Source organism: Vulpes vulpes, chromosome 9, assembly GCF_048418805.1.
Source record: "Vulpes vulpes isolate BD-2025 chromosome 9, VulVul3, whole genome shotgun sequence".
Lineage (NCBI taxonomy): Eukaryota > Metazoa > Chordata > Mammalia > Carnivora > Canidae > Vulpes > Vulpes vulpes.
In genome coordinates this window covers 15,096,104-15,168,192 of record NC_132788.1, presented here as the reverse complement: position 1 = coordinate 15,168,192, position 72,089 = coordinate 15,096,104, and the positions used below count along the sequence as shown (strand labels likewise).

The 72,089-nt window shown below is 41.7% G+C and overlaps 1 pseudogene; it reads right to left on the bottom strand.

Annotated features, from left to right (window-relative positions):
• Positions 1 to 15,000: 15,000 nt before the first annotated feature.
• Positions 15,001 to 66,261, bottom strand: LOC112925474 (small ribosomal subunit protein uS2-like; annotated as a pseudogene).
• Between the last annotated feature and the right edge of the window lie 5,828 nt (positions 66,262 to 72,089).

Sequence of the window (72,089 nt, the reverse complement as noted above, 5' to 3'; positions counted from 1 at the left end):
TTGCTCTGGTTACTACCATGGGGTGAGGGTAGGAGGTCAGAGGCCCCACATGCTATTTCTTCCCTGTTCTTCCCTTGAAGACTTCCAAACTCCTGTGATGAATCCCCTCCAAGCACAGTTTATGAACCACTGGTCTAGAAAAAAATCTAAATTCCAAGTACTATGGGAATTGTTCAATGAGCCTCACTGTATCTGCACAATGAGAGACTACTCGGAGGTTAACAAAACTAAGGCAAATGTAGCAACAACACCACAGAGAGGTATGTCACTAGGTTGGAAAAGCAAGATGTGGAATATACGCAGCAGGTGGACCCCATTTGGGATGCATAGACACAAGTGTGCACACATACACAGAGGAAAAGCTCTCAAGTATATACACTAAATTTCTAATCATAATTTCCTCTGGGTGGGGTGTAAGGAGCGCTAATGAAGCAATGCTTTTGTTTTTGGCTCTAGTGTCTGAGGCTTTTTTTTTTTTTTTCACCAGAAAAAAAGAGTTTATATGTTATATGATTTAAAAAATATACAGGACTGAAGGCCTTTCCAGTTCCATCACTCATCTGGCTAAAGTGAATTCTTGAGCTCATTTTCCTTTTCAATATCATTTCTGAAATGAGATATTCTTGTGAAAAGTCAATACCAGCCCAGAAAGCACCCAGTTCTCGCTAACTGGAATTGTGGAGTGTCCTCGTCCTAGGCTGAATGTGCCTCTTCCTGGGCTGTGTGATTTCTAAGTGCCAAGTGGCCCACCAGCCTTCAGGTGTGCCCAAATGCCCTCTATTGTATGAAACCACTATTTTCATTTGCGCTTCCTGAAAATGTACATGGCACCAGGAGGCTAAGACAGACTCCCATGAGCCAGCCTGGGTCTCCACGTCGTATCATTGGGAAAGGAGACTGCAGAGTTTGAGCAGCAAAGCCTTCTACAAAATCATATGTGAGTGACTTAAGAGTCAATCTGGCAAGAGGCAGAGTAATTACAATCATTTTCAAATTATTGTTATATATGACCCATTGATCCATGTTTGTACTGAGGAAACAGGGGAGCTTGTTTTAGAAGATTGCTGGCTTAGGATGGTGAGGTTTTGCACAACCAGTGTGTGTGTGTGGGTGTGTGTGTGTATGCTTTAAAAAGTTTCCCCAGATATAAAGCTATTGAGATGAAATTGTGAAGAAATGTGCAACTTTCTGAGAAGTTGTTGATTCAAAAGAAGGGGGACAGTTACAATGAGAAGAGCTGAGACATATCAGCACACATTCATGAGAGGCTAAAAGTGGGAATTCTTCAAATACATCTCAAGTAACATTTATTCAGTAGCTATTATGCTCCAAGCTCTGTGCTAATCACTGTCATGTATGCTTTGTGCTTAAGTTTCTTCATCTCTAAACTCAATAAAAAAGTCTTTTAGAGCAGAAATACCTCAAGTACTTCACAGGCTTTTTTTTTTTTTTTTTTTTGTAGCCAGAAAAAGCAAAGAATAGTTATGGACCTAGGAACCTGTCGAGACCAGGTTCAGAGATGTTCAGCCCAGGATCAGAGGATGAATTTTGAGCCCAAAAGGGGAAAAAATACCTTGTATCCCACTATATCAGTTAAGGTGAAGTTCAGCAGCAATGAGAAACCTGAAGAATGACACTATAAATGGGACAGAAATTTATGTCTTTCTTCAGGAAAAGAACTGGTAAGGTAGGTAGTCTGGCCCCATATGGATGCTCTGTGATCATTAGGGACTCAGGTTCCTTCCAGCTGTTTGCTCACCATCCCTACCTGTGGCCTCACCTTATTGGTTGGAGTGCTTTCTTGGTGCCGTGTTACAAACAACAGGACAGAGAGAACAGGAAAGAACCTTTAGAGAAGTTTCACACAACTCTTCAATTCAAACATTTATTCAGTAGCTATTATGCTCCAAGCTCTGTGCTAATCACTGTCATGTATGTCACACAACGCTTTGGCCAGAACTTGGTCACATAACCACACCTAGCTGCTAGGAAGCTGAGAACTGCAATCTTTGTGCTTTCTAGCTAATTCCTTCTGGAAATGTGTTCAGCTAAAAACTAGAGCCCTTCTATTTGACAGTAAAGGGGAGAGTGAATATTTGCTAAATAAACAATAGAAGCCAGACATACCCAGTAATTAGGAGCTGGGAGAAACGGCTCTTACCCGGTATGGAGGAGATGCTCAAAAACTAGGAACCAAAATAAAGGGAAATAGAGAGCTTAAGGTAAATGACCCCCCACAAGCATGACTTCTAGGTATGAAATCTAAGTCCACTATTTGAGGGCATCAAGAGGTAACCACTCAGAGATAAAACCAATTGCAAACTTCCTAGTCGAAGTATGCCTTGCCCCTGTTTTCTTTCTTTCTTTCTTTCTTTCTTTCTTTCTTTCTTTCTTTCTTTCTTTTTTTAAGATTTTATTTATTCATGAGAGACACACACAGAAAGAGAGAGAGAGAGGCAGAGACACAGGCAGAGGGAGAAGCAGGCTCCATGCAAGGAGCCTAACGTGGGACTCGATCCTGAGATTCCAGGATCACACCCCAGGCCGAAGGCAGGCACTAAACCACTGAGCCACCCAGGGATCCCCTGCCTTGCCCTGTTTTCTGTTGTCACTGGTTTTTCATAGAGATTCCAGGCTTCACAATTAGATGCAGGTCTGCTCTGCTAACAGGGATGGTGTCTTTAACAATCTTGACTGGGATTTTCATCTTTTCAGAAAATGCCCATTACAAGATGCCCACCACTCTTTCTTTCTTGAGTATGAATGGAGCCCCATGCTTCAATTCTTCAGGACCCTGGAAACCTCCCCAGCCACAGCAACCCCTAGCTCCTACCTCCTCGGTCCATCACTGGACTCGAAGTACCATTAATCAGAGAACTTATCTTGTTTTACTGTCTGTTGTGTCCTCAGCATCTAGCACAGTGCCGGGCACATAATAAATAACTTTGAATGAATAAATGAATCCGTTCTTTTAGCTACTAGTAAACTGATCCTCCAAAATGCTATGCTTGTCATATAACTCCACTTAGGAGTATCCAAGTGACTTTCTATTTTGTAAATAAAATTTACACCCCTCATACCCATTGTCTGGGTGTCCACTAGGGCAAACTTCTTTCTCCTCATCCAATTCTCAGTCCTACCACTCCCAGCAGGTGGTTTCCTTGTCTCTCCTCATATCAAGTTGAGAGCAGAGCCCAGTCTTTATTATTTCTTACTCTTTATCTCCTCTTCCCACCAAGCCCCATCCCTCTAAGGCTCAGCAGAAGATAATTTTGCATACTTTTCCATCCCTAAGTTCAGCCAATAACAACTTGCCCTCTCTTTAGATTAAAACCAGAATGTTTCTCATTTGCATTACTCTTTATAGGTTACATAAAGCCTCTCCACGTAACAAATATTCCATTAGGTTGTTTCCAAATTCTAGCTCCATTCTACAAAACAGGCTCAGAGAAATTGAATGTCTTGTTCCAGGTCACATGTCAAGAAGAGGCAGAGCTGAGACTCCAGTATTGGCCATTCAATTTCAGGAGTCATATGTTTCTACCACGGCCCTTCATGCTACTGGGCATCCTGGGCACATAGGTCCTTGGTCTTCCTGTCTTGGCCTGCCGCCCATGGCTGGAGAACCATTCTTTCTATGTTTCGGATGCACACACATGGTTTGCTTCCCTCCCCTTGTTGGTGGCCCTTTCTTTCTACTTTTTCATCATCACCCACTGTGAATAATGCTGTCAAATACATGGGACCTGCCACATACTACTTGTCAAGTTATGAAGTCACAGTGACAGCAGCAAAGGCAAGGGGCCATATTCTTGTTTACAAGATCACTATAGGAAGCTGTCTTTAATTAAGTGTAGCAGAAATGAATAATGGATCTGGGAAACAGGACAGTAAGAAATCCATTCCTGGGCCTGCCACCAACCAGCTAGATGACCTTAGGAAAGTTACCTTGTCCTGCAAGGCCTCAGTTTCTTAATCTGCAAATAGGGTGGTTGAATTAACCATCTCTCAAATCCTCTTTTAACCAGTTGAGAAATGTCCTCTGTTACTGAGTTATGCTTGCAGTGGTTCAGGGCCCCCACCCAGGAGACCTTACCAAATCAAACTCACTACTCTGTTCAACACTTCCTTCACACAGTCCCCACATCTCCAAGAATCTGGATATACACTCATTTTCTGACTCTAACAACCTGCTTCACAAAACACTTCTCTGGTCAGCCTCTGTGCGATGCCAGACCTCCCTTTCCTGCCTCCCCACCCCCCTGCCAGTTCAGCTCACAAGCGCTCTGAGTGGGGCCCAGAGGTGCACACAGGCTCTCAGAGTTGTACTGTTAGCAAGTGCTGCCACCTCCTGGATCTTCTGTCTCTGGGCACACCAGCTGGAGAGTATGCCCAGATGCTGGCTCCTTGCGCTCCCTGGGACCAGCGATGCATCAAGGCAAGTGCACTTGTTTGTTATTTACACTATCGTCCCCAAGACCCCATCTGTTACTCTGAACCCTCTTTCTGATGTAATTGAGATTTTTTAAAGTTAGATACATGAGAGCCCCATGTCTAATCACTCACCCTGCATGCCCAGGCTCCAGGCCAAGGTTCCGCAAAGATAATAAATACCAGGCACTAAAACTAGTCCGTCAGGCCCTGGGACAAGTGTTCTGGGAGTCAGGGAGCCTATAGCTTGGACCTAGCAGGGTTTTCTCATGTCTCATCCTGGAGCCGAAGCTGGGGCAGCTTCAGACATTTAATCCTGCTGATAACTCACTGGAAAGGCACAGAGTGGGAAGCAATAGGAGGTTGCTTCATCTCATCCACAGCTGTCTCCAGCTCTGCCCTGATTAAATCTGTAATCACCTTCTCACCTAGGGAAGCCCTGACCTAGATTCTTAAAAGATATGGGTAATGCAAGATGACAATTATAGAAATAATAAAGTCTCAGAATGTAAGAGTTGGAAAGAATGGTAGAGATCATCTGGGTTCAGAGAATACAGATAAAAAATCCCCAAAGAGGTGAATAACTATCCAAGTTCAATCAGCCAGTTATTGGTTGAGCTGGAACAAGAGCTGGTATTGCTTGATATACAGTCCAGTGCTCTTGTCCATTGCTCAATGATAACTTACTTATAACAGAGGCGGTAAGAGCAGGTGTCACAGAAGAGGACAACTCAAGAAAGAAAACTTGGAATGTAATCTCATTGAGTGATTTGGTGTCCACTGAACTTAGATTCCACATATGTAGAATGTATATGATACATTTTTGCACATAAGGTTGTTGGGTATACTACAGAAATAACAAATATAAAGCAGTTAACATAATACTCTTTATATGGTAAATATAAATATATATACATATATATAAAGAGAGAGGGCATATATATATAGGTTATAGAATATAGGATATATAAGCTTTATTATTTACTTATAATACTAATAACACTGCCCATTTATTTAGCCAAAAGCAATAGGCCATTACTTCAAAAGCATTGATTATTTAGAAAAAAGGACTCTCATCATTCTCTGAATAAATAGGGTCGAAGCTACAGGGATCCACATGTAGCAGTTACCCAAAAAGATCATAGCTTCTCCTAGGTAACACAAAGCAATAACCCAACCTCAGATGCCAGTTCTAGCTCAATGCCTGTGAACTCAAACAAAGAAGATGAAAGTCTGTATTCAATCATCATTAATTCTATGATTGGATTCTGGGAAACCAGGAAAAGACATCTATTTAACAAAGAATTACATAGCACTTACTACATGCCAGGCACTATTCTAAATGTTTTACAACAATTAACTCAATTAACCAACCTAGCTTGATTCAGTGAGAAAATTAAAGCAGTAAGAAAAGAATTTCCATGAGTTCCTATCATACAACTATACATTCACCTGCATATACCCCCTCTACTTTCTTTCTTGTGACTGTGGATAAGCCATCTGTGCTTCTAGCTGAGGCTATTTTTTCCCTGTGTACTAGATCCCATCCCCTCTTAACTAAAAACCATTGCTCCGGAATCTCTCCCCTCTCTCCTTTGTTACACTGGATGTTGCTAGATCATTTGAAGTAGCATGAATATATGCCTTTTTTTCCTCCCATTGAAAAACAAAACAAGCAAAAATCACACACATTCTCTCTTGACTCCACTTATCTCCAACTTTTGCTTCATTTCCCTCCTTTGAGCAGAATTCCCCAAAAGAGTTCCTTATGTGCATTGCCTCCAATTTCTCCTCTCAACACATTCCAATCAGTCTCTCACTTCCTACACTCCACCAAAACTGCTTGCCAAGGTCACCAGGGACCTCTTACTTCAAGGGTCAATCTCAAATTTAATCTTACTTAATCTTTAAGTGCTATTTGACACAGTAGACCACTCTAATTAGAACACTTTCTTCTCTTGGCTTCCATGGTACCACACTCCTGGTTTTCCTCATATCTCTGTGACTGCTTCTTTACAGACTAGTTTGTGATTCTTCATCATCTCAAAATGTTGATAATCTGAATCAATTCCATGGTTTCACTATCACTGATAAGCTAGTAAGTCTAAATGGACATGTTTATCAGTGATCTCTCTCTGATACTCAGATTTTTTTTTTTTATCTAACAGCCTTAAATATCTAGCTTTAACATGTTCAATACTTAAAGTTCTAACATCTTCTTTCTCATATGATTCATCAGCAGACTCTGCTGACTCTAACTTCATAAAACTCAGAATAAAAGTCATATAAGATGATGTATAGGGCCCTACAAAATAATAGTACTTGACTCATACATGAATTGAGCAGGGGTGCTATATACAAGACTAGTGTTCAAAAATCAACCTTTTTCTGTATATGAGCAATTAGGAAGCAAAAATTTTTAATAATAACTTTAAGACTATGGCGTACACAGGTATATGTTTAATGAAATATGTACGCTGAAAACTACAGACCATCGCTGAGAGAAGTTAAAGATGACTTAAGTATACTATGTTCACAATTTGGAAGACTCAGTACTGTCAAGATGTTATTTTTCCCTTAAACTAATCCACATATTCCATGAAACCTCAGTTAAAAGCTGAGAAGTCTTTTTGGTAGAAATTAACAAGTTCCAGAGAACTTGGAATAGTAAAGCATTTTGAAAAAGAGAATTATGTTGGAAGGATTAAACTTATTTCAAGACTTACTATAAATGATAGTAATCAAAACAATGTGATATTGGTGAAAAACTGATTTCTAGGTGAATATAACAGAACAGAGAGGCCAGAAATAGTTGCACATTTATGGCAAATTGATTTTCAATAAAGGTGACAAGGTATTCAAAGAGGAAAGGATAGTCTTTGACAAATTATGCTGGATCAACTCCATATCCACCATGCAAAAAATAAATTTTAACTCTCAAATCACATCATATGCCCAAATTAAAATGGATCATGATCTAAAGGTAAAATTAAAAAAAAAAGAAAAGAAAAAAGAAAAAAAACCTATAGGAAAATAGAAGGAAAATTTTAAAATTTGAAAATCTTCAAGACATAAGCCAAGACTCCTTAGGATGCAAAAAAGCATTAACTAGGAAAAAGATACACTTTATCGAAATTAAAAACATGTACTTTTTGAAAAATAACAGTAGGAAAAAGAAAGCGTAAACCACAGACTAGGGAGAAAATATTCATAGTATATGAGTACAAGTATCTGACAAGAGACTTATATCTAGAAAACATAAAACTTTTTCAACTCTGTAGTAAGACAATTGTTAAAAAAAATTGTTAAAAAATTGTTTAAAAAAAGACAAAAGATTTGAACAAGCACTCCAAAAATGAAGATATGTAATGGCCTGAAAGCATATTAAAAGATTCAATATCATTAGTCATTAGATTAATGCAAACTAAAACTTCAGCAAGATACAGTAAGACACGCACTAGTATGGCTTAAATTTAAAAGACTAACAATAACAAAGGTTGATAAGGATACGGAGCAACTAGAGCTCTCACACATTGCTGATGGAGGTGTAAAAAGGCACAACCGCTGAGGAAAACTCTTTGGCTATTTCTTTAAAGTGAAACATATACTTATCCTACGGACCTAGCAATTCCACCTCTACATGTTTATTCAAGATAATGAAAATATATGCCCACAAAAAAAGGAATTGCACACAAATGTGTATAACAGGTTTACTACTAATAGTCCCAAGGTATCAACTACTAAAATGTCTATTAACAGATGGAAGATTAAACAAATTGTGGTACATCCACACAACGGAATCTTTGGAGTAAAAAGGAATAAACCACTGAAACTAGCAACAACATGGATGAATCACAAAAATAGTAGGTTGAATGAAAGAATCCAGACAGAAAAGAGTACCTACTATTTGATCTGATCTATATGAAATAGTAGAGAAAGCAGACTGATCTATGATGCTTGAAAGCACATCAGTGGCTGTGTGGGCCAGGAATGAAACAGGGGTTGATTGTAAACAGGGATGAGGGAACTCTCCTGTGGGTGTGGATATTGATGTAAATACTCTGCATCTTTATTGTAGTGGTGAGTACATGGGTGTATACAAATATGCATTTGTCAAAACACATCCAGTAGTGCACTTAGAATAAATGCATTTTATTTTATTTAAATAAAGCTAATTACAGAAAAAAAAAATCCAAGATCCTTACTATGACCCAAATGGCCCAACATAATGTGGCCTGACCATTATGTCTCTGATCTCATCAGCTACTATTCCTTCCCAGCGTCAGGTACCTGCTATACTCTCTTCCTGGAATGCTTTTTATGTGAGTATTTACATAGTTGGATCCCTTGTGTTCTCTAATTGTTTGCTCAAAATGTCACTTGTTTAAAAAGGTATTCAATGACCACACTAATTTCAAACCCCACCCCCATGCTTCCTATCACTCTTTTCCTGCTTTAGTTTTTCTCCTTACCTCTTCATCACCTTGTAACATATTGTTTGTTTTGTTTATTGTTTGTCTTACCCATGGAGAATTTGAGTTTCAAAATCAAGAATTTATGCTCCATGAGGGCAGATATTGTTCTGTTTTGTTCACCACTATATTCTTAGCATCTGAAACAATCCCTAGCTGTGGCATAGATGCCCAGCTATCCCCCCAAAGATTCCCGTTAAATAGATTTAACACTGTAAGCGCTCAGCGAGAAATCACATTTCCCAGCATGCTTTTTCCAGGTGGGGCTGCAAGACAGTTCTTGACAATGGGGTGGTAATAGAAGTGATGTCACTTCTAGGAGGAGGTGGTCAAGAAGTGGGTGGTATGCCTTTGTCACCCTCTCCTTTCTTAATTGCCAGCTGGAAATGAAGAAATCTGAAAACTTAGTGCGTAGTGGAACCACAAGATGAAAAAAGCCTGGGTTTCTGAATCACCACACGGAATCCACCTGCTGAACAACCTTACTGACTTTGAAGCAAGAAATTAACTTCAATTGTTTTAAGCTGTAAAGTTCATTTACAAAAAAAAAAAAAGTTCATTTACTCATTTACTACTGTATAAACAGTAACTGTAGTTATTCTAATTGTAGAATATTAGGCTAGAATAAATATAGTTATAGCAACTAATAATAGGCACAAAGTTGATGCTCGATAAATATTTGTTTGATAAACTAATAGATGCCATTGAAAAACAATACATCAGTTTGTGCTAAGTTTGTAGTCTGATAACACATCATATAGCACATGCCATAAAGCACACTAATGATGCACTACCCACTGATGACTGTACCTAGAAGAACAGTTGGTAATTTCATAAATTAGGCCTTTCGGTAAAAAATAATCATGTGTTAGCTTAACTTAAGCTTTGTGCCTCAGTTATAATTGTTAGTACATTGAAATGTAGCCTGAAACTGAGATACAGGGAAAATAAAATGTAATAACGATCACACTTTCTTGCTTTCACTATTCATGGATCTTATTGCCATAAATCAAAGCAAAGGTCCTATTTAAAGCCCCAACATCCTATATCAGATAGAAATATAAACAGGATCCTGCATATTCTAACCACTAGTGGTGAGGGTGGGGAATTATATGGATTCAATCACCTCGCATTAGAACATATACCCTGTAGATATACCAGGATCTGCCAAATTTGAAAGGACCCCCTGCCTCCACCCCAGCATATTATGACATAGAACTTATTTTGTTCAGTTATGACCATCAAGTAAAGTTTCAGGACTTTGGAATACAAAGATTAGTCAAAGTGATTTTACTGTCTCTGCATTCCTATTTGAAAAAGAGATAAGGGAAGCCCAGGCGGCTCAGCGGTTTAGCGCCGCCTTCAGCCCAGGGCCTGATCCTGGAGACCCAGGATCGAGTCCCACGTCGGGCTCCCTGCATGGAGCCTGCTTCTCCCTCTGCCTGTGTCTCTGCTTATCTCTCTCTCTCTTTCTCTCTCTCTCTGTGTCTCTCATGAATAAGTAAATAAAATATTTTTTAAAAAAAGATAACCAACACACAGATATTTGCACTGCTTCTAGTCCTTGCTGAAATTGAGATTAAGTCATGTCAACTGAAGTTAAAGTATTTCAAAGAAAATTCCTCACACTCCAAACCAAGATTCCTGGAAATGATGTAATATTACCTATTTCAAAGGGGATAGATGTCTGGAGCCCTATTCTTATCTTTCCTGGGCAAAACCAGTAGGCCAGAAGTGATAACCAACCGTCCACTCTTTTACCCTGTTTGAGGCACAAGATTGTCTTTATTCTCCAACAGAAGCACTCAAAAGGAAGTGAGAATAACCTGGACAGAAGAGTTTTCTCAGGAATTTTGCAAACCCTGCATGTGCTTTCTCCTTGCTTCGTTTTTACATATATTCATTTAAATAATATTAAATGATGAAGATTTTGTGTCTGGAAAATTACTGAGATTGTGGATAAAGTAACAACACATAAAATTCTCTGATATATAAAATTATATTAAGCATTTTCTCAGTCATTAAAATTTACTGCCATTTGTGAAGTATTTTTTTAAACTAACTTGATTTTTTAATACTTCATTCTGGCCTTTTCAGGGGGAGTAAGACCAGTAATGCTTGAGGAAACTATATCTCTCTACTTCATGAGGCTGTTTGAGGGACTTCCCTTCAGTGAACATACCTCATGGCCTTGGAGAGAGACCCTGAGCTCTTAGCTCAGATATATTCATCAAATACTCTTTTCAGAGCTGCTGTGTGGGTGTAAGTGACAGGATATGGCCAAAAATCCAAACTGTGCAGTTGTATTATGACAAACATGCAACATGCCGTAAAAATCCAATACAAGTTAAATAAAATTTCTATATTAGTGCTAACAGATAAATAAATAAATATACACATACATGCATACATTCAGGAAAGGGCTCCATGGATCTTAATGAGATCAACTTGAAAAAAACAAAAACAAAACAAAATAGTCTGTGGATACCATATAATTCCCATGAGAAAAAAAAATATATTATTAATTACATGGTAGCTGTCAGAGGGGTTTCATGCCCATAAACTGTTTTTTTTTTTTTTAAGATTTTCCCTTAAAATGAAGTTGCATTAGTAAACTTTGAGGTCAGAGACAATATTTCCTATCTTGTATGCTTTACTAGAGAGCCCAGCACAGTATTATAAACAATAGATGCTTGGTAAATATATGTGAATGGACATTTATGACTTATTTTGTTAAACTTCCAACAGTAGCTGCCTAAAGTCCATGGCTTAGGAGAATTCATTCATTCATTGGTGATACTTTGGTGTGCATTTTCCTCTAATTGTTAATGAAGATCTTCGGCCGTGGTCGGGGGTGTCAGGGCACGAAAACATCTGTCCAGCCCGCTTCCTGGGGTCATGTATGAGATGTGGATGCCTCCACCCCCACTTGGGACACAAGCAGCATTCCACTGGCTAACTGCCTACAACAAGGGTGTAAACTCCTCCTTAGTCAAAAACCTTTAAAGTCAAGCCACAACTTGTGAATTTCTAATAATCTTGTTGATGGATGTATCATTGGTGAAATGTCACCAAGGCCTTATTAACTTGCAGATAGAAATAAAGTCACAAAAAAATCAATAACTTGGAGTTCCTGCTCCCCTACTTCACCACCATCCCTAAGAATTTCCAAGGGCCCCAAATGGAAATTTACCTTTGCTCCAAGACCTGTATGACAGATACAGTCCCCACGAGCATCCAGCATGTTCCTCCTCTTTGAGAGAAGCCATTCTCAGGAAAACCACTAAAGAGCCTCACCACTGCAGCAGCTATCTTTCCCTGACTCTATGCTCTGCTTTGCCCTTTTTTTCCCCACTCCCAGACAGCCCTCAAAATCTCTCCTGAAAATGTACTTTTTTGCTTCTTGCCCTAACCCTTCTCTTCCCAGGGGCCTTTAGCTATTCCCAACAAGTAGGGCAGGAAGCAAATCTGACGTTTTCTCTTCCTTTCCTCTCTTCTCCCATATAGACAACTTATCCCACCTCCTTCAAACAAAACAAAAGTTCTATGGTTGATGCAAGCCAGGGAAGGATTATGAGTCACTCCCTGCCCAATGGTAGCCTTTCCAGAACATGCAGTTACAGGTGCAAATGAAACAGTTGCTTGTGAAACACATGTCTACAAGTGGTGACAGCCAGGCACCATCAGAAAAGTCCTAATGTGAGGATCCTGACCTCACCAAGGGTCACTGCCCAGAGAAAGCCAAGGGGAAGACTGATCACTTTCCACATTGGCAACAACGAAGTCTGATGCCCTGGTCATCACTGAGAAGATAAAGGAAGCATCCTATCCTCTGGGACTGGCTGACTCTTTCTTCTTGTGACCACCTCAGCCACCCGTGACTTAGGAGATAGAGTGGCCTCTTCTTTTAGTCCACTTCCTAAACCCTGCATCTCTGTTTCTCAAGAATCTGTAACATTGTATTTGCCTTCTGCTGTGGTCCTGTGCGATCCCAGCTCCATCCTCTAGCACCGTCGTCTGGCCTGCAGCCCTCCCCTCCTTCCCTGGCTCTGTTTCCCATATCCCCTGGACAGGGCTCCCCTGCAGGCCTTTCCAGCTGCTGTCATTTCCATGGCTCTTTTCCACTCATTCTGGGCAGAAAGGCTCCACTTCTCTCCGTCTCACTGGTTTCACAAGTATAGTTGGTCTTTTTCTTCTTATTTACTAGAAACACTCAATAAATCCTCAATGCTTCAAATAAATACCAGGTGCTAAACAGCCTTTACAACCAGCATCCCTTTAAAAGGCTGAACTTCTAGGTAGAATAAAGTGTTTGTTGCTCCCTACTACTTCCCACCCCCCAACTCCTGTCTCATCACTATGGCTCTACCAGATTTGGGCAGCTTAAGGGTCCCGCTGCTGCTTCTGCAGATGAAGAGGATGACTTTAAAACAAGACCTTTGGCCAAAATTCTCACATTCTGCTAAGAAAGCCTTGGTGTAATTAAACACTGCTTTAAGGAGGAGGACAAGTTCCTACATGTGTGTGCACACATGCACACATACCTGCCTTGCAAAGCCAAGTGCCAGCAGCAAGCTAATGCCTCCCTGAGCTGGGCTGAGCTCCCAAGTGAGAGGGGACCATCTCTCATTCCCTGACACTCGCAGTTCATTAATACCTGTTCATGCTTGGTGAACAGAAAGGAGAGAACACAAAGAAGTGCTTCCTTCAGAGCTTCGATGTGGGAACATCAGCCTGTCCTGATGCACAGGTCCCCCAACCTGCGTAAGGAAGAAAACAGGAAACATTTATAGTCTTCTAAGCAACATCTGGGATATTTCTCATTTGACACATATTCTAATCCTGAGCTTTTTATTCAGAAAACTGAACTCTAGCTAATAACGTTTTCAGAGACACACTAACGCATAATGGTTACAAAGGAGGGACTCAGCACCTAGCACCAAGGCGCCTGCCGTCTCTGTCAAAGATAGCACACACCTAGGACAGGCAACACTCCAGCCAGTGACTGATTTGCCACCTTTCTGCCTTCGTTGCTTAGGAACTGGGGGAAGCTGGCCATTGACATGTACGAGAGAGGCTCTATTCAAGCAAACCTGATTGATAAAAAACACAAGGAAAAAGAAAAAGATGACTTGGGAGGGGCTATCTCTCTCATGCAAGGATGCTCTGTAAAATGATCCATCATAGAATTCTCTTAAGCAACAAATATTTCCATTACATTAAAATATAATCCTACTTACCCAAGTTCAAAAGTTACCCAGATTCAAAACTTTTCAAGAACACCTTATTACATGGGGAAGTACAGAGATACCTAAATAATGCCCAAAGACCATCCCTAGGGTAAGCTCAGTTTTAAAACTGAAAGTGAATTTTCATCTGTAACAGGTGCCCCCAAACAAATCGTTTTAACCCAACTTGAACTGATACTTTCTTATAAAAAATAGAACTTTCACTTGTAGATAACTCAGATAAACTCCAGCATTATTCTCCCACTTGGGAGCCAGAAGGTACTCCAGGAAGCAGGCATAGATCAACGTGAACCCCATGAATGGAGTCAGGAGCAGACCCCAGCACCCAAAGTGAACAGTTCATTTCAGTGACTCTTTTCCCTACCCCTCTCAACCACCCCTATGGGACACACTTTGTCAAAACAAGGGATGGTGCCAGAGGTCCACAGTGGGCAGGAGGGCCACGTCCCTTCAGGTAAAGGTGAGATGGGCTGAGCAGGGTCAAAAGCTCCTGCGCACAGCCTGCTTCTGTTTCCTGCACTGAGCTGAGTGTGGGCAGAAGGCTGAGGGCCAGCAGAGAGCCCTCCTGCAGGCTGGGAATCCACACACCCTCCCTTCTCCTGAGTCCCTAAGACCAAGGATAAAGCCTGGGCCTGACACTGGAGTGTACAGTACAACTTCTCATTCTATTGCCCTCTCTTGGGTCAATGTCAGCCCCTCTTCTCCCTGCCATCATTGCAGTCCTGACACCCACAAAATAAGACTGACCTAGGCATCTGTGTGTTTCCCTGGGTCACCTGAGGAAACCCTCGGTTCTTGGTTTGGGGGTGATGGGCATCCCATAGCCGGGCCCTCTGCTTGCTCGTGTGCTACCTCCACTGGCCTTGGTGGGGCATTGGATTTAATTGTGTGTTTTCTTCGACTTTCTGCAGCAGCAGCAGCAGCAGCAGCAGCAGCAGCTTCTTAGCAGTCTTAGTCCAGAAGAAATCTTTTCATTATGGCTCACAGCTGAGATCCTCGGGTTAAAAGAAATTACTCATGAAAGGGCAGCCCGGGGTAGAAAGCAACAGATCAGAAGAAAGCCAGGCTTCCAAGGGAGAGGGACTTCAAGGGTTTATTGACATGAGGGAGATCACAGCTCTGGCTTCAGGCCCGGCTGCTGACATTTGTGATAGATTTAGGCACCGCAGTTTGGCTTGGAATTATTTTTTAACTCAAGCTAAGAGGTCGGAGTGGGGTGCTCTGATCTGCTCATGATGGTCTTGCTGATGCCCAGGCAGAATGAAGAGAGAACAATGAGGACTGTTTCCTCTCCCCTCTTCCCTAATACTCCTTGCCCCTTCTCCCTCCCTCTTTCCTCCTCCATTCTCATCCCTTCTTGTAACCTGTTTCTTGTCCCTCTCGTGTCCTGGTCCTTCTGTTTTTACCTCCCCCTGTCCCTTATGACAACTTTTCTGGAGTGGCCCCAAGAAGACAGCAGAGCAGAGCCACTCATGGGAGAGAGACCAAGGTGGCCAGGGCCTGTGCTTAACCCTCGGACTTGGCTTGCTTCTTGGCCCCTGAAGCCTTGCCCAGCACCCAGTCCCAGGCAGGGAGAGCCTGACACAAGAGACAGAAGGACCATATTGCCTCACTGGTATGGTGCTTCTTACTTTTTTTTTTTTTTTTTGTCTTCCCTAAAGTTGCTGTACCTTTAGCAGAGCTTCATACTCCCTGACCTCCAGTAAAGCACTAAGGATATTATGCTTCCACTTGACAGATGAGCCCACAGACCTTAGGAAATACTCATAAAGCCAGCAGAGCCAGACTTTCAAGAAGAGCCAATCACAGTGTTGGGTCTGGTCTGTCTGATGTTGCAAGCCTAAAATCAGAGGTTAGAGTGAAAGAGACTTTCTGGATTTGCTACCATTGCCTTTCACTTTCCAGGGGAAGATACTGAGCCTCAGAAAGGGGGAGTGACTTCTCTACGGTCACATAATGATTCTGAGACAAGGCTAAACCAAAAATCATGTCTACTACCAGGGAGAGGAACACACTTTTTTTTTTTCCTATTCTTTACTACTCTAAGCAATGTGAAGGACTCCACTATTGGCCAACAATATAAAAAGATCTAGTATTAATTGAGCAACTGCTAATGCCGGGCATTGGGGCACGTGCAGAGACATCAAATGTTCCATCCTAGCTCCTACTCACTGTGCTATAAGTTATATTTTACTATCATTTTTTAACATCTGAAGCTCAAGGCCATTAATAAGTGACTTGTCCAAGAACTCAAAGCTAATGGGTTCTCAACCCCCTATCTTTCTCTACTATAATTATCTCCAAGCTCATAGGACTAGGGACTGCACTGTAGTCCATACAAGGGATGTTCCAGAAGAAGGTTTGTCTCTCTGATCAAACCATTCACCCCTGAAAAAAGTCAGACGTAGTCGTATTTAGAACCCTGAGCTCTGTACTGGTTGGAGAGTGAGAGCAAGCTGTAAGCAAGTTCAACCCCTACTCTCAGATCTGCCTTCCAGTTTTTAGGAAGGAGGCACCGAATGGGCTAGAGTGAATGTCTTTTAGCTGAGCTGCTAGTGAAAATGTCTTTTCGGTTTGCGATTTGATGTTCTCAGTGGAATGATTTATGGGATGATAGAAAAAGATTGTTCTTTTTCTCTGGTGGATCCTGAGAATTTGGTAAGAGCTGCTGGAGCTGTTATTCAAACAGATTTTTCACACACTGCTCTGGCAGTTCGTGCTATGTTCACTGCTATGAATTGCCCAAGTGCACTGCTCTACTTCCTCTGTCAGGGAAAGGGATCCAGGACAAAACTGTGAGCTACACGCAAGCAAGCTACCACCCCCTGTCTGAAAGTCAGGATCCTCTCAACAAGTTGTGCTACTGAAGCCATAGAGAGAGGGCTGCTGGAGGGGAGGTGGGTGTTGGGATGGGATGACTGAATGATGGGCACTAAGGGGGCACTTGATGTAATAGAGCACTGGGTGTTATATGCAACTGATGAATCACTAGATACTACTCAGTAACTAATAATACAGTATATGTCAACTAAATTGAATTTATTTTTTTAATAATAAATTTATTTTTTATTGGTGTTCAATTTGCCAACATACAGAATAACACCCAGTGCTCATCCCGTCAAGTGCCCCCCTCAGTGCCCATCATCCAGTCACCCCCACCCCCTGCCCTCCTCCCCTTCCACCACCCCTAGTTCGTTTCCCAGAGTTAGGAGTCTTTCATGTTCTGTCTCCCTTTCTGATATTTCCCACACATTTCTTCTCCCTTCCCTTCAATTCCCTTTCACTATTATTTATATTCCCCAAATGAATGAGACCATATAATGTTTGTCCTTCTCCCATTGACTTATTTCACTCAGCATAATACCCTCCAGTTCCATCCACGTCGAAGCAAATGGTGGGTATTTGTCATTTCTAATGGCTGAGGAATATTCCATTGTATACATAGACCACATCTTCTTTATCCATTCATCTTTCGATGGACACCGAGGCTCCTTCCACAGTTTGGCTATTGTGGACACTGCTGCTAGAAACATCGGGGTGCAGGTGTCCTGGCGTTTCACTGCATCTGTATCTTTGGAGTAAATCCCCAACAGTGCAATTGCTGGGTCGTAGGGCAGGTCTCTTTTTAACTCTTTGAGGAACCTCCACACAGTTTTCCAGAGTGGCTGCACCAGTTCACATTCCCACCAACAGTGCAAGAGGGTTCCCCTTTCTCCACATCCTCTCCAACATTTGTGGTTTCCTGCCTTGTTAATTTTCCCCATTCTCACTGGTGTGAGGTGGGATCTCATTGTGGTTTTGATTTGTATTTTCCTGATGGCAAGTGATGCAGAGCATTTTCTCATGTGCGTGTTGGCCATGTCCATGTCTTCCTCTGTGAGATTTCTCTTCATGTCTTTTGCCCATTTCATGATTGGATTGTTTGTTTCTTTGCTGTTGAGTTTAATAAGTTCTTTATAGATCTTGGAAACTAGCCCTTTATCTGATACGTCATTTGCAAATATCTTCTCCCATTCTGTAGGTTGTCTTTGAGTTTTGTTGACTGTTTCCTTTGCTGTGCAAAAGCTTCTTATCTTGATGAAGTCCCAATAGTTCATTTTTGCTTTTGTTTCTTTTGCCTTTGTGGATGTATCTTGCAAGAAGTTACTTAAATTCTTCGTTTAAATTGAATTTAAACGAAGAATTTAAAAAAGCCATAGAAAAAGTGGTGACCATGCAGAAAAAGAATAAAAGAAGAAAATTTTTTGCATCTTCTCCTTGCTTCCCAATTCAGTTTTTTTTTTCCCCAAAATTTAACATGAATCAATATCTCCTAGAAAACTTGTTTTCTGGATCCTGACCTCCCAATTATTTAATTCAGTTGGTCCAGAGTGAAATCAGAAACTACCACTTTCATAAATGTTCCACTTAATTTTGATCCTGTGTCTGAGGAGCCATGGCTTGAAGACCTACCAAAGTAGGTCTGAAGTAGGGGGCCTGGGGTTTTGCTGTGTTCAGAAATAGCAGTGGAAAGTGCATTAGCCTACATTAGGAGGCCTGAGTCTCCATTGAGTCATGCTACCAGTAGGGGGTAAGGGACTCAAAATAAAGAGGGATGGGCCTCTCAAGGTCTTAATCTCCTTATCTGTGAAATACATGATGAGCTGAGTATCTCTGAATCCCTCCTAGTTCCATCAGACCTGGACACCCACATCTCACTCTAGAGAGTGACGGTAGCCCTCTGGAGATAGAGATGTTATTGACAAGCTAGGTTAGGACAAGGGAGGAAAGGGAGAGCAATTATAGAATGATTTTATGTGACAAGTGCTTTATATTCATGACCTCATTTGATCTCACAACCCTACACAGTAGTGCTGTGGATGGAATGTTTGTGTCTCCCTAAACCCATATATTTAAGTCTTAATCCCCACTGTGATGGTACTTATAGGTGAGACATTTGGGAGGTAATTAGGTCATGAGATGGAGCCCCCTGATGGGATTAGTGCCCTAATAAGAAGAGACATCAGAAAGATGCTCTTTTCCACCATGTGAGGACACAGCAAGAAGGTGGCTGTTTGCAAACCAGGAAGTGTGCGCTCACTAGATATTGACTCTTCCAGTACCTCGATCTTAGACTTCCTGGCCCTCAGACTGTGATAAATAAGTTTCTATTGTTTAAGCCATCCAGTCTATAGTATTGCAAGATAATAGGAATAGAGATATAGATAGATATAGATATAGATATAGATATAGATATAGATATAGATATAGATAGATATAGATATAGATAGATATAGACATATCTGCCCCCAGCTCCTGAAACAAAGTTCTCAAAATCCTTGTAATATCCTAAGGGATGAGAGCACTAGGGGTGTATTCTGTTCTAACTTGTGCTCTTTGACTTTGGTTCCTGACACAGAGTTTATAGAGGTTTATAGATCCCTTGGATTTTCTGGTAGCAATGTCTTTTGTTCTAATGAGGTCACTCTGGGTGGGCTCCTGGATGGGGCCTGGTCACCAGAAATACCAAACCATAATTAGAAGCTTGGAATTGTCAGCCTTACTCTCCATTCTCCAAAGAGGAGGAAAGGGCTAGAAATGGAGTTAATGATGAATTACATCTAAATGATGAAGCCTCTGGAAAAAATCCCACCAGAATGGGGTTCATGGAGCTTCCAGTTTGGTAAATACATCCAATACCAGGGGGAGGATGCACTCAATTCCACAGGAACAGAAACTCCTGCTCTTAGGACTCTTTCAGACCTCACCCTATGTATCTCTTCATCTCGTGGCTCATTTGTATTCTTTATCATATCCTTTAATAAACTGGAAAATGTCAGTAAATATTATCTGAGTCCTATAAACTGGTCTCGCAAATAAATGAATCAAAGAATGAGGAGGTCATGGGAACCTCTGATTTGTAGTCAAGTCAGAGAGAAGTTGTGGGTAACTTGGGGACCTACTATTTGCTACTGGAATCTGAAGTAGGGAACCAGCCTTGTAGGATTGCACCCTTAACCTGGGGCATCTGATGCTGTCTTTAAGTAAACAGAGAGAAAATTGAGCTAAATAGGACACCCAGGTGGTATCATCATAGAGCATTGTTTGATATGGGAAAAACCCTAGATATCCAGTGCCAGAAATGTTGTAAATATGGTAATCATGTGAGAGAGACTTTTTTTTTCTTTACAAGTATTTTTGTTGTAGCAGCCCAAACTAAGACTGGTAGATGTCATTACCAGTGTGTTACTTTTGAGAAAACTAAAATTCAAGGAACTCATCCAACAGCAAAGGGCTAGTAAGTGACAAAGCTGAAATTGAAAAACATGTCTGAGTTCCAGTGCAAACATTCTTTTGTATGGCTATTCGTTCATTCATTCCTTCAAAAGTATTGAGTGCACATCTACTATGTGCCAGACCCATTTTAGGCATTGAAAATACAGTATTGAATACAGTAAAGCCCTTGCTCCAATAGAACTTAACTCCTTATGTAAGAAGACAGATCGTAAAGAAGTAAAGTAGACAAATACAGAGAGTAATAAAGACTATGAAGAAAAGAAAATGCTTTCAATGTGGGTGACATTTAATCTGAAATCGAAATGCCAAGGCATGCCAGTATCTGAGGGAAGGGTGCATCATGCAGAGAGAACAGACAGGACAGAAGCCCTAAATCAGGACCTTATGCATTCACAGGGACAATTAGACTAGTGCTGTTGGAGTGAATCAAGCAAAGGAAAGACAAAAAATAAACAAGGTAGGAGTTTGGGGCAAGGACCAGCGCACACAGGCACAGGAGCTGGGGGTCTTACTCTGTGTGTGATGGGGAGTCAGCGAGCAGTAGGGGACAAGGGATTGATAGAATTGAAGGTATCTCTAAAAGGTATCACACTGTTTAGAGGATGCTTATAGGAGAACAAAACAGAATTCAAGAAATAGGCTAGGAAGATAGAGAAGTAGTCCAGGCAAAAGAAGCCCATGTGATCTGAGAAGTGGCTACTTTTTGCTGTGTAGACCATCTACATCCAAAACTGCTCAGCCCATCTCCTCTCCAAAGCCATACACTAGGTCAACCATTCTCAAAGTGTAAGGACCCCTGAATGTCCCTAAGACTCTTTTTGAGGACGTGTAAGGTCATCCTTTTTCTCAAATGCATAACTACCTATATGAGGCTGGATTTTCTTCATATACTTCAACCAAAACAACATATCATGACAGATTGCCTATGGAAGCAGATAGGAGAATCCAGCTGTCTTCTATTAAGCCAGACATTACAGAGATTTGCAAAAATGTAAAACAAAACTGCGTTTTTTGCTACATTTATTGTTTGCTTTGGAAAAGAAAGTTATTTTTCATTTTAAAAAGTGTGCTATTTATGTTAACATGCAAGCAATTTACTGTTGCTATTTTTAAATGAATTGATAAATTGTTTCCATTTCCTCCATTTTAATTTCTAATAAAATAAATACTGTCAGAGATAATTAGCGTAAATAACAGTCTTTTAGGTCTCCAGAACTTCTAAGAATGTAAAGAGGTCTTAAGACATTAGAACTACTATCTTAATTACCTGAATGATTCTGGACTAGGAAAAGGGGTGGCCAAGGGCATCAGACAGACAGCCCCTTTGACAGACTCCTCTGGGCACTTTTCGAGTTCTTCCCTGACTGATCATGAATCACATCAAGAAGTCTCCTCTACAGCTAGGTTGGGGCTGCTCAACCTCCAACCGCATGGGTGGAATGTCTAGTGCTGCTGAGGTGTGCAGAGGAGAGGATAGTAGCTAGCTTTGCCAAGGCAGATGAGCTATGCCAGCCCCTCTCACTACAAGGCCAGCATATGTTCAGCCACATGGCTCAGCAAACAAGGAAGGGAATCACTGCCTTCTGTAAGGTGGCCCATGCCCTGTGCAAGGGCCTTGTGCACTGCTGGATGATAATGAACCCTCTGGGCAGTTGTTACCACTTAAACATTTCTGAGGTGCATGCTGAGCATGTAATTGCTGTGCTGGGGAAGGCAAGGGACCGAATGCTAAGTGTAGCTGGATGCATCAGAGAGTAGCCAGGCTCCAGAGATCATTCTATTGGTATCCTTATCTGGCAGATTTACAAGAAGTAGGGCTTCTGAGGATGCTCTGCACTATTTGCATATGGCTTCTGATCTGGCCAGGGTTGGGGTGTCTGGTGAACAGAGGTCCATATTGCCAAACTATCCTTCGGAAGCTCAGTCCAGGTTTCTGAACTAAGAAACAAAATCCTGAAATGTTAGAGCCATAGGACCCTGGAAATCATCCTTCCCAGCCTTTGCCAAAATGTTTTCCTCATATCATCAATCCAACCAGATGCTCCATGAAAAGAAAAACAAAATTCTCTGTTCAAAGTAGTTTAAAAAAGAAAAGTGTATCCATTCTCCAGGTGGAGACCCTCTGCGCACATTAACATAGTAACATCACTAAGAAACGCTGCAGTGAGGATAGTTGCTTAACTTTATTCTAGTACTGACACTCCAAGGAAGAAAATGACTTGATCACAGTCACATAACAAGAATTAAAACCAAGGTCCCTTTTCAAAGAAGACATACAGGTGGGGAACAGACACATGGAAAGATGACCAACATCACTGATCATCAGGGAATTGCAATTCAAAACCACAGTGAGATGAAGTCCCAATAGTTCATTTTTGCTTTTGTTTCTTTTGCCTTCGTTGGATGTATCTTGCAAGAAGTTACTGTGGTCGAGTTCAAAAAGGGTGTGTTGCCTGTGTTCTCCTCTAGGATTTTGATTAAAATTCCCCTGGCTATTTGGGGTCTTTTCTGATTCCACACAAATCTTAAAATAATTTGTTATTTAACAAATCTAATTGTTATTTAACAAATGCTAACTCTCTGAAGAAAGCGATAGCCAAACTGTGGAAGGAGCCTCGGTGTCCATCGAAAGATGAATGGATAAAGAAGATGTGGTTTATGTATACAATGGAATATTACTCAGCCATTAGAAATGACAAATACCCACCATTTGCTTCAACGTGGATGGACCTGGAGGGTATGATGCTGAGTGAAATGAGTCCATCGGAGAGGACAAACATTATATGTTCTCATTCATTTGGGAAATATAAATAATAGTGAAAGGGAATTGAAGGGAAGGGAGAAGAAATGTGTGGGAAATATCAGAAAGGGAGACAGAACGTAAAAACTCCTAACTCTGGGAAACGAACTGGGGGTGGTGGAAGTGGAGGAGGGCAGGGCGTGGGGGTGACTGGGTGGTGGGCACTGAGGGGGGCACTTGACGGGATGAGCACTGGGTGTTATTCTGTATGTTGGCAAATCGAACACCAATAAAAAATAAATTTATTATTAAAAAAAGCTTCTTAAAAAAAAACCACAGTGAGATATCACCTTACACCTGTCAGATTGGCTATAATCAAAAAGACAAGAAATAAGAAGTGTTGGCAAGGATGTGGAGAAAAAGAAACCCTGATGTACTCCTAGTGGGAATGTAAATTGGTGCAGCCAGTGTGGAAAACAGTATAGGAATTCCTCAAAAACCTAAAAACAGAAATACCATAAGATCCAGAAATTCTACTACTGAGTATTTACACCCCCCCCCCAAAAAAACCCAACAACCTGAAAATGCTAATTTGGAAAGATACATGCACCTCTATGTTTAGAGCAGCATTACTTACAACAGCCAAGATATGGAAGGAGCTCAAGTGTCCATCAACAGATAAATGAGTAAAGATATAACACACTCACACAGACACACACACACACATACACACACACACACACAATGGACTATTATTCAGACATAAGAAAAAAGGAGATCTTGCTGTTTGCAACAACATGGATGGGCCTGGAAGGTATTATGCTAAGTAAAATAAGTCAGACAGAGAAAGACAAATACCATATGATTTCACTCATATGTGAAATCTACAAACCCAAAACAAACAAGTAACAACAACAAATAGGCAGGAACAGACTCATAAGTACAGAGAACAAACTGGTGGTTGCCAAAGGGGAGGGGGATGGAGACATGGGCAAAAATGAGTGAAGGGAGGTGGGAAAATCAAGCTTCCAATTATGGAATGAATAAGTCACAGGGATAAAGGTGCATCATAGGGAATATAGTCAATGGTATTGTCATAGTATTGTATGGTGACAGATGGTGAGCATAACATATAGACTTGTCAAATCGCTGTGTATGTTACACACCTGAGACTAATGTAATATTGTGTGTCAATTAAAATAATAATTTTTAAAAAAACAGGTCTGTTGATTCCCAGCTAAGTACCACGATAAGCAAATTTTCCAAGGTCTTCTAACACTGAGATTAAAGACAAGAGATCAAAGTTAGATTATCATCTTAGATTATCCAAATATGCCAGCTATAGGCCCCTCCCAGTGCCTGTAGTATGTTAGGGAGCAAGGAGTGAGGGATGGACCTAGGAAAGCTGTGAATGGAAAGAAGTTCTACCCACCTCAATACCCTCTAGCCCAAGTTTCAACTGCATGTAGGTATAAGCAAATTTTCTCTCTAAGGACATCATTTGAAGTTCTTTTACCAACGCGTAGCCATCAAAAACAGGCTGGGAAGAGATGATTTGATTACGTTGTGAATTAGAGTTTTACAAATATGCATTTAATTTAGAATTAATGGGATGAATTTTTTGTGAGTTAATTGAAAAAAATGATTATTAAACACAAATTCACTGATGTTTGACAAGTTGGTAGTAAATACCCATTTTGCACATGGCAGTTAATTCCCAATAAATATGTTTCTTTCAATAACCAGCTGGTTTTCATTTAACAAATAGATTGCTGTCTGGTGAAATGAGAATGGAGAATCAGGAAACCTTCATGGATAGCAGGGCTCAGCACCCCTTACCATCTGCCCAGTAGACTGTGTAGGTGAGAGAAGTCCCAGGACAGCCTCTGGGAGCCTGTCCCCCACCCCATCCCCAACACAATTCCAAGCAGCCAAGGGGCTGGTTGACAAAACCAGTAGGCTGTGTGTGTGATACCCTTTCTACCAGAAATCCCCTTCCTTCGCTGTCACCTGGGCAAACCTCTCAAACATCAAGCCTCACCTCAAAGACTGCTTCTCCAGAGTAGCCATCTCAGATGCCTTCAGGGTGGAGTTAGTCTCTCCCTCCTGAGTACTCTCACACCACTATGCATCTTTCAAACATTCATAGCGTTGCATTAAAACCTACAAATTCCTAACGGGCAGCCTCCTGGCATCTAGCAATAGCAACTATAAAAACAACGACAATCTGGCAGAGGCTGCTCCTTTCCTTCCCATTATTTTTTTCTCTTTTATGTCTGTAACAGAGACTGGATTTTACCGAGGACAAGTACAAGACTCTGTCTTCCAGCCCGCCTTGCAGCCAGCTGTGACCATGTGATCAAGTTCTGACCCGTGAAATACACACCAAGTATTGACTTGAGAGATGGCTCTTTAGGGAACTGATTTAGCTGAGAAGTGGCTTCTTTCATCTTCTTTCTGCTCTGCCCCTCACCCCACACATGCTGCTGTTGTTCACAATGTGGGTGTGACAACTAGAGCTCCAGCAGTCATACTGGAGGATGATGTGACTTTGAGGGTAAAAACCACATACTGAAGGTATCAGGGCAAAAATACAGATGGTGGGACGCCTGAGTGGCTCAGTGGTTGAGCGTCTGCCTTTGGCTCGGGGCGTGATCCCAGGGTCCTGGGATCGAGTCCCATATCAGGCTCCCTTCAGGGAGCCTGCTTCTCTCTCTGCCTCTCTCTGTACCTCTCATGAATGAATAATAATTTAAAAAAAAAAAAAGATGGAGCCTGGGTCCCTAGTGACTTTTTGACACCACCATATCATTCTTGGACTGCCTGTCTCCCTACTGCTTTTACAGGAGAAAAAGTGAACCTGAGAGTTTTAAAGCCACCACTATTTAGTCACATGCAGTTGAACTTACTTCTAGCAAATACAAACAATAGCCAGAAACACTTATGAATGCCTACAAGTTTGTGGTTAAGTATTTATACTTATTCTAATCTCACACATACCACAATCCAGTGAGGTCGATATTTCTCTTACCTAGGTGAAAATAATGGGACCCACAGACATTAAGTAGTAAGTCCAAGGTCACAAAGCTAGTGATTGATCAAGTCTGAAATTGCATTTATGTCTGATTCCAGAGTTGGAAATCTTAACAAGCACAACCTCTCAAAGGAACAAGCCAGTGACTATTCAGAGAATCCATCAGCCTGAAAATGTAGATTCTAGCTCAGCCTCTAAATGTCCTTAGACAAATCATGTCACCTCTCTGTGACTCAGTTTCCTTACCAGTAAAATGACAATGTTGAGCACCCTCTATTTGTCAGGAATTCTGCTAAGCGTCTTACAGATATTAACTAAGTCAATACTCGCAGCCACCCTACTGGAGGAATGCAATTACTGTTCTCACTTTATCAATGAGGAAATTGAAGCCAGCCCTGGAAGTTAAACAGCTTCCTCAAGGTAACATCCTTAGCAGGTGATGTATAAAAGGATAGATTTTGGACCCAAGTCCATCTGTCTGTCTGACTCTATGATTTACTCTCTGAAATCCTCCCAGGTTTCTCACAGATTCTGAGTATTCCTCTTGTACACACAAGGAAGTGCAAGGTTCAACTACTCAGTGATGGAGTGAAGATTCCAAACTAAGCCAGCTTAACACCAAAGTCAAATATTTTCCTGAGCTGTATGAGTGAAGGAAAATGTTGGACAAGTCATTGTTTGAACACGGAGACTGTGCTGCATCCACAGGGCTCTGAGCCCAACTCTGGAAGTGCATGGGATCATGGCATTGTAGGAAAGGAAGAGTGAAGCGCAAGATTGTGAAATCCTCTCCACCCACACCTGAGCCTTCTGGAGCCTTCCAAAGAGACCCTGACGAGCTCACTGAGTGGCCCCAGGGGCCTCCACCACTGCTGTATCTGGAAGAGAGCCTAGCACTTAATAAGTACTTAGGGATTGTATTAGTTTCCTGTGGCTGCTGTAACAAATCACCACAAACCTGATGTCTTAACAACAGAAATTTATTTTCTCTCACTTCTGGAGGCTAGAAGTTTGAAATTCAGGGGTTGCGAGGGCCAGCCTCCTTTTGAAGCCTCAGGGGAAGAATCCTTCCTTGCCTCTTCCCAGCCAAAGCAATCCTTGGTGTCCCCTGGCTTATAGATGGACCACTCTGATCTCTGCCTCCCTGTTCACATAATATTCTTACTGTGTGCATCTCTGTCTATCCTTATAGGTTCTCATAAGGACACCAGCCATTGGGGTAGGGTCCACCCTAATCCAGCATGACCTCATCTTAACTTAATTACATTTCAGAGACCCTATTTCTAAATAAGGTGACATTCACAGATACCCCAGTGAGCATGTCAACATATCTTTTTGGAAGACCTTACAGGTTCTCATAAGGACACCAGTCATTGGGGTAGGGTCCACCCTAATCCAGCATGACCTCATCTTAACTTAATTACATTTCAGAGACCCTATTTCTAAATAAGGTGACATTGACAGATACCCCAGTGAGCATGTCAACATATCTTTTTGGAAGACACAATTCAACCAGCTACAGGAAATACTTTCTGAATTTAATTGAATATGCTGATTCTCTGCAAGGGATTCATTTTCCTGTAAGAAATCATGAGTGGGGCTAGTCTTAGTGCTGATATGTGAAAGTCTCACACAAAAAAAGTTAGTGTCTGTCTGTGTCTGTGTATCTGTGCATGTCTGTGTGTGTGTCTCGGTATGTTTATATGTGTCTCTATGTGTGTATGTGTGTCTGTGTATCTGTGTGTGTCTGTGAGTGTGTTCCTTGAAGCCTCCCATTATGTTGCATTCCACCCTTAGACATTAATTCCTTGGGTAGTCCCCTAAGAGGCTAACCATTAAGTTAACTGTCATTCACCTGGAACTTGAATTCATCAGGGTGCATTTGCAGAGTGAAGGGCACTGAGAAGATGGCAAATGTGATAGGGTAAACCAAAGGAAGCCTGCCGGCCCTGGTAATACAAGTCCAGATAGATCTGTAGTAGGTACTCGGGAGATAGTACAGGTAGGAGGAGTGACATCTAATAAGGAAAGGGGGAGAGACCTATTTCCCAGGGTGAGTGGTTGAGCTTAGTGACTTTTAAGATACTAAAATCTTTTTGACGTGTGAGGCTCTAATTCTTGATCTTCCCATGGTGCTGGGAAAGAGTTGTGTCGGGCTCCTAGTCAATGAGACAAGGGTTCTAGTCCCACCCTTTCTTCCTGGCAGCGGAGAGACCTTACGAGAGTCACTGCGCCCACCCGCTATCAGTGAAATGACAGTCTTGGGCATGGTCGGCCAGGTCTTTCTCAGGGTTGGGCAGATTTCCAGACTGTCTCACCCTGATCCACCTGGGCAAGTGCAGGTCCTGTGGCTACAGTGTATTTATTCCCCATTACCCACTTAGGAAAGTGGCTCTGAAGTAGCAGCTTCTCTGAGAGGGAGATGGAGAGAGAAGAAAAAGGAAAACAAAACAACAAGAGAAAATGATCATAGAAGTGAAGCCTCAGAAATTCGCTTTCAGTTGTGGGGATAGCGGAGCAGTAAAGGGGCCTCCATCAGGAGAATGGCTCTCGGCAGACAGAGAGGAAGTGGTCCAAATTAACCCTGATAGCAAACTTAGCTCTCCACACTGCAGAGTATACATCCAGAGTGAAAGCCATTTGAAGATTGTCTGCCACCAAATCAAACTGTTCACTTCCCATTAACAGCCCATCACATGCAGTAGGTATTCTTGGCCTGTGCTATTATGCCTCTGGGTTATTGTTTTAAATTTGAGTCATTACAACAAATTACTGTACTTAGCCCTTCTCAAGGAGCTCAGAGGACTTATTGTCACTCAGATATCCTCCTCTCCTGCCTCTCCTAAAGCTTTGCTGCCAAAAGCAGAGGATAGCCATTCCTATCCAGATGCTTCTGGGCACTCCAGACCTTGGGGTGGGCTCCGAGGGTTGCCCCTGGGCACACTCATTACACATCTTGGTTCGCGGTGTTTAAGCCAAACCGTCTTTGCTCTGTCCTTTGGGAGAGAAGGCACTAGAAGCCAAAAGAGTGAAAAATAAATAAATAAACAAAAAATCTGCCTCATACAGAGTCTACTCGGTGTGCCAAGCACTGAGTTAAGCAATGACCTGCAAGAACTTAAAAAGTAAGCAGCCTGGGTTGGATGCTCTGGTTCTCTTTGAGCTTGCAAAGCTCTGAGCTTCCATGTATAGCCTGGGGGAAAAGGGGAGAGGTGGGGAGAAACAGGGAGCTATAGTCTGGAAGTGGACTCCCACTAGCAGGCTAAGGCTCCACCTTGAGGCCATGCCCAGGCATGCAGTGAGAAAGCCCTCCCTGGGACCTGTCACTAGAGTCCTGAGACAGTCGGCATTGCAAAGTGCAGGCAGGCAGGTGATGTTCTGCAGCAGGTGCTGGTGGTAGGGTCCATAAGCCTCCCCATCTCCCCCAAAGACTAGAAAATGAGTCAGTGTTCTTGGTCTTGAAATATTATGAAGGCATCTTCCAGTCTTCAGGTTGAACCCTTTGTTGGACTTTGTACATATATATGTATTACCAATTCCAAAAGTACTTCCCCTCACATAGATTAAACACTAAATTTGTTGTCTCAACAAATGCTGTTTACAAATAATGGTAACTGACATGGAGAAATTTACTTTCTTTTTTTTTAAGATTTTGTTTATTTATTCATGAGAGACACACACAGAGAGAGAGGCAGAGACACAGGCAGAGGGAGAAGCAGGCTCCATGCAGGGAGCCCGACGGGGGACTCGATCCCGGGTCTCCAGATCCCGCCCTGGGCTGAAAGTGGTGCTAAACCACTGAGCCACCCGGGCCTCCCAGGAATTTACCTTCTAATAGGAGCTTTTCCACTTTTCCCCAAGCATTTACTTAGCTCTTACTGTCAGGTGTCTTCTACACAATATAAAAATATATCATCTTAAAACTCCTGGAAGTCAGTGCTATGATTATCCTCATCTTACATATAAGGACACTGAGGCACACAGAGGCTAAAAAATTGGCCCAAGGTCACATAACTACTAGGTGGTAGAGCTGGGATTTCAACCCAGGCCGTTTGCTTTCCAAGTCTGTGTGTTTAACTACTATTTCATGCCCCTGTATTCATTATCATAAACTGGTGAAACCCAAGTGATCATTCTTTCCCTCCCTCATTCTGCACAGTGAGCTTTTTTCCATTTTTTCTCCCATCTCACAGTATGTAAGAGCCTCGCTGAGCTCCTGAGGGTATTTGAGACCACACAGGGCTCTGTAAACTGTAAAGTGCTTTGTAAGCTGTAAAGTGCTAAAAAGTAAAGGTATTCATCACTACATGTCAACTTAACACATTTCAGCATTGCTTCTGGAACAGAGAGGCTTTATCTCAGAAAAAGAATTCCTTATTCCTCCTCTTCTGCTGGTTTATCCCATATGTCTTTTCTTTATAACTGGAGTATGTCCACTTTTTCTTTTCCCTAATCTCTGAAAAATAGCTCCAAAAGTGGTTCTCTAGGGAGTGTTTAGAGCTCTCCAAGGTGCTACATCCCCTTCTCTCCATGCCCTTTTCCTAGGCAGACACAGTTTCCTGTACTCTGATACTTTTTATATCTCTCGCCAGAAGCTTGTTAAATATGCTCTGCATGCATCTCTGCTTTGCCATTCCCCAGCCACCCCCAGAAATCCAGTCTAAGAATCAGTATCCAAAAATTATTCTTTTGTCTGTTCTGCAGCTTTCCTTATGCATTTTTAATCTCTCTCCCTTTCCCTGTCCCACATTTCTGGACTATAGCAGTTAGGATGGCATCTTGCAGCACCATATGCTAGGGGCAGGAGACTGGTGATTTGGTCATCACCATTGAGCAAAGCTCCTTCCCCTTACACCAAGCAAGCTGGGACAGTTCGGCTGACGGTTTGGGGGTCTTTCTTAAACCTAATATTCTATTCTTTGGGGTTCTATGATCTCACAGATCATTAAACATTTGTTTTAATAGGTCTCAAAATTCTGTGACAGATTTTTGGTCAAGTTGTTTCCATTAGAGAGTACTGATTTTAAAAACTAATACCTTAAAACCGCCACACATGCACCAAAAAAATGGTCCACAAAACATTCTTCTTTCCTTCTGAAGGTTTTACGATGCATTGTTATCATTACCCAATCTTTTACTATTAAACTTAAATGGCCAATTGACACAAACAGCTCTGAGACCATTCTTTCACCGCTGATTAAGACTGGGGTGGCAGGTATTGGGGATAATACTCATTTAGCCTTCTGAGCTTTCTGGGCAGACTTGGTGACTTTGCCAGCTCCAGCTGCCTTCTTGTCCACTGCTTTGATGACACCCACAGCAACCGTCTGTCTCATGTCACGAACAGCAAAACGGCCCAGAGGAGGATAGTCAGAGAAGTTCTCAAAACACATAGGTTTGCCAGGAACCATATCAACAATATTAGCATCCCCAGATTTCAAGAACTTGGGACCATCTTTCAGCTTTTTTCCAGAATGACAATCTATCTTCTCCTTCAGCTCAGCAAACTTGCAAGCAATGTGAGCTGTGTGACAATCCAGCACAGGTGCATATCTAGCACTGATTTGGCCTGGATGGTTCAGGATAATCACCTGAGCCGTGAAGCCAGCTGCTTCCATTGGTGGGTCATTTTTGCTGTCACCAGTCACATCTCCACGATGAATATCTTTGACAGATACGTTCTTGACATTGAAGCCCACATTGTCCCCAGGAAGAGCCTCACTCAAAGCTTCCTGGTGCATTTCAACAGACTTGACTTCAGTTGTAACACTGACTGGAGCAAAGGTGACCACCGTGCCAGGCTTAAGAACACCAGTCTCCACTCGACCCACTGGGACAGTACCAATACCACCAATTTTGTAGACGTCCCGGAGAGGCTGACGCAAGGGCTTATAGTTGGACGAGCTGGTGGCAGAATGCAATCCAGGGCTTCAAGCAGTGTGGTTCCACTGGCATTCCCATCTTTACGGGTGACTTTTCATCCTTTGAACCAAGGCATGTTAGCACTTGGCTCCAGCATGTTGTCACCATTCCAACCAGAAATTGGCACAAATGCTACTGTGTCGGGGTTGTAGCCAATTTTCTTAATGTAGGTGCTGACTTCCCTAACGATTTCCTCATATCTCTTCTGGCTGTAGGGTGGTTCAGTGGAATCCATTGTGTTAACACCAACAATTAGTTGTTTTACACCCAGTGTGTAAGCCAGAAGGGCATGCTCATGGGTCTGCCCATTCTTGGAGACACCTGCTTCAAATTCACCAACACCAGCAGCAACAATCAGGACAGCACAGTCAGCCTGAGATGCGCCTGTAATCATGTTTTTGATAAAGTCTCTGTGTCCTGGGGCATCAATGATGGTCACATAATACTTGCTAATCTTGAATTTCCACAGGGAGATATCAATGGTGATACCATGTTCACGTTCAGCTTTCGGTTTATCCAAGACCCAAGCACACTTGAAGGAGCCTTTTCCCATCTCAGCAGCCTCCTTCTCAAATTTTTCAGTAACTCTTTTGTCGATCCCACCACATTTGTAGATCAGATGGCCAGTAGTGGTAGACTTGCCTGAATCTACGTGTCCAATGACAACGATGTTGATGTGAGTCATTTCCTTTCCCATTTTGGTTTAGGTTTAGTGATGGTTTTCACAATACCTGTGTTCTGGCGGCAAACCTGTTGTGAAAAAGCTGTGATCTCACAGACCAAAAGTACATTGCTTTCCAGTCCTCCAAAGTGCCATGAACCTGGTTTCCAGGATCCTTTCCAGAAGATTCATCTGTTCTTATCAGTGCTCCACAACCAATGTCCTACAAAATTGCATTCTACAACATGTTACCATGTGTGCAGCAAGAAATGTACTCCTTATTGAAATAACTTTGGGAAATGTTGGTAGAAGAAAGGCAGTACTGGGGCACTTGGGTGGCAAAGTAAATTAAGCATCTGACTCTTGGTTTTGGCTCAGGTCATGATCTCAGGGCCATGGGATAGAGCCCCGCATCTGGCCTGGCACTCAGTGTAAAGTCTGCTTGATTCTCTCTCCCTCTCCTCTGCTCTTCCTGCTCATGCTCACTCACATGTGCTCTCTCTCTCTCTCTCTCTCTCTGAGATAAATCAATAAATATTTTTCTTTTTTTAAATGGCAGTGCTTCATCTATAAACATATCTTAACACCCCAAAAGGATCTGGTGGAGTGGTATGGCCCCAGATTTTGTGACCATAATTTTGGAGAAATCCTATTAGCATTTGCCAGAAGGAGAGTCTCTTAGACACAATAGTCTTAAAAATTGTTAGGATCACACTCCCACATCATTGGTTATCTCTTTTCCCTCCCCTCTTACCAGAAAACGCTCTGGTTCCCCAATTGCACACTGACCCATTAGCCCTCAGGTCAAAGACATCTGACCTAACTCCTTAACTTTAAGGAGTTAAGACCAGATACTTCCCCTGGATCAGGCAATCCCGGAAATTCACCACCAAAGGAGGCAGATAATTCCAACAAAAGAGGCACATAGATCGTTATCTAGTAACACACTCTTTTGAAGCTATTTCCATAGATGCTACAGCCACTTTTTCTCCAACCACTGTGAAAGAAGATGTCAACATAAAACTGTGGATACACTTTTCTGATTCTATAACATCTACACATGTGCACACACACACACACACACAGGACTTTCAGAGTGCAGTTAGCTCCTTGAGAAAGGCAGAGAAATGTTGAATGAGACAGGTGGCCACCTCGGAGCTGCCTGAAAACTAAAGGACAATTTGAAGTCTAGAAGAAAAAAAAAAAGGCTTTTGTCACAGAAATATGCAGGTGGATATGGAGTCATTTACTTAAAAACACCTGCTTTAAAAACATCTCTTGGGAAGAACTTCCATCTATATTAGAATTCATAAAACAAAAACATTCTGAATGTGTTATTAAAATGTTAACATCAGAAACTGTATGAGAGAAACCAGAGAGACTCTGGTTACCCAAAGAGGCTTCAAAGGAGGGAAATCCCTGAGCAATTATAAACCTCGATAAGCTTTTATTTTTACATATAAAAATACAGCAATGGTTAGAAGATCATAGATACCCAGTTTCAGATTGTTGGGAAGAATTATGGGCTCAAGTGGTAATAGGAGAAAGACAGGGGAATGCAGAAAGAAAATGAACATGAGCTGAGAAGTCCTGCACATGTGCCAGGAAACCAGAGGGGCGATGTTATGCCACCCTGCCATAACCCTGCAAGTCAGGTAGGCCAGACCTGTGTTACTAAATGCAGAAATCCAGCCCCTGAGAGGCTAAGTTGCCCATTTCCATGATGAATATCTGACTCCAGAGGAAGCACGCTGCCTGCCTTTTCTATGCCAGCCAGCAGGAAAGGACTGTTTGAAGCCAAGTGGAACAGTCTCTGCTCCAGCCTGACTCCCTGAGTGGCATACTCAAAGCATTAAAGTCTAGGATGATGGCCACCTTCTGGAACAAGGGCCTACATGTGGGAAGTGAACAGTGAGTCTCAGGTTTCTTCAATATGTATTCATGTTGATTCTGCATAAGTCAAAATCAAGGGGGAAGGCAATTGTTCCAGACCCTCATCTCTGAAACCTTTTAGCACAGAAAAGAGAATATGGGCTTTGAAGCCTGATAAACTTGGGTATGAGCAACTCTGTCATAACTGGTTAGGTGTGGTTAAGATTTAATATTAGTAATAATAATTAACTTTTGTTTAGCACAAGTTCTTTATGTGTCAATTTGTTTTCTACATCTTTTGCATGTACAAACACATTTAACTTCTGACAGTAAGCCCATAATAAGAGTTTTCTTATACTCATTTTACATATAAGGAGACTGGGGTGCAAAGTTGTTAGATGACCTCTCCAATGCCGTATGGATAATTAGTATTGGAGCTAGAGTTTGAAGCCAGGCAGCTGAAACCCAGAGCCTGTGCACCTATGTACTATGTACCACCAGATGAGATAATGTTGGGGCAGTACCCAGCACAGGGCCAGGCCCTTGGTGTTAGATATATTAGGGGTCTTTCACACTTTCCCTTAATTCTCCCTTTTCAGATTTGCCTGCCTGTATCTTGAGAGGTTAGGGCAGGAGTTAACTTTGATCTATGAAAACCTGAATCAAATGCTTATGAGGAGAAATCTGGTCTAAGAATCTTTATTACAATTCTGTTAGAATCTGGCCACAGCTATATACATCTGTCTAAGAAGCATGACAGCTCAGGATGGGAAGAAAACTTGGAGATTATCTAGTCCATTCTGACAGTCGTCAGTTATGGAAACAAAGGTCCAAGGAGAACAAGCAACCCACTCCACTCCCCACATCTTGTTTAGCATTGAAGCAAATCATAACAGCACAGGGTATTGGAGGGTTCTTAACATGGTTCCTGTGGAGAAGACACAGGCAGGGGGAGTTGGAAGATGGGCCTTTTCTGGTATTTTAGGAGCTAAACTAATTCTCAGCCCAGAATTCAGTTGTGAAGGATAGCTTCCTCCAACAGGTTTAACAAAGATGGCAAGTGAATGGGTTCCAGACACCCTGCTGACCACTGCTTTTCTACCCCACACCATAGCTCCAAAGTAGAGTCACGTATGTGACTTACTGTCCATGGTCTCAGAGTCATTAAAGGTAAACTCACCAGACTCTAAAAAACATTCTCACTCAGCACCAGCTTGTTCCAATAGTATATAAGTGAAGTTAAAACTATGAATGTCTATTGAGGCCCTGAGACCCATAAAATACTTAACACACTTATATACCTTTTATTTGAAATGAATGTAAAAGATAAGAAGATACAACTATGTCTAGAAATGCATATAGGGTCAAGGGGCCAAACAAAGGTCAGTCACACACACACACACACACACACACACACAAATCCTTCAACTTTTGTAACAACAACAACAACACTATAATTAATACCCCAGCCAAGGGCTCCAGAAGATAAGAATTTTGAATAAAAACATGATCAGTTAGAAAAAAACACTTAATGAGATGGTAATGTCCATATCAATTGGAAAACAAGAGACCAACCAAAAATAAATCCATTAAGTATTAGTATTTCTGGCTTCCTCATCAGTCTTGTCTTTCTCTAATGAAGTTGTGATGTCTTTTAAATTTTATGGGTCCATGTTATTCATGTCCTTTCTATACCAAGCAAGTAGAATAGCAACCAGTAATGTTAGAGCCAAGCATGTTATGAATAATATACTACCCTCTCCCTATATTATCAGAGGATTCTAAGAATTCAAGAGATAAATGACTCATTCAAGATCACACATCTGATGGCAGATCTAAACTAGAGCTTATAATAAGGGTCTTTCCCCTCCATCTCTCTGCCTCACATATTTACCCAAGTTATTGTTCTACTTTCCTGGATGTATGTAGTCATCTCTATCTCTCTCTCTCTCTCTCTCTCTCTCTCTCTGACATTCAGATGGATATAATTCCACTGGACAGGTTCCCAATTGACAGCTTGGGCTGGTCAGCCCCAGTAATTCGTGTATCTACAACATTGCAAATGCACAAACCAGATACGTGGTGAAGGGCCCCAGATTTTAATTATATCTTATTTCACAGCTGCAGTCAATTCCTGCTACAGCTTAATAACCAGGTTGCACGAGCCGTGAACACTTTTTGTTGTTAATTTTGCTCAGGAAAATTGAGTTTTTACTACCATTTTGGCAGAAATGCTTATCATAACAATTATGATAAAGTGATGAGGATTGGAAACATCTGCAGGAATGAACTTGGAGACAGAAGGATGTCAGTTAGTCTGGATATGCAGAAAAAAAAAAAGAAAAAACAAGTTGTTGAAAATCTGGGTTATGGCTCTGTCACCTGCTAGCTAAGACCAACAGGATACTTAAGGGGCCCAGGAGTGTCCCTACCTTACTACTAGGATGCCTTTGATAGCATGGACTGACTCTATTGCAGTATCCACTTCCTGCTACAGCTTTGGGGGAGATTTGAAATGAGGAGGTGAAAGAGCAGCCTGGGCTTAAAACAAAGAACCTTAGAGAATACTTCATCCTGCAGATGAGAAAACAGATCACAGAAGGAATGTCCCAAGGTCAATAAATGATATCTGAGCCTTCTAGCCCCCATGTCACAGCTCCTTCTCTTATATCTAAGATAAGCCAAATCGAGGCTTAAGTGAGCAAATGACTGGGATACCTTGAAATCCCTGGGAAGAGGGATCAAGTTGTCTGCTGGTCAGAGACAGGATAAATGTACAAATCCCAAGAAATGTGTCACCATCTGTGGCATTGTTTGGGAATCAGGCATAGTCTGTACCAGGAATGCAGGTTATTGGTGTCAAAGAAGAATCTTGAGTGCCACCAACCTGGAGCAATGAGAAAAATAAATGCAATTATGCCAAATCCCATGGTTGCCTGTTGTGGCTTATTCCTGAGCAAATTTGGGGTATCTTTTTATTTCATGACTGATACTATTAAAGAGGTTCATGAGAAGAAAATCTATTTTTCTCCTCATTAAAGGCATCCAATGGCTCTCACTAGAAGTTATTTAGTGCTACCCAGTCAATTTTAAGACTGAAATACCAGACTTTCTCAATTCTTAGACACTGTCAATTGGTAAGGTACACCATCAATTTAATAAGAGCTTATGGGAAAGAAAACCAGCACTACAATAAACATATACATCCATCATGGGACACAACCTTATTTCAGAAATGTGAAAATAAGAAAAAGTATTCACTTTACTGAATAATCAAGGATATACTATGTATAGTAGTCACGTGTCTTGATCTGAAATAGGTTATTAGGAGATGAGGTAGAGAAAAGAGGAAAGATCAACTCTGGGAAGACCATGGAAAAGTCTAGATAAAAGAAGACACTTGGAATTTATTTGGTAGCACTGGAAATGAAAAAAAAAAAAAGGACTGAATGGGTGTGTTATGCTCCTATCACTGTACAACAGATGACCACAAACGTAGCATCTTAATACAATACCTATTTATTATCTTATAGTTCTATAAATCAGAAGTCTAGACAGAACTTAGCTGGGGTCTCTGGTCAGGCTACCACAAGGCTGAGATCAAGGTATCAGCTGATCAGCTGGGACTGGGGTCTCATATGAGACTCAAAGTTTTCTTCCAGGCTCACTTGGTTGTTGGCAAAATTCATTTCCTTGCAACTGTGAAACTCATGGAGATTGCATCTTTGAGGCCAGCAGGAGACTCTCCATCCAGGTTTGTTAAGATGGAGTGTTATATAAGCTAATAATCACAGTAATGACTATCTCATCATAATCACAGTTCCTAGGCATTCTCAAGGAGAGAGGATCACTTAGGGCTGATGTTTTAAGGGCAAGAATCTTGGGGGTCATCTCATAACTCTGATGATTGCAGTGGGAGAGTTACAAGGATCAAAGAATCAACAAGACTTTGCTGGTAAAAGAGGGAAGTGCAGCACTAGTCTTGATAATTAGAATATCTTACGGACATATAAGGGGCATTAATATTTTGAAGCAATTTACGTCATTTGCCTAAGGTCAACATGGTGCATCACTGGCCTAGCCAAAGCTAGGATTGTAAATTGTTTCCTGCCTATTGTACTCAAAACCACTTCTTCTACACCATTCTGAATCATTGCTGTGGATTTTACTGAGAAATACTTCTATCTATGAAGCCTTTCTTTTCCTTTGGGCAACTCTAATCCAGGCATGGCTAGACCACAGAGACCACACCCTCTGGAGCCCATGAAAACTCTGGGCTCTGGTTTGGCTCTACATTTTCCTGCTACTCTTATGCGGGTCATGCTGGAAAGCACAATTCCCTTTCTGAATTAGAAGTCCCTGGCTTGATGACATATAGCAAATCCTTATCTCCAAATACCAGCTTTATTTAGACGGCGAGTGCAAAGAGCATGACTTGACTTAGAAGATGTTATGACAGTAATGATGAGGCCATAACCCTAGTATATTTTTGATAGAGTTACTGTTACCATTTCCCATAGAGAGAACCTCATTAGGGGGTTTAGTGCATGACGTATGGACCACTAACTTCCTTAAGCTAGAAGGATGTGCAGAGTGCTCTGGATGGCAGGAATCAATTGACAGACAAAAAATATCACTTATGTTTGGTCTCTGGACATTTACAGACACATGCACCCACACAGGCACACAGGAACACATCCATGCATATATGGGTCCCAGTCAAGCCACCTGAATATTGATTTGTGAATAATGAGTTATTGGAAGAACTGTACCCTCTCTATCTTGTACAACCATGTGAGCTCCAAATTGCAACAATTTTTATCAACTCATTAAATGCACATCACCTAAATAAATCTTTCATAAAGGGGATTCAAACTATGTTAACAGTAAAATCTCTGTGGTGATCAAAACATAACATTAAAAATATGAAGGATAGAGGAAGAAGATGAAAGGATCACCTTCTTCCCTTTGGCTTCCTGCTGCTCTGGACTCAGAAATGAGAGAAAGACACTTAATTTTCCTGGGTCTAGGTTAGCTCACCTTTAAAATAGGAGTGTCTAATAGAATAGTGAGATGAGTTTTGAAATGAGACTAATTTATTCTGCTGTGTATTAATACCAAGACTTAAAGAAAATTACTTAATCTGTCAGAACCTCAATTTCCTCAACTATGATAAATAAAAAGTGCTTAAATCATAAAACTGTGACAATTATTTATGCTAATGTACGTGGAAAAAAATAGCACAGAGCATGGCATATGGCAGGCGTTCAATACATGCTAGTTTTTCCTATCCACACTCAGGATCCATTCCTACCCCTTACTTTTCCTCTTAATATTCTATAATCATCAATCTTCCTTTCAACAGTTAAGTCATTCAAAGTATTAAAGCTCCATGAAAAACTTTACCTTAGCATTTCTGACAGTCTGTATGTGGTACCCTGACATTCTCCCACTTCTGATTCCCTCTGTTAGGATTATCTAAGAAAAAAATACAAATGCATGGGTACTTATTTGTCAGCATCAAGATAGATGCTCTTTCTGGGAAGTTCTTTTCACTTTCTGGTGAAGACCTTAGACATCCCCTCCCACTGGTGACATTCATTGAGCAGGAGTAAACAGCATACTGTCATGCAAGGTTGAGGCAATGGCTTCTACAAGGATGAGCATTTAACAACTTAAATACACATATCTGTCTTGACTATTGAGGATGATCTTGAAATGCTCTGAGTTACGTTGTCAAGGCAAAATTAAATCCTACTTCCTAGCCTGTGTGACAGGAACAGAAAAGAAAAAGTAAACATATGGCCAAGGGTCCTGAAAAGAGATTCAATTATATAAATCATAGAATTAGTATGCTTTATGAGCTATTTACTGCTGGCCTTTGAGAATAATTGATAGCATAAGCTGTAGGGATACCATTAAGGATATCAGAAAGATCTTTACAGGGATTTAATAGTCTTGACTCCTGGCATGCTTTCCCCATTCCCAGATTCCTCGTGATGCTAAAATAATAAAGGGGCATTATTACAGTGGGGCTTCTTTCGTTTTCTCTTTAGTTTAAAGGTCCTTGTGTAGTTCATCTATCTGTAACAACTACCACAAGTTAGACTGCTATTTACTGGGACAAGATATCCTGGGAATTTGGGAAACAAATTCCTCAGTCTCAAAATTAATCCACTGTCAACTTTCCGATCATATAAAACCTTTATATAAGAGATTTATTCTTTGGGCTTAAGGAATAACATATATAAATTAGTAGCAGTCATTACCATCTTAGCATGATTTATCATATCACTTCGCAGAGTCAAGTAGCCAAATACAGGACCTGTGTGTTCAGTATGAGACAAAGCATGTTTTGCAGAAAATAATTAGCCTTGGAAATTGATCTGGAGCAAAAGGACAGCTATCTGCAAAGAACAAGTCAGGATCCACAATTATAGAGGGGAAGGAGTCTGAAAACCCAGCACTCAGTTCTACAGAAGAAAAATGGCACTATACTCCAGGCTAAAAGGGGAAAGACTATGGCCTGAAGCTAATCTTTTACTTGTGATTTGTCCTAGGGCTGCCTATACCCTGATGCTATCCAAGGTTCTGAAGCCTTTTTGTTTTTTTTATGCCAAATGTTATCCCCTTCTTCCTTTTCTTTGTCTCCCTTTACTCCACCTGTTGTACAGTAACTGTTAACATTTAATGACCACTCACAAAATGAATGATGCATACTGCATCGTTAACTCACTGACCAATGCATAAATACACTGAATCCAAAAACGTCTAGTCTGTGCTTTGTGGACACACATATCATCATCAGGTCCTGAATTTAGCAACTCAGCATTTCCTTTACCCTTTTATCCACTCTTCCATTCATCCATTTAATATTTATTAAGCTCCCAGTATTAGGCAAAATGCATGGAAAGGAGTAAATGGCCCTTACCTCTGTCTCTGTAACAGAGTCAGGAAACAGTAGAAAAATCATTTGGGGACTTCTTCCATATACAGTTGAGAGAGATATGGAAGAGAATTATGGAACTAAATCTTACTGGAATAAAAATTCTAAATCAATGCAAGGAATTTATAAAAATGTTTGAAATATTTAAAATTTAATCATATAAGAACAAAAACATCTGCACGAGAAAGGAACACAATATACAAAGTTAAAAAGCAAGCGACATACTTGGAAATATAATTGAAGCACATATAAAAGATATATACAATGCAATAGAAAAGAAGATAAAGTTCACAAATTATATTTTCCAGAAAAAAAACAACAACTCTTCAGCATGGGAATGAATGTTCAACCTCCCTCCTAATATAAGAGATACATGTTTAAGTTACACTAAGATACCATTTTCATCTATCAGATTGGTAAAAATCTGGAAGTTTTGAAAAACATTAGGATAGAAAACTGTAGGGAAATACATACTCTCATAAGATGTCAGGGGTGGGGGCTAAATTACAATCTCTGCAGAGAGTAATTTGGCAATATCTATCAACTTTACAAATGCACACAATAATTGACCCAATAACCTCTTTTTAAAAATTTATCTTATAGATATTTCCACACACATGGGAAATGATATATGCATATGATTATTTGCTACAGCATTTTTGTTGGTGGAAAAAGGATTGGAAATGAATATCCTTCAATGGAGATTTAGCACTGCTTATAGTAGAATATTATACTGGTATAAAAATAAAAAGAAGGGTCTGTATATACTGATATATAATAATCTCTAAAATATATTTCAAGTGAAATGACAATATAAATAACTACCCAGTAAGAATGCAGCAAATGGTAAGAAAGATTATTTATATATATTTGCTTATAGACTCGAAATATATTTCTGAAAAGATAAGAAGCTGATAAACACTGGTTGTCTCTGGGAAGCTAAAGTTAAGGATGTAGGAGAAACTTCCTCTTGTGAACTTTTAAGCTTTTTGATGTTTGAGTCTTGTGAATACATTACGTACTTAAAAAATTGAGATTTTTTAAAATCAAACTTATCTTAGACGGTGATTGTCATTTCTATGACTTCAGTATTGATTCCTCCCTCATCTAACTGTTCTTGCTTTTAGTGTTTGCACTACCTATGTATCATCATAATGATAAGCTTCTCTGCTAAGTGCTACATAATACTATTTAAACATATATAATATCAATAAACGAGTTGTGAAATTGAGTGATTTTATATTTCCTTTTTTCACATGAGTATATTCTGTCTTTGGAGATTTTTCCCTGAGTAGCATATGAAAAAAAAAAAAAAAATTAACAGTCATCAAATAACTTCCCTGCCCCCAAGTCTGCTTTGATGTCTAACCTAATCTCATAGCAATCCTAGTCCTGAACAGTATCCCTCTTCTTATTACACAAATGATAAATTTGGAGCACAGAGAGGATAAATGGATTTCCAATGGTGACTCAGCTAATAAGTGGCAGCTGAGCTAAGACCTGAGCGCATTTTTTCTTGGTCTGCTCAATACTGCCTCCTTGTGCAAAAGAAAAGTAATGGTCTTTGCCGTTTCAATCTGGACTATACATTGCAGGGAGAGATTTAGATTTAACATAAATGCAAATAGCATTGCACCTGGGTGATAATAGATGTTCCGTAAATGTTGGTTTCTCTTACTCTTCTATTCCTGTTTCTAGAAGATTACTATACATTTAGTTTGGTCAAAAGTACAAGATAATTTTTTTTTTTTCTGAATCAAAGAAATTGGAATAATAGTTCTATGGTAATAGAAATGTCCCAGAGGAGGCATGCCAAAAGTAATCTCAAAACATGTTACAGCAAAGTCTCTTGGGATAAAAAGGGCAAGTTCGTTATGCTCTGAGATGTCCTGTTCCCCTCATGGTTTATGAGCTGGAAGGATCCCTTAAAGGGATCTGTCAAGACTGACTTTATAGTTTCATCCAGGTTGGGCACGAGCCACTTTATTAAGCCAAAGGAAGACGCTTCTTGTGCCAGCTAAAATTGTACTGCTTCCATCCAGAAACAAGCAGAAGTCAAGTAATGTTTGAAATACAAATCCACTCCAACCCACTGCTTCAACAAAGAAGGTAAACGAGTGACAGAGGGCACCTACAGAGCACCTGTAATTTCACATAATTGGCCAAAGGACTTCATTGTTCCATGATGCAAATGAAAGATCATTAATGGGCAGTAAAAAGGGGTGGAGGGTAAGAAGAATGTGTAACCGAAGACAGTTAATGCTTTCAGGGGAGATTGGCACATCAGAGCTCTGCTGTAATATGCAGTTGGCTAATTTCACTGAGGTATTGAACAAATGATAGATGGGGGATAGTTAACAGGCACCATGACAGCAATAATGAAGATACTCCCTGCCAGCAGAAGACCTCTGCTCCCGCTTCCTATTTAAATGACTTCTCATACCGCTGAATACCTGCTTGTCAAGAGTACTGGTTACCTATTCCCTCATGACTCAGGATGAGATACTTTCGCTCCAAAGGACCGTCTAGCTATCTACCACCAATCTCCCCATGCCCCCCTTCTCCTCTATTAATGTGATTTACCTAGGAAAGTGCAAAGCTAGGAAATTGAGCTACAAGGAAAATTGAACTTAAGAGCAGCACTGCAATTTCTACCCAGTTTGATGCTTTTCATTGCTTCTAAGTGGCTAGCGGTCTTCACTGTTTTCAGGGCACCACAATGTCAGGACAGACAGCCTTTAGATTTAATTGGCTGTCATTATGGTGCTGTGTTTATGCCTTAGGAAGGTCAGATGAGATGTATAAGCCTGTGTAAGGTTTTCTAGAGACAAAGACCAAGAGAAACAGGAGAACAAGGCATGGTATTTGGACGGAGAGGAGTTGTGCTAGTATGTCCAGGTTTCGGAGACTGATTAGTAAGGAGGTAAATGACTTTCCTAATGACTTGGAAGGCAAGCCAAGAACACTTCATGAAATTTATACATACTATGACTTTAGAATCATTTTAAGCATTATTCAATTTAAGACCAGATCTAATAGGTGGAGTGTTTGTTAACCCTACAACCATTTTAATTTTCTGATTTCTCTCAAATATGCAAGGATCCCATGATTTCACCTAGATAGTAACTATGCAAAATATATATATATGTAATATATATGCAATATGCAAATATATATGTTATATATATTCACCTAGATAGTAACTATGCAAATGTATTTTGCATGTATATGCAAATACATACAATATATATGTTATTGCATATATATTTGCATATTGCCATAGCACAAAATTATATTGAATAAAAATCCTTATGTTATAAAGAGAAAGCTGTAAATGGCAGTTGGATGTATGACAAAGAGATTAAAGGTACATTTTAGACCTTTTCAAGCATAAGTAATTAAAAAAGGTACAAAAATGAAAAGAAATGCATGACCAAATGTACTATTAATAATATGGCTTTCCATTTGGGAAATACAAAGTTCAGTGTTGACTTAAATCTGAGTGAAATAGGGTCAGGAGGTCAACATTCAGATTTCAGGGGACTTATTTAATAATAGGGAGAGGAATACTGAAAATCATAAAGAGAAATCCTAAATGTTCTGGTCTCTGCTATCCCACCTGGTCAAAGGATAAGCACATCCATAAAAATTCCACTGTTTATGGAGTGTCTGTGATGGGCCAGGAGTTTGAGTCATTATTTGGAAACTCCAAGAGAACTTTGAAAGGCAGGTATTAATATTCCTACTTGGCCCTTGAGAATCCTAGAGTTTAGAGAGGCAAGTTGACTTACCAAAGGTCATTCAACTAATGTATGTTTAAGCTTGGATTTGAGTCCAGCTCTACCTCCAAAATTTCTCCATTCACAGTGCTATACACACAGCAATGTCAACATCACTCGGAAGGCCCAGATGTACCTGATAATTTTGGTGACCTTACTTTCAAGGACTCTTGACAGAATAGTTTATATTCCATGCAGAGCACTCACAGCAAGGTTTCCCTCTGGCTCTCACTGCTACCACTCATGTGATCTGAGGTTTCTCTTCTAAGCCCACCTCCTCTCTAGGACATCTCTCTGGCTCTCCTCTGTGCCCCTTTCAGCTCAATACAGTTAGTAAAACTTCATAAACATGTGATCACAGTGTGAAAACTAGGCATAGATTAGGTTTGTAGAGGTCAATTTCTCTTGCTATTGGGATATGGACCTGGCTGGGGTGGTTGTTTTCACACTCACTTCCAGGCCACCTTCATTAGCAATATCAGTGGGCCACATACCCATGTAGTCTATCACTGTTTGTGAACCTCCTCACTTTAGTGTTCACGGACAGCCCCACAGGCAGGCTGCTGGTGACACAAGGGCCAAGTACAAACCTATAAAGGGGGGGGGGGATATTTCTTGGAAGGGGTTTACTACCTGGAATCAGATCTTTATTCTCTTGGGTCCTAGGTCCTTCTTTCAGGCTCCTGTCAAAATCAGGCCTTTGTCAATTTCTCTTCAGTGTTGTTCCAGAATTTCACCTCTCCCATTTATCTTTGCTCTTTCACTTTGGGCAAATGGGAGGTGTAATAGAGCAGAGAAGAAGAATATTTACTTTGCATATGTATTGTCCAAGTAATGTGGGACAAGTTAGTTAAACCCCTCTAAAGCTCAGTTCTCTCTCTCTCTCTCTTTCTCTCTCTCTCGGGTGGCGGAGAGGGTGGTGCATAGAGGGAGAGAGTCTTAAGCAGACTCCATGCCCAGTGTGGAGCCTGACTCAGAGCTTGTAACCCTGAGATCATAACCTCAGCAAAAATCGAGACTCAAACATTTAACTGACTGAGCCACCTAGGTGCCCCTCTCTATTATTTTTAATAAGAAAAACAAATACAGTACCCACCTCATGAGTTTGTTATGAGGTAAAATGACAAGTTTAAAACACATAATGCTTCACACATAAAAAGCACTTAGTAAGGGACTGCTGACACTATTCATATTATCATTATTCAAAAAGGGTTTTTCCGGCAGCCCGGGTGGCTCAGCGGTTTAGCGCCACCTTCAGTCCAGGGCGTGATCCTGGGACCTGGGATGGAGTCCCACATCCGGATCCCTGCATGGAGCCTGCTTCTCCCTTCACCTGTGTCTCTGCCTCTCTCTCTCTCTCTCTCTGTGTGTGTGTGTCTCTCATGAATAAATAAATAAAATCTTTAAAAAAAATAGAAGTTTTTCTACTTCTTCCTCCCCCTTGTTCTTCTCTCTTGCTTCTCTAAAACCTTCCAGTTCTCAACAACTTCTTGTCCCTCATCTCTACCTCCACCCACCCCAGAAGCTCCCCTCAAGACTCTCAATCTCTCCTGCTGGGATTACAAATTCTCTTGCCCCACCTCTCCTAGCTACTTATCTCTGGGACTATTGTCTCCTCTCAATAACCACATTAGCATAAATGTTATTATCTCTAAAATCCAATTAATTTCAATTACTGTGGCCCTAGACAGATTGCCAGTGCTCTCAATTCATGGAAGATTCTAAGAAAGTAAGTGTTGCCTCTCACTTCAATTTTACATGGCTGTAAGGACCATGGAAAACAGATGGAGAACCAGATACAGACCACCTCAAATCCCATTTACTCAATCATTCCAACTGTCTCAAGATGTAGGTTTTTTTCTAGAGTGAAGATTTTCACAACATTGTCTGGCTTTAACTGGTCTCTGCTGGACATGTTTATAGATTGCAAACAAATAAAATGGGCAAAAAATGAGCAGCAAGAGAGATGCTAGGGGATGATCTAGAAGCATGTACAACCAAAGTAGGAATAATCAAGAACTGACTATATATGTACACCTGTCTTTAACATCCTAAAATTGCAATTTTAGTCAACATATTCGATACCAAACCATTGAATCTTGATTAGTCCTACCTGGTCTATTTTATGAATTCCTTCAACATCTGTCTATTTGATGAATATCCACTGTACACCTACCATGTGACAGGCATTCTATTCTGGACTGAGCAAGGAAGAGGACAGACAGGGTCTCTCTCAAGCCTTTATTTGATGTAGAAGATAGTCACAAGGTACTTTGGCTGACTATTATTTCAAGTCATTAATACCTCTGATCCCTCTCATCAACACTGATACTTGAGAAGATATAGTAGAATAAGAAAATTTGCTCTCATTGATAATATCTCAAGGCTACGTGTAGCCCCTAGAGCTTAGGGAGGTTTTGGCTGTCCTTTGATAGTTCTAACCCATAGGTTTGGGTTATGTTAAAAAACAAAATAATAACAGGCTCAAAATGGAGTCACTTATGCTAAGCCCCGCATCACCAAACTAAGACTTAATTACAGCTTCAGCTTCTCCCAAAACTGAAATCTTAAACCAGTCAAACAAGAATTACTGTTGGCACTAGTGAAGCAGTCTGCCTAACAGACCTCTGCCATCCCCTGAAGGAAAGTGGCCTTGCCACAACCAGTCCGTTCTTTGATAGTATAAATTCCTTGTCCTGCCTCCCTCTGCCTATAAAGTCTTTCATTTTGTACACCTCCTCAGAACTCCTTTCCTTTTTTTTTTTTCTTTCTTTTTAAGAAATTATTTATTTCCCATTTTGTTTGCCTTTGTGGAAAAGCAGCTTACCTTTGTGGAAGACCACTCAGTGGTTGTTCCTACCCATTCAGTGGCCTGAGCAGTGGGAGCTGCAGATCAGACTTTAATGGCAGGCTGAGCACTCCAGTGTTCAGTAGGGACCTGCTGGCCAGGCACAGAGGACACCTGGACACCTGCAGACCAGTCCACAACTTCAGACGGAGTAGTAATCAACTCAGGAGCTAGAGAAGTCCATTCACCCTGAAATTCCTCCTTCATCACAGCCTTTACAGCATCAGCCAGCTCTCCCTTTTTAGTCTCTTCAGGATCTCTGTAGAAATAGAGTTCAGGCATGACCTCCCATGGGTGTTCACGGGAAATGGTGCCAGGCACACTCAGAACTTCCTGGGCCAGCATGCACCACATCAAACCCATTGAGTGAGCTCCCTTGTTATTGCAAAGGAGGGCAATGTCCACATAGCACAAAGGAGGATCTGGTAGGCAGGTTAAGGTAAAATGCCACTGTGAGACGCTGGTGGTCAGCCCTAGAATCAGCAACCACCAGAGGTCTCTGCTCCTGGAAGGCTGCCTGGATCTGGTGAGTGAAGTTTCCAGGAATGAAGTGGCCAGCGATAGGAGTGGCTCCTGCAGTAGCAGCTCACTGGCCACAGCTCACTGGCCACAATTCCTGGGTGATTTGACCCTGACATCAGCCAGGTTTCTAATGGCAACAATGGCATGAGCTGCCAGCAGAAGCTTCTCCTAAGTTCTCTTCAGATCTATGATATAGATGCCATCACTATTCCTTTTGAAGATGTACTGTTCCATTTGGAAGTCTAGGTTGGTGCCACCTACGTGGGTTCCTGCTGCAAGGAATTTGAGGATATCCTCCTCCTTCAATTTGCAGGACCTAAAGGGCTCTGGACATTGTGAAAGTTTCCCTTTAAGTTACGACAAGAACAAGGAACAACATCATATGGATCCCTCCCTGGGTCGTGTGGAAATACTCAGAGCTCCTTTCTCATCTGTTAGATGATGCTACCCAAATCATGAATCTTTGAATAAAGCCAATATGATTTTTTAAAATTTACTCAGTTAACTTTTTTTTTTATCATTTAAGGTTGACCCTTTTCTATACATAATGAGTCTTGTAACTCTATCAGTGGCCCTCTCCACCCAGATAACACTGTCATGCCCAGAACAAGACATTCCCTAATGCTTCCAAGCAGTTGTCATCAACAGACAGAGTTAGAATGTGGGTCATAGTTCTGGTTCCTTTGTGTTCCCAATTCTCTTTCAAGGGCCATTTTTTCTTGTATTTTTTCAGGAAGTATTTTAGTAATACCTCTACTGAGTACTTAAAGTGACAGGTCTCGTGCTAAAAACATCACATACATTTAAGCTTCAAATTAGACATTATTATCCTTACTTTACAGAATAAGAAAGGGAGGACTAGATGGATTGTGACATTTCCCTTGGTCATTCAGTTTGTAGATGACAGGGCTTGGACCACCATCTTCACTTAGTACATGGAGATAGACAAGCACACAGTCTGTTTCCTGGCCACAGGCTGCCACTTGCCAGCGGGGCTCAGTTACTGTCTTTGAGTGTGAGTTTTTTTAATATAAAGTCAGTGTTTTGGCCTCTACATGTAATATACATTTCTTAATGTATAAGATGCTAAAGCCTTCTCAAAGAGCCAAAGGGGTTAAAACCACTAAAGTGTGATGCTAAAGTCTTAACTGCTAAAACAGTGAAGGGGAGATGGAATCTCCATTTGTACTAAGTGGGCATGCTGCCCCCACAGCTGGTGACTCAGGATACAGGCTTCACATCTGGAACTCTGCTGGGCTTAGTGGCAGTGGCTTGGGAAAACCTGGTCTCCAGGAAGCCAGCGGCCCCAGGATAGGGGGATAGTGTCTGATGTGGGACATAATAGGAGGTGCAGACTCCAGTAAGCCCAAACACACTCATTTCCCCTTCTCTTTATACAAATGTTTAGCGGCTGGAAGAACCCCCTGTGTGCAGAGGCAGGTGGCCAGGCTGGGCTGACAGGAAAAACATTCGCTCTCTTGCCCCACCTCCTTTTCCAGCTTTTTCAATTAGTTCCTCTTCTTAATTTTTGCTTATTCCCTGTTGTCCACACCCTTCCCCATTTCCTTTAGGGTTTCATTAAAGGCCAACCATCTGCCCCCAGTTAAATGATTCTCTCTGAAATTTTAATCCCTAAAACAACAGCGTCAAGTTCAATTCACAAAGGCTCAACTGTTGCATGAATAATTGGGATTGGACTCCTCAGCTGCACCTATAAAATGTATGTGGCTGGAATCTACCACTGGGAAGCACCATTACCATGGGACTTATGATAATTAGTGGGGTTAAGTAGCTAGGGCCAGGGAGTCCTACACTTTGCTAGGAGTCCTGGAATGACCTGAAGCTGCTCTTCCCCTGATGGACCCAAGAGGTTTTCCAGGCTTCAGGGATAAGAGTAAACTTTCCAGGTCTTGGGCTGGAGTGTCTCAAGGGACTTCCAGAATTAGAGATGCAGACACCAAAACCCTCCCCCTTCCTGATTTTGGTTTATTCTGGTAAAAAGGGAACAATTTCTTCCTTTCAACCCCTAGGCTTGCCTTAGCTTTCTCCAGCTCATCAGCATATAAAGTAATTTTGATAGAACCCCTGTAATGCTTTCTCTCTAAAGGATTTTAATACCCTTCTGAGTGACATTTAATATGATAACAGTATGTAATTTTGATATGAAGCTGTTTTCCAGGAGTTAAAGTCCTAACAGTCCCACTGATCAGACTGACAATGGCTTTCCTGATCATTATTAAATTCCCTGTGATTAGAAAATGGGCCGGTGCTATTGATTTAAGCTCTTTGAGTTAAGCTAAGCTTTAGAGGACTTTCACAAGGCACAAAAAAAGGCATTTGGTATTGTATTTTATTTTCCCAATTAAAGCACTTTTCAAAGTACAAATAGCAAACAGCCAGGCATTAGGCCCAGGCTCCAGGAAGAAAGGTGAGAAGCATTCATGGAGAACAGAGCACCAGAATTCATGTCCCCCAACTGCAGACTCTGGAAGGTAAGATAGAAGGGCATGAGGTCGGACATTCCCACAGGCAGGATGCTTCCAACACCCAAAGGTGCCTGAGCCAAAGATGCTTTAAATGCAATTTCAAACCTCCCATAGAGGGAGAGGTCATCCATCTTAGAATTCCCAGAGTAATTTCAGTTTCATGGACATTGTCCTGTGGTCACCTCATAATTGTCAAACTTTGTGTACAAATTTTGCATCAAGAAATTATCGTAAAAAAAAAAAATTATCACTGAATCTCTAAAGGTTAATGACTCCGGTCTATCTTTTCAAATAAATAAGTGGGGAGAGAATGTGCACAATAGTGTTTCTATTACCACCTAAAGCTCTAGAGAAAACAGGGATCCCAAGAGGAAAATCTTGAGCAATTTCAGGGTATTAAGATTTCTGAGGGAAAGACACTTGAGATTTGCAGGTGTGCCTGCAGTCCCTGTTTGTTGCCCACATGATAAGCAGTTTGAGTGATTGTGTTCAGGCCTTGAGCACGCCTTCTCTTAACTGCATATCTTCTCTAATCCCCACAAACCCCAGGAGAGCCTTTCCAAACCCAGTTGTTGCTGCCTCTCTTGCTCCGAGGTCCTGGTGTCCAAGGTCTTCTTTAGTTCTGCCCATGAGGACCTGAACATCCATGCTAGGAAACTTGTGGTATGCATTCTGGATTCTGGCAGTAGTTTTTGGTTTTTTGGTTTTTTACCATGGTCCATAGTAAAGAATACACTTTTACCCCACAACCCAACCCAGCCCATGACATATTCAACACTGAAACAAGTTTCACCAAACACTAGTATAGCATGGTGGGTACATTTTTAGGTCACAGCCTATAAAACTGATGCCATGACTAGCAGGTTCCCACCTGCAAAGTGGAAACTTCTCTATTATGATTTCAATCAAGAATCATAAATACTCATATATTAATTTATCTAAAAAAAAATACCTAGAGAGCACAGGGCATGCACCCATTTCTATGTTAGGTATTGTGTGTGGGTAAAAGGAATACAACATTTTCCCCCCTCAAGCAGCTCATAGTCTATTTCAAGAGCCATAACTGACATGTGAGAAAATGTAAGGAACAATTCCAAAAAGAATTGAAATTGGGTGCTCAGATGCTGAATGGGTCTATGCTTTGGGTATTTTAAGGAGGGAGGGGTGGAGAGAGGAGATGTGCACAAATGAAGTTGGGGAAAGCTGGGAAACTCTTTTCATCCTCAAGGGAGGGGCTGCAGCTCCTGCACCTACCTCCCTGTCTGTTCCCAAGGGTCCCTGCACATTGCGGGCTTTGAATAATTGTGCTTTGAATGACTCTGTGGGTAGATATTAATAGGCTTACCACTATATCCAATAGTTCCTATTTATTGAGTAACTGCAGTGTGCCTGGCATTGTGCTGGGAGTTTAACCTAGTTATCACATTTATTCCTCATAATGAGCTAGTGTAGCAGTGCTACTATCCCCAATTTATAGGTGAGGAAATCAATCCTCGGGTATGATCAATGGCTTACCCAAGGTCACAAAGCTTAAGTAAGTAGTGGATCTGAGAATTAAACTAGACTTCTTGAATCAAAGCAGATGCTCCTTCCACTCCTTCAAAGGATAAGATGGATTTAGGTAACTTTTTTAGGAGGCCAATGAAGGCAGAGAGCCTAGGAAGGGAGATGGTGTAAGCACAGTGCATGGCATCTTTCAGGAACAAAGGAAATCAGCAAGATAGAAGTGGAATTTAAATTTTAGGAGAAAACAGTGAAAGACCAGGTTAGAGGGAGATGGAAAGGGAAAAACAGCTTGAAAATGAGTTAAGGTTGCTGAAAAATAACAAGAATAAGAACAATGCCAATAACAACAGCAACAATATTTCTGCTGAATATGCTAGGTACCATTTCAAGGTCTTTATGCGTTAGTAATTTCATTCTATGGTTAAAGAAAGTTAGGCACAAAAAAAGCTGAATAACTTTTCCAAAAACCCAAGCAGAATCATGTCTAATAATCCTATTAGTATAGTATGAAGTTGGTGTTGCCACTACCACTATGTTATCATTGCTCCCCCATTCTTCATAAATCCAGCATTTTTTTTTTATGATGGTCACACAGAGGGGGGTGGGGGCAGAGACACAGGCAGAGGGAGAAGCAGGCTCCATGCACCGGGAGCCCGACGTGGGATTTGATCCTGGATCTCCAGGATCGCACCCTGGGCCAAAGGCAGGCGCCAAACCGCTGCGCCACCCAGGGATCCCCTAAATCCAGCTTTTTTCCAGGTTGCTCAATGGTCAGCATGAGTACAGGGTACCTGCAGTGGGCAGATGTTCTTAGAGCCCTTCATCAGGGTTGATTCCTCCAATCCCCAGCTGGTTAGAACAATTCACAGCTGAATCCTTCACTAGGAATTGCTCTCAGTCATAAGGAATTGCTGGAATGTTATGCTCCTTGTAAGAGACAAACTGTGGCCAATGATGAGCTGATATGAGACTCTAAAGCCTCAGCACCTTTGCCTCAACTGGGGAAATAGTGAAAGGCCAGCCTGGCTCTAAGCTCCTCACGCAATTGACTGACCTCTCAGTGAAAAGTGCATTTAAGGTCAGTTGCTCCTCCTCCTACTTCTTCCTCCTCTTTATTAATCTTACCTTTCGCATTTTTGGGGGGCGGGGGAGGGGATATGTGTTTCTCCCAAGAGCACTTCTCAATATACCCTGAATTAAATTTCTGTCTTGTAGCCTGTTTCCAGAGAACCCAATATAAGCCATTTATACCAGGAGTGATCTTATAAAGTGGACTATAAAATAGAAGTTTGGAGGTGATTACCCCTCTGGCCAGCTGGAGATGTAGACACCATCACTGGCGGTTGGTGGGTGTATTATGGATAGTCTCTGATGTGCTGTTACAGTGCAATTACAAATGTCTACCAAATGTGTTAGGACACTAGTGCAAGATAATGCAGTGGTTGGAGTAATGTCTCTGGAATGGATAAGCATGCAAGGAAATAACAACTAGAACAACCATAGAATAGGTGGCTGTTGCTGAGTGTCACTGATTCATTCACGGCAAACAGAAGAATCTGGCTCATAGTAATTTATTGACAATTCAAGGCAAAATGATTTTCTTTTTTTTTTAATTTTATTTATGTATTCATGAGAGACACACAGAGAGAGGCAAAGACATAGGTAGAGGGAGAAGCAGGCTCCCTGCAGGGAGCCCAATGCAGGACTCTATCCCAGGATCCCAGGATCAGGACCTAAGCCCAATGCAGATGCTCAACCACTGAGCCACTCGGGTGCCCCAAGGTAAAATGATTTTCAAGGAAAGCAGGATCTCCTTGGCAGCGTTAAAGAACATTTTGAACTCCTGAAGCACAAGGCCATTAGCACGAAGGACTAGGTTCAGGACTTAACCATGGAAGAGCAGCAGAGCTTCAGAGGAGGTTCAGTTCCTCCCTTGCAAGTCTCTTACACCAACGTCAAAGCCATAACAGAAAAAGAGTGGAACTTTGAGACATAGGATGTGGTTATCTGGGTTAATGTAAATGAGAATTTTGAACTCCCTATTTCTTCCAAAACTGTGAACCGGCAGAAGTGGCCTATTCCCCAAAATGGAAGATAGTGAGCACCTCCCTTCATGAGTATCAGTCAGAGGTCTCAAATGAGTCAGGTGCCTTACAAGATTTACTGGCTGCCCTCAGGATCCCTGTTTCAATCTCCCCTTTTATTAATCAGGCTAATAGGGATCATGAACAAAATCATGATTGAATCAAGACACAGACAACAAGATCATCTAAGGGAAGAGAGGAGCTAATAAATACAGAAGGAGTTGGAAGTGGATTGGACTAGATCCCAAGGGTGATGGATCAAGGGAAGGAACAAGGTCAGTTAAGAGAGAATTGGTTTTAGCTGGCAAATATATTAAAATTTCCTCATAATACATAATTCAGCGCTCTGGCAAGAATTCTGGGAGAAGGCACTGATAAACTCCAGGTTGAATCTGTAAATCTTGGAAAAACCAATGGTCTACACTAAACAGATATACCAGAACTTCCATGACAGATGATGGAAGATGAGTTCAAAGGCTCAAGAAAGTGGAGATTATAAGGTGGACATTGGCAGAAAAACTACCAGCTAACAATGTTCCATGGCAGACTAGGAGGACAGCCCATTTATTAAAGTGATAAGGAATGTGCTGGGAAAGTGACACCAGCACCATTAAGATGCTCAGGGTTCTGTCCTCTTACAGTGGGACCTGACAGTAGGAGATGCTAATACAGAATTGGACTTCCTGATGGCAACGGGAATGCTAGGATCTCAAAACCCAGATAGATCATGGTGGATGACAATAGACACTGCCAGTAACCAAAAAGCATCCCCAAATGTAGCTATCATCCACTATGGTACCTTTATTAGAGTAAATTAACACAGACTCCAGTACATGATATGCAGACACTACTCTAGTAAAGCCATTCCTTCCCTCCTCCCTTTCACAAGCATTGTGTGCTTACAAACCACAGTATACATTTATAGTCTTGCCCCAGGACTTTGTTAATTCACCTTCCTTCTACCAAAGAGAACTGAAACATCTGAATATTCCAAAACCATAAATTAGTCTACCATCTTGGTAATATCATACTAACTAGACCAGGCAAGTAAGAAGGGACAGATGTGTTGGAGGCCTTGGTAAAGTACACATACTCCAGAAGGAATAGATGAACTCTACAAAGTTTTAGGGCCTTGCCACAGCAGTGAAGTTTTTAGTGTCCAGTGGTCTGGGGACATAGAAGGAAATTCCCCAAATAAATGACTAATTATTGCATTTCGCATCTCCCACCACTAAGAAAGAAGCACAATGCATTATAGGTTTCTTCGGATTCTGAAGGGAACATATTTTACACTTGGAAAGCTGCCCTGACCCACTTACCAGGTGACATGAAAGGCTGCCAGCTTTAAATGAGGCCTAGAAAGGGCTCTGCAGCGGGTCCAAGCTGTGGCACAAGTAGTCCTGTCATTTGGCCATACAACCTGGCAGACCTTGTAGTATTAGAGATTTCTGTGTTTAGAATAAAAACACCAAGTAATGCTGATGGCAAGCCCCAGTAGGAATCACAATGTGACCCTTAGGGTTTTGGAGCAAGATCATGCCATCTGCAACACTTGAAAGGCAGGACCTAGCTTGCCATGAGATCCTCGTAAAGATGGACTATTTGAGAATGGGCATCATGGCCCATCAGGAGCCAGGCCTATCATACCTATGAACTCATAAAATCAGGCCAACCCAGAGCCAATTCTTTGTAAGCTGGGAGAGGTATATCTGGGAGTGGCCATGAGCATGATCTGCTAGTAAGCTATATAAGAAGGTAATCTCAAAAAAAAAAAAAAAAAAAAAAAAAAGGGTAATCTCAATCCCCATGTCACCTACCATTGATGATGCCTCCCTCTTATAGCTCACATCTATTGCTGGGGCTAGGCTGTCCAGGGGTGGGGGTTTGGGCTTCCTATACCCAGCTGATGGAGAAGGAAAAGGTCTGAGCTTATTTCATGGACAGGTCATCTTGGTAAGTCAGTGTGAGCTGAAAATGGATAGCTATTACTCTATGGCCTCAAGAGGAGTGTCCTTAAAAGAGAGCAATGAGGACAAATCTTACCAATTATAAAGGCTTTGGGCAGTGCATCTGGCCTTCCATTTTTTGGAGAGAGAAATGGCCCAAAATAAAAATATTCATAGACTTAGGGTATCTTTTATTGGACTGGCCAGTTGGACCAGATTCCTGAAAGGAGAAAGATTGAAAGACTAGAACAAGGTCTCAGGAAGCTCATCTCAATAAACAAATAGGAATGAATATAAAGTGTGAACAATTTAGTATGGCATACTAAGAACCACAAGAGAGTACCCATAATGGGAGAGATACTAAACAATCAAGTGGACAGAATGACCAATCATTTGACATTACTGGTGTTTGTTATGGGCCACCCTAACTCCTGATAATCATGATAGAAGGGATGGAAGCTATGCATGGCTCCATCAGGATATACTGCTACTCACCAAAGATAATCTAGCTACTGCTGCCACTGAATATTCAACCTACCAGTGACATAAATTAAGGCTAAGTCCCATATTTGGCACCATTTCTTAAGAAGATGATAGCAAGTTGACTACTCTGGATACCTTTCACCCTAAAAAGACCAATGATTCTATTTGATTAATACCAATACATAATCCAGTATGGGCTTGCCTTTTCTATGCATAGGGCTTGCAACTACAACTATCTAAGGACTTGAAGATTTCATGAGATGACTTAAAATCCTAACTAACATTGCCTTGGAACAAGGGACCCGCTTTATGAGAAAAAAAAAAAAGTTCTGCATTGGCAGTGGACATTCAACCATGGGATCCATTGTCCTGCCACCTCCTGTACCCTCAAGAGTCACAACCCTTATAAAATGGTAGAAAGGGCTCTTAAAGAAGCCACTGAGATGTCAACATGAAGACGATACCAGTACCTAGACATAGTATGGATCCTAAATTAATAGCTATTGTATGGCACTGCATCTCCTATAAGTAGAATACCTGAGTCAGAAAACTAAAAATAGGAATGGGCCCATTTAACCATCGACCTATATTCCACTTGGGAATCTATTCTCTCAATCCTACAACCTTAGGCTCTGTGGGTCTAGACATCTTAGTTCTCAGAGGGGAGATACTCTGACGTAGGTTCTCAGTAAGAGTTCATTAAACTTTAAGCTACCACTGCCAGCAGTCATTTTGAATTACTCATACTAAAAGACCAATAGGCATGGAAAGGAATCGTACGACAGAAGTCGGGGCTGCTGCTAGACAATGGGGGCAGAATAGACTATCTCTGGCACTGAGACATCCCTTAGTGTTTACCTGCCCTGTTTTAAGGTAAATTGAAAGATACAGTAGGCATGTCCTAAGAAAAGCATAGCAACCAGGGGCTCGGATCCCTAAGGGATGAGGATCTGGTTCACCCCACCAGACTTAGAATAGTAATAGTGTGAGTCAAGGTGAGGAGTATTTAGAATGGTGACAGAGTGGGGAGAAAGTATCAGGTAGGGCTTCAAGGTCAACTGTAGCAGTAAGAGGTATGGTTTGTCTCACTAATCCTTTGCCTGTAAATTGCTAGAAAATGAGACCAATCAGAATCCTGAAGGACCTTTTTCAGGTTGAGATGTAATGTTAGTAGATCTGAATGACACTAAAGTTAGACTGTAGGAGAAAAGATCCCTCTTTCTCCTAACATCCATCCCCCTTGCTGCCATAGCTGCAACCCTCCCCGGGAATCACCCTTGGCTGCAGAGAACTAATTCATCCAAGGTTACCCTCCTTCCTCGGGGGCAGCCCATAGTCAGGGACTGGCTAATGTGAGGACACAGATCCTGTACCCTTGACCCATTTTAAGACAATTCTGAAGGTCTGGCTCAGCTCCAGAGTTCTCTTTGGGTTCAACTGAAACTTTGGTTGTAACAGCATTGCTGATCAGTTTTTCCCATCGCCTAATCCAGTCCTCCTGACCTTCCTACAGGGTGTCTTCTAAGAGCAATCCACAGGAAGCCCTCTACATGTTTTTCTTTGTCTCAAGGTCTGTTTCCAGTTAACTTAGACTAAGTCAGCACATATCACTTCCCTGGGGTGAGGTGTCAAATATATTTCTTATAATGGTGCGTGAATGCCCTCACCGACACTACACTTCTCTAGACTGAGTGAGAGTACACACAGATTTCTGGGCTGGTCCCACACAGATTTCCAGGACTTACAGGGAAAATGTCTGGATATAACCAGAGTCTATCTCAGCTTGGTGGAACCACAGGGCTCGCAGACTGGCATGCTCTATAAATGAAGCCAGTGTTGCTGAACTAGAATGTGAGACACACATGCTCCCACCCAAGCATGTGGAAGGCTGCAAATTTAGGAGATGGAGGGGAAGAAAAGCCAGGCTTCTACAGAGAAAAATTAAAATGTTATTACCCACATCTCTGGCTCAGCTGAGAGTAGAAACTGGCGCCCTCTGTCTGCAAATTCACACATGAGCATCTTTGAGGTTCTCACAATGGAAGGAAATGGCATGTATCTGGGATTAATGTCTGAACAGGAAGATGTTATGAATTACTAAATGACCTCAAAATTTTCCAGATTCGCATGTATTCAACTAATAACCTCTTTCTATCTGTTCTCATGATGCTTAGTATATTTCTAAACTTTAGCGTGCACCATACTATACTATAGTTACTGGAGGGAACCATTCTTAACATAATTTGAGAAATTTCAGAGAAAGAACCTAGATTATATTCATCTCCATATTCCAAAGACCTGGATCAATGAATGTGCTTTCAGTGCCTAGTTCCCAGGAGATGTAATAAATGACCAACCACCTCAAACTATTTCTAAATGGCAAGTATCAAGATGACAGAAAAGGCTACTTAGATATATGTGTGTGGAAAGTTTATATATTCTTTGTTAAGAACATCATTTTTGGATAAAGGAGCACTATACTTATTATATCTATAACAGACTTATTTGTTTTATAATCTCTTCACATTAAAAAGCATATGTTTTGTAATGTGTAAGTTTCTTAAAAGAAAGAAAGAAATAGCAATCCCAAGAGATTCTGTTCATTGTTCTAACAACAAACAGGTTTTAAGCTTGCTTTGTGAAGGTTCCTAGCCTTTTTGCCATGCTTTTGTGAGAGCCTATAAATAGGATTGTTAGTGTTCTCCAGAGAACAGAACCAATAGGACATATATATGTAGATGTAAGAGGAGATTTACTACAAGGATTGGCTCACATAATACTGGAGTTTAAGAAGTCCCATAGTCCGCCATCTTGTTCTATTCTGGCCCTCAAGAGATTAGATGAGGCTCACTCACAGTGGTGAGGGCAACTTTCTTTACTCAGGCTATTGATTCAAAGGCTAATACATTTCAGAGATACCCTCATGGACATCCCCAGAAATAATGCTCAGTTATCTGAGCATCCCTTAGCTCAGTCAAGTTAACACGTAAAATTAACCATCAGAAGGTCTGAAGTTCTTTCGGGTTGAAATTTACATCCAACCTGCACTAGGAAAAAATGTGGAGACTCTTGCAGGACCAGGCTTGCAGCTGGGAACAGCTCCGCTCTGCCTCCCCTTGGCAATGGCTGCTCCATTCTCTTCTTGTGCTACGACACTCCTGGTTGTCAGCACGTCAGCAGCCTATGAATCAGAAAATCAAAGCAAGAATTAAAATTCCACTGATAAAAACACAAGTATTTCATATTTGTATGTGTATTTTGAAAAATTCTGGAAACAACAATAGCCAAGCTATGGAAAGAGCTGAGATGTCCTTCAACAGATGAACAGATAAAGAAAATGTGTGTATATATATACATACACACAATGGAATATTACTCAGTCATCAGAAAGGATGAATACCTACCATTTACATTGACATGGTTAGAACTGGAGGGTATTATGCTAAGTGAAATAAGTCAATCGGAGAAAGACAATTATCTCATATGCAGAATATAAGAAATAGTGCAAGGGACCATAAAAGAAGAACTGGAAACTGAATAGGAAAAAATAAGAGAGGGAGACAAACCACGAGAGACTTTTAATCATAGGAAACAAACCGAGGGTTGCTGGAGGGGAGGAGGGGAGAGGGATGGAGTAACTGGGTGATGGGCACTAAGGAGGGAATGTGATGTGATGAGCACTGGGTATTATATGCAACTGATTAATTATTGAAAACTACATCTGAAACTAATGTTGTAGGATATGTTGGCAAATTGAATTTAAATTAAAAAAAAAAGAAAAATTCTGGAAATATATATATCATGGGTGAATCTGGTTATAGGGAAATTTCGTTGGGCATATGTCTCTAATTGGATTTATTTTTACAGCATGTATCTGTACTTTAATAATTCAATACTAATAGTAAATAATAAAGATATTTCATTTAGGAAAAATATATGGGGATGAGAGAACCCATAGAAATGTAAGTACCTGTACCTTGTGCAGTGTTTTCCAAGAGTCACTGGGGAAAAACTAATCAGTAGATCGACTTGACCTGTTACTTTGTCCCCCCATTCACACTGCTGAGGTGATAGCAGTCACTGAGGGAGGCCCAAGGCACTAAGTCTCGACATTTGAGTAAGGCAGCAGGTGAGGAGGAGTCCTGGAATGTTAGAGCTACAAGGGCCTCTGAGCATCGTCTAATCTAACCCTGTGCTTTAGAAATGAGCTAGCTGAGGCCCAGCTGCCCAGGATCACACAACAACCCAGTGGTAAAGCCAGAAATAGAAACCCTTGCCTACTGTTATCCAATCCTGTTCCTTTTCACCCAGCAAAACTGTCGCTCCCATTTGTAGCTGCTAATGTTCCTAACTATAAGTGTGATCACTAACCCTCCCTCCCCAAACCCTTCTTCAAAACAGAGAAGAGAAAGGAGAAGGAAGGAAACAAAAGAGAAGCAAAGAAAAAGGGAAAAATAAGTGGGAATAGGCTCATCTTATCACCTAGGTGAAGCAGGCAAGAAGAGAGCCCCTCTCTACGTCCCATCTGTTCTTCTGATTCCCAGATGCAAACAGCCCTTTGTGACACTGTTTCCCCTCCAAGTGACTTCTAGTTAAGATGAACTTTAAAGGGAAAGACAGAATGTGATTGTACCCCGGCTCTCATCAGAGATGGCCAAAGTAAGAGGCTCCCAGGGCATCGGAGATAGTCCAGGACCCCAGGGGACTCTGGGATGAATGGCAGAGGGAGAGGATGCTTCTTGTTTGAACTGTGCTCACTTTGACCCAAAAATAACTCTTTATGCCTCCTTTATGCCACCATAAGCAACTCAGAAGGAGGACGGGATATCTCCTTCATTACATGTAGGGGCAAACACTTAGTGCTCAAGCACGCATGTACATTAATTTTTGCTGTCTGTTGCCTTTATGTTTTGGAACAAGTCAGACTCCTTGGTGTAATTGCTTGATGAAACTTTTTCATCCATTCTGTTAACAGAAATTACACAGTTAAATAATAATGCCACCCCCACCCCACCACTACACCCAGGAGAAGCCCTGAAGATGTGGTCTCTCAGAAGCAGCACCCAATCCCAGCTCTCCTGCCTGCCCTCTGACCCAGCCCAATCTCCAGACCTTAACATTCACTTTCCATCTTCCAAGGATGGTTGCTAGGAGACAGGAATAAAGCTGGACCAGTCCATTGCTTGTCTACTTTGGGGAGTGGGAGAACAGGGCATGCAGGGCCACGGAGAACACATGGCCTCGAGGTCACAGATGCTATCAGGGTCTCAGAAGGGGTTTCTCTGTGATGAGGCCCCTGCAACACAGAGAAAGGGGCCTCTTACTCTCAATGAGGAGTCTCTCACTCATTCTTATGGTGTTGCTCAGAGTGCTTGTATAAAGTAACAGAATGTACACACGCACATATCTTTTCTTCATATTAACTAAGTCAAAATACATTTACATGCTGTTAGGACAAGAAGGGTATATGCTACGGTCTGAAGGTTTGTATCTCCAGAGATTCATATGGTGAAACTCTAACCCCCAAAGATGATGGTATTAGGAGGTAGGGCCTTTGGGAGGTGATTAAGTCACCTAGTCACTAATGGGATTAGTGTCCTTATAACAGACCCCACAGAGTTCCTGATCCCTTTCAGCATGCGAGAACACACCAAGAAATTGCAAGCTACAAACCAGAAAGAGGCTTTTCACCTGTTGTTCTTAGCCACCCGAGCTATGGCGTTTTGCTATGGCAGCCCAAATGGACTAAGGCAGACTATCAGTCAGCTTGGACTGCCAGATGGAGCTTAACCAACATTTTCTCACAGTTAAGGAAGCTAGAAGTTCAAAATCAAGGTATCTAGTGAAGCCTCTCCCCTTTGTTGGCAGATGGCCACCTTCTCTCTTTCTTCACGTTGCCTTCCGTTCTTCCTCTTCTTATAAGGCTGTCAATCCTACCAGAGTAGAGCTCCACTCTTATAATCACATTTAACCTTAATTATCTCCTAAAACTCCTTTCACCAAACACAGTCATACTGAAAGTTGGGGCTTTTGATGTAAGAATTTTGGGAGGACACAATTCAGTCCATCACAGGGGGAAGCCTTCTTTTCCAAAGATACCTGCCTTGATCCTCTGTCCAAGTGAAGAGTCAATTTTTAACATGATTATGGTTATCTGTTCTATAATTTAAAATTTATAGCATTAAGACTTTTTATTTTATTTAAGATTTTATTTATTCATTCATGACAGACACAGAGAGAGAGAGGCAGAAACACAGGCAGGAGGAGAAGCAGGCTCCCTGGGGGGAGTCTGATGTAGGGCTTGATCCCAGGACCCCGGGATCACACCCTGAGTCAAAGGCAGATGCTCAACCACTGAGTCACCTAGGAGCCCTGGCATTAAGACTTTTTAAAACTGGGAGCATAAACACAGCTTTATTTTAATTATATACCTGGGGAATACAAACTAGAAAGGAGCCGTCATTCCCCATGTGTTCTGAAGCCATTCCTTCCCCTTCTCCAGAAGGGGAGACTGATGCACAAGAGTCAAAGAGGTGATTCCTTCTACCTTGCAAGTGCCCTCCAGCCATACTCAGTATGGCCAAGGAAGCGTGTCCTCCCCTATCTCCCCCTCACATTATGGGGCTCATGTGGGTGACATGGACTTGATCCACTTCTTTACTGGGGGCCTAACACAGTCCCCACACACAAGGACCCCCACCAAGCCCCTTTGGAGAAAAGACATAACAATCTACTCTCCCACCACATACTTTAATCTGTACCAAAACCTTAATGCATTGCATCCTCAGCATTAAAACCAAGGTTTTGGTAGTGTTGGGACAGCCAGTATATCCCACAAGATGTAACTTTCCCTTTTGTCTGTGTAGTTATTGGCAAAAAATACAAACAGAGCAGGAGGGCTCTTGGGGTAGCCCATTTCTACCCAAGCCCAGAGGTCATTTCCCAGGATGCCTCCCAACCTGCTTCCACCTGATCTGCTACTTTCCAGCTGTCTGACCTTGGCACAACACCTGACTTCTCTGAATCTCAGCTTTCTCATCTGTAAAATAGGATAACAAAGCTTCCCTCATAGCATTGTGATGAGAATGAAGTAAAGTAATGTATATAAGGGATGTACATGGTGTCAAATTGTCCCTAACTAATCCTCCCTGGACACAAAGGAAAGCCTGCCAATTGAGTTGGGAAGTAGATCACAGAATATTTACACTAAAAAATGCAGCCTAAAGCAGAGAGGTTAAATTGTAGATTGTAGGGGCTGGAGAAACCTGTGAGATCGTCTAACTAGCCATTCAATGCACAAGAACAGCGACGAGGAAACTGCCTACAGAAGTAACATGGTTTGCTCAAGCTCACACAGTTGGCTAAGAGCAGAGTCGGGCTCCCACTTGGGTAAGCAGACTGGGGCTCCTACTTTTAGCCCAAAGAAAAAGATTGTGAGGGCTTGGAGAGTGAACCAGCCACTATTAAAGGTGTGGCAGCAATTTCTAAGGTGGGACTATAGTGTTTCCAAATTACTAGATATTAATCTAGGTTTGGAAGCAAGAAATCAGAATTCCCAAAATCATGTTATTTTTAAAATACTTTCAACATTCTTCATATTCTTTCTTATTAGGAATATATTTCTTAAGAAACTTATTTAGTAAACAAGGAAAATTCAGTTTAGAAATATTTACAAAGTACTGCAGTTGATACTGAGTTTTCATACTCCAAAAGGCACCAGGGAATATTTTTGGGTGGTATTCAAATAATACAGCATCCAGGTCTCCCAGCCAGACTAATAGCATCACATAGAATTGTATGTCAAATTGCCAATTTAAGGACTTAATACCCAAGCTTGTTATTTCTTGGGACGTCATTCAAAATATCTGTAGACAGTATATTACACATATACTTAGTAATATGTACTTCATTTGCATGAGTGACTAAGTCACCTAAGGGTGAGGGTCGTCCAGCAGACAGGACCATAGCACACGTTTTTAACTTGGCAATGGCTACAAACAAGATAGCTTGATCGAATTGTGATCCTACCTCTCTTGCCTGCTTCTGTCTCAGCTAACAGACTACCCACTTTAACCCTCAATGCCACACTTCAGCATTTCCTGCTCACACTTTTGACCGATCTTAGTGGACTCCATCAGAGCTGAAAGATATGTATGTGGATTATAAGGATTATAATTAATTATCCTTAATTCTCCCGGGAGACTTGTAAGACTTTCTCCCTTTTTATGATTCTCAACTAATTTTTCTCAGGATTCAGTATTCTAAAGAAAAACACAACACATATCTTCAAGAGAAACACCAGGAAGGATTTCCTACCTGAAAACTTGAGGCGGGACACCTGGGTGGCTCAGGGATTGAGCAACTGCCTTCAGCTCAGGTTGTGATCCTGGAGTCCCAGGATTGAGTCCCACATCGGGCTCCCTGCATGGAGCCTGCTTCTCCCTCTGCCTGTGTCTCTGCCTCTCTCTTTTTGTGTCTCTCATGAATAAATAAATAAAATCTTAAAAAAAAAAAAAAAAAGAAAACTTGAGACAGGCATGTGACCTCCTTCCTGCCCAGTGGCCTGTACTCTGTGAGGGCCCATGGCTGGACACAGGGGACACCGAAGTCACACACGGGACAGAAGAGGTGACCACATAGTCTAGGCACTCATCCATCCAACTGAGCAGCATGCAGGAATCCCCCTGGGGTCTGGCACACCAGAGTTCCCCATAGCTGCCATAACAAATTACCTCAGGCAAGGTGGCTTCAACAGCAGACACATGTTCCATCACAGCTATGGAACCTAGAAGTCTGAGGTCAAGGTGTTGGCATGGCCACACTCCCATGAAGACTCCAGGGGAGAACCTCTCTTATAGTTGGTCTCCTAGAGAAAGAGCCTGGCTCTGCCCCATCCTAGCTTCCCAGCTCCCGGCAGGCCCTGGCATTGGCCAGCCTACAGCTACATCACTCTGGTCACCACTGCCACCATCTTCACAGGACCCTCCTCCTGCTGTGTGCCCATGTCTCCAAATTTCTCACTCCTTAAAAGGACCAGTCTTTGTATTTAAGGCCCACCCTCATTCAGATGACCCATCTTAACCAAGTATATCTGAAAAAGTCTGTGTCTGAATAAGGCCACCTTCACAGGAACCAGGAGTTAGAATTATTTTTGGATACACAACTCAAAACACAACCAGCTCCAATAGTCAGCAAGTCAAACATGGTCCTGGCTAGTCCAAAGTTTACTAAGTAAAAGGGCAAGTATTTTCAATGTACAAGCATCACCTAGGGTGAAGGGAAGCATGACCCCAAGTGGAGTAGGAGGAGAAGCCACTCACTCCGAGTGGTAATCAGGGAAGGTTTCCTGGAGGAAGAAGCATCTATGTGACAGAAGCAGAATTTGTCCTGAGGGGAGTGCCAGAGAAAAATACAGCAGTGAATGAAGCCCTGGGGTTAAATGAACAAGGTCTTTGCCTTTGCCCAAGTTGTCCCCTTTGCTAGAAAGCAAGTCCCCAAGATCTTAAGTGTGGCTGCCTCCCTCCAGGCCTCAGGCCTCAGCTTAAATGTCATGTCATTGGAAAGACATTCCCTGGCTAGCCTTTATCCACTCTTCTCTATTCATCACCCTAATTATTCCCATCAAGGCATTATCACACCTGCCTTGGCTATTTATTTGCTCACATATCGTCTTCCTTCAAAACCAGAAGTTTGATCCCTGAATACAGGGATCCACTATCTTTTTCATAGATACATATGTAGCTCTCAAAACAGAGCCTGGTATACCACATGATAAAAATGAATTAATAAATGATTGAGTACATGAATGATCAAACCAGATGTAGATTTAATGTGGCTAGATTGTAGATTTTGAGGGGAAGTATCAAGATGGAAAGATGAGGAATGAACTGTGAGCTCGGGTATTCAGGGCCCCTGTGGCAGGTGGAGTTGCTAAGATTTGTTCTAAGTGTAATGGAGAGAAGAAGTGGTTTGGTGGGATAAGGTGGGGGGTTCTTTGAAATAGTTGAGTGCACTCCAACTTCTAAGCCACCCAAATCTGAACAGCTTTTGAAGGTAATGCCAGCCCCTCCACCAAAGGAGAATGCTTGGGTGAAGCGAAGTTCTAACCCTCCTGCTCGATCTCAGAGCTCGAACACAGAGCAACAGTCCCCTACGAGTGGTGGGGGGAAAGCAGTCCCGGCTCAACCCCCAGAGGAAGGACCAGCAAGGAGAGCAGATGAAAACAAAGTAGATGGGGTGAGTGTCCCAAAAGGCCACCGTGGGAACTCCAGCCGTGGTCCGGGAGACGGAGGGAACAAAGACCACTGGAAGGAGCCGGATAGGAAAGACGGCAGAAAGGATCAAGACTCCAGATCTGCACCTGAGCCAAAGAAACCTGAAGAAAATCCAGCTTCCAAGTTCAGTTCTGCAAGCAAGTATGCTGCTTTCTCCATTGATGGTGAAGATGAGAACGGGGGAGAAGATTACACCGAATAGACCTCTGCATCCTGTGCTTTCTCCTAGTCTCTCCACCCTGGAACATTCGAGAGCAAATCAAACCTCTATCCAGACGAGACAATAAAACTCACCATCTCCTGGAAACCTTTCTTAACTTAAAAAATAAATAAATAAATAAATAAATAAATAAATAGTTGAGTTCATGGAGGATTATGCTTGGCATCTAGCAATGCGTCCAGATCCTGTGTTCTCAGTGGGAACAGATCTTGAAGGAGCTGGAGGTTTGCACTTAGCAAGAACTTTGCACAAAGTAAATACTGGTCAGTTGGATGAGTGAGTATATGAAAAAGTCTCCTAGACCAAGCCATTCACTTCCAGTTGGATACCAGGAGTCAGGAAGAGGTCATAGAGTTCCTGCTTTCCTGATAACTCTACCACTTAAGTTTTCTCCTCCTCAGAATTTTAGGCTAGTTTTTTCTTCCTTTTCTTCTTCCGTTCTCCTAGACCAAGGAAAAGGAGGCCTGTGCACGGTTGGCAGAAGACAACCATGCCCAATGGCCAGAAGCCAAAAGAAGCAGGAGCCTGCAGGTGAGAGCCAACACTCACTGCTTCAATCAGCTCTGAGCTGGCTTCACAGGTGTGCTCCTGCCACCAGGATACACCACCTCCTGCTGCGGGAGCCCCTGGCAGCAGCTCTGCTTAGAAAGAAAAGCTGGAGCAGACTCTTTTGAAGGCTCAGCGCCTCACCAGGTTCAGAGGGCTGCCAGCAGTGTCCTCCCACACTCCCCACAGGGACTGTAAGGTCATCAGACACCTGCAAACTACAGATCTCCCTTTGCATCTCCACAGCATAGGATTTTCACGCCCCTGGGTGTTTCCCTTCTTACTGTGAGCAGAAACTGAAAAGACTAGGCTTGATCTGGTTTTATTTTATTTTACTTTTTTCAACACCAGGCTACTGTCCGCTGCTGTTTTTACTGCTATCGTTGCTCCATGCAAAGACTGAATTTGCTGGGCAAGGCCAGAGAATCTCTGGGATCCTGAACAAATCAATGGTATTTTGATTCATTTCTTATTGAGATGTGGAAGATGTCATTCAATTACCAGGCTTATTAAGTCCCTCCTATGTGCCCTGTTCCAGAAGACTTCTAGAAGATGATGATGGTGTGGGCAAACCAGCCCTTTCATCTACCAATGGAGGCATATGTTGGTACAACCTCTATATAAAGCCACTTGTCAGGACTTATCAAAATAACAAAAACATGAATCCTTTGACATGGCTTTTCCATTTCTAGAAATTTATCCTACAGTTGTACTCATACACAGGTGGAATGACATATGTATCACATTTTTCATCGCAGCATGGTTCAAAGAACACAGGCTTAGAAATAGCTGCGATGTCCATTTATAGAGAACTGGTTAACATAAATAATGCTCCGTTCAGACAATGGAATACAAAATAGCTATAAAAGAATAAATATGCCCTCTATGTAACTCATGTGGAAAGATCTCCAAGCATATTATCTATTGTTGCACCACAAATTCTTTGGCTTAAAGCAACATTTACTATCTCCTGGTTTCCATGAGCAGGAATTTGGGAGCAGCTCAACTGGGGGCTCTGGCTCAGGAGGAGAGGAGGCAAGTTATCAGCTGGGGCTGAGGTTGGGAGTCATCTCAAAACCTGACTAGGGAAGATTGAGGACCCGCTCCTGGGTCATCCTGTCACTGTTAGCAATGTCTACACTAACACAGTTGTGGGCCAGCCTCAGTGGCTCCCCTCACAGGCCTCTCCTAGGCTGCTTGAGTGTCCCCAGATGTAACAGTGGTTTCCCCTGATAAATGATTCAAGAGAGAGAGAACTTCCAAAACAGAAGGGGAAGTTTGTTTATAACCCCACCTCAGAAGCGACACCACATCACTTCTGCTGACTTTCTATGCACTAGAAACAAGCTACCAAGGCCATTCCATAGTCAAGAGGAGATGAATCCACCTATTAAGGAGACATGCAGGGCAGCCCGGGTGGCTCAGCGGTTTAGCGCCGCCTGCAGCCCAGGGCGTGATCCTGGAGACCCTGGATCGAGTCCCACGTTAGGCTCCCTGCATGGAGCCTGCTTCTCCCTCTGCCTGTGTCTCTGCCTGTCTCTCTGTCTCTATGAATAAATAAAATAAAAATCTTTAAAAAAATAAATAAATAAGGAGACACGCATCAGAGAATCTGTGGACATATCTCTAAAATCACCATACGGAGATAGATTTCTAAGCAAAAAAAAAAGAAAAAATAAAGAAAGAAAAAGCAAAGTACAGAGAAGTTTGTATGGCCAGCTACTCATATGTAACAGGAGGAAAAAGAATAGTTGTATTTATTTGCTTGGAGAAGCATAAAATATTTCTGGAAGGATACACGATAACCGTTAATGGTGGTTGCCTCTAGGGAGAACGATCTGGTAATTTAGCAGCAGGGATGGGAGGGAAGCCTTATACTAGGTATCCTCATCTACCTCTTGAATTTAGCACCATGGTAAATTACTTGTTCTTAAAAAAGAGAGGAAAAAAAAAAAGAGAGGATACAATTATTCGATTATTCAATTATTCCATTAATATTTACTGAGTGTCTTAGAACAAGATGCCAAAGAGTGTCCACACCCTTAAGGAATTTGCAGTCTCACTAGATAAATGGGATTCCAGCACAGTTGAAACCTTTGGAAAATAGTTTCTTTCCAAATACGTTGAAGGTCAAGTGTACTTCGCAGATAAAAGACCCCTTGCAGGTGCTGTTGGAAGACTCTGGAGGTGAGAAGTGCTTCTGTGGGACTCCAGCAGAATGTGCAATGCGCGGGACAAGCAGAGAGAAAATTGTGTGTGTGTGTGTGTGTGGTGGGGACATGAAAAAGGGACTGAAATGGGACTGTGGGGTTAGAAAAGGAGAAGGAAGGGCTCTGGGAAGACTGGCCAATATAGCTGGGGGTTTATGTTCTTTGTTCATTACCTTTCCCTAACTCCTTAGTTCTATCCCTGACTCTTCTTGCTTTGAGGAGAAGGCTGTGGTTCTACCTGAGTCACCACATGAAAATGAATATGATGTAAAAACTGGGCATGCTCCTGACCTAGAGAAGTTATTCGGATGCTAGAAACAGATATCCATTCACTTCAGATCAAATCAAAAGAAGGTTTCCTAAAGGGTTCGAGGAATCTCATAGAACCTGACTAGAGCTGAGCCTAATGACATGAGCTTAGAACTGGAGAGTTGTAATTCAGGATCTCTCTCCTCCATCTCCTCTTGGGCTACAAACTCTTTTGGGCCTGCCTTTCTATATACATCTGGGTCATGTCTCCCCTGCTGCCCATCTCTTCTTGATTTGTTATAGTTTCTGCTCCTCTCTTGTTTTGGGTTGAACTGTGCCCTATCCCCAACCCTATGTTGAAGTCCTAATGTCCAGTACCTCAGAATGTGATCTTATTTGAAGATAGGATCACTATAAGCATAATTTGTTAAGATGAAGAAATTATAGTAGGCCCTAATTCTATGTAACTGGGTCTTTATAAAAGGGGAAAATGTGAACGCAGACACACACGGAGAATGTCATGTGAAGATGAAGCCAGATATTAAAATGCTGAGCAGAAGCCAAAGACCACCAAAGATTGCCAACAAAACACCAGAAGCTAGAGGAGAAGCATAGAACAGATGCTCCCTCACAGCCCTTAGGAGGAACCAACCTTGCTAACACCTTGATATTGGACTTACAGCCTCCAGAATAGTAAGAAATAAATGTGTATTATGCAACCTGATTTGTAGCACTATTACAACAGCCTTAGCAAGCCAATCCATCCCTCATATTGACTTACTCCTGGCTTTGGTTTCCATGGCAGACCTGCTCACCATTGAGTGGAGCATAGACTGACCATGGCCCTGAGTTTGTTAGCTCACATTCGCATAAGAGAATCTCATGACCTAAGGTCACCTGTTTTATGGATAAGCCACCACTGAGCCTGGTCTCATCAGCTGTGAGGGGAATGGATCGCATCCTCTGCTATAAACTGGTCACCCAGGTTCCTGCCCACCACAGGAGGTATGGATGATGAGGCAGTTCCCAGAGAAAGGATGGAGCATCCAAAAATGCAGCCCTAATCGCAATATTCTTTTCCTTTTAACATATCCCCAGAGCCCTAGTTCTCAGCCTAAACAGGACAACAACCAGGAGGAAGAGGGGACACTTAGGCGAATATCACCTAAGTATCCCTGTCCAGTTCCCTTATCCATGAAATTTTAAAAACCCATAATGCTAGCTGCCCGGAATATAAAGTTGAAGAAGACACTACTTTTCAGAAGAAGCTCACAACCAAGAGAAGGAGACAGACAATAAAAATAAACATTTGTTTTACTGGATGCTTACTGTG